Raw genomic sequence first — 71,882 nt, 5'->3', positions numbered from 1 at the left:
TCTAAGAAAGTTTTTGAGGTCCATTTGGAGCCAAGAGCATTGCTACAAATAAACAGGATGCTGGAGGGTGGTGCTGTACTTTATCTCATAGCAGCTTTCCAAATTTTAAAAAAAAAGAGAGAAGTAGGTAGAGATAATATACACATATCAACTGCACACATTTGTATTGTAGAACTATAATATTTAGTACTCCATGTGCATATTTTTGAAAGAGATATAAGCCAGGAAATCCTTTCTTTCAAATTTTCTCTTTCAGTGCCCGGAGGCAGGCTGTATTTCTGTTAATCTTGCATTTCAGGGAAATGAAAACATTGGCCCATCATGAAGACCATTTTAATTATTATCAATTGCTCTAATTATTTATGAAATATTTGGAGCAATTGAAACTTGACAAGCTTAGTTATTGTGGAAGTAGTTTCTTTGCGTGACCCGTCAAAACCGCATTCCACAAAAGCGCGGTCGACGAAATCGCGTATGTGACGAAAAATTGAAATAAAAATTAAATTACAGCAAGCCGATTCACATAAAGGTAAGCGTTAGGTTAAGGGTTAGGGTTAGGTTAAGGGTTAGGGTTAGAGCGTTAGCGTTACGTTTAGCGTTAGGTTAAGGGTTAGCGTTAGGTTTTTTGTTATGTTAAGGGTTAGGTTTAGGGTTAGGTTAAGGGTTAGGTTTAGGGTTAGGTTTGGGGGGGTTAGGATAAGGTTTTCGCTTTATTTTTACATTTTTCGATCTTTTTCGTCGTGCTGTGATGACGTCACATACGCGATTTTGTCGTCCGCGGTTTTGTGGTACAACCGTTTCTTTGTTATAGCCTTTCTTCATTCTAGTGTCCTTCAGATGGGCTCTTATTCTCATCAGAGCTAGTCAACTAGCTTCCTACCTTTATGAAATGCATACACTACCTCAATTCAGTGGAATTCTAGATTATTTCTGAGGCATGATGAGAGTCAGTCTATATATCGGAATGGAAAGAAGCTCATACATGTTATTCTGCCGTACTTATACCAGAACAAAGATTGGAAGAGTGGCGATGGTGGAAGTCCACAGGCTGACTTTTGGTCTGTCACAATCTTTATCCTGCTATGGGAGAAAATTGGAGGAGGGACTGTTATATATACCACCTAGGACTGTGATGGTGAACCTATGGCATGCATGCCTCAGGTGGCACGCGGAGCCAATTCTGAGTGCATGTGAGGCACTGCCCTGTCAGTTCCAGCGCACTGGTCAGCTGATTTTCGGCTGTTTTTCGCCCTCCAGAAGCTTCAGGGAAGCCTTCTGAAGCCTCCAGAGGGAGAAAAACGGCCCAATGGGCAACCCGGAAGTCAGAAAACAGGCAGTTTCCGGCCTCCAGGGGGACAGAGAAGGTCTAGAAAGTCTCTGGAGTCTGGGGAGGGTGAAAAAATGGGCCTTCTAGTCTGACCGGAAGTTGGCAAACGGGCCATTTCCGGCTTGGGGGGGGGGCTCCAGGGGGATGGGGAGAGTCTTTTTTGCCCTCCGCAGGCTCCTAGAAAGAATCTGGAGCCTGGGGAGGGCGAAAAACGGGTCCACTGTGCCATCATGTGCCAAAAGTGGGGGAAGCCTGGGCGGGGGAGGGCTCGTAGAATTATGGGTGTGGGCATGTGCATGCACAATCACCCCGTGCTCCCGCCGCTTTTGGCATGCAAAAAGGTTAACCATCATTGACCTGAGAGAAGCTCTATTAAACAACCTTAAATACCAATAGTTATAGAAGTTAATAGCTTATTTTCATGTGCCATACTTTACAATGACTTTATTGATGTGTTTCATGACAATGGCTGGATTTATATCACATGCTAATCCAAAATCAAATAAACCTCATTTTAGCTTAGCATGATATGTAAATCCAGCAACCAGGAGTCTTAAATAGCCGATTCAGGTTGGTTGCTATAAACTAGTTATTATTTCTTTTTCCTATGCAGAAGCAGCAGCAATCCAACATCTCATGTAGCCTGTGAGCTGAAACCAATCCTTTCCCTTCAGGCTTTCATGGAGAGGACCCCTCTCTGGGATGTGGCAGGCAATAGAATTTAGAAGAGTGAAGCCACAAGTCCAGGAATTAAACACAAGGCAAAATGCTGCCACTTGTTACCTAGAATGCCAAGCGGGAAGATGGGCTATACCCCCCACCCACCCACTTGAGAACAGATGAATCCTGGCTAGGCCTGCTTCCCATTGTGCAGTTTTTCCTCACTTCTTACATCGCACCGTTACTGGTTTGGAGTTGAAATAGCATGTGGTGGTACAAATACAGCCCTGTGGTTTATAAAACCAAATTTTCATGTACATACTGAAATGTGGTTTATCCAATAAACCATGGTTAAGCAAATATGGTTTAGTGTGATGTGTGAACTCAGATAAGCAATCAGCTGATCAATTTAGCCAGTGGCCTGGGGGAAAAGATTTTGTGGAGGACTTCTAGGTAAATTATGTCCATGCATTAAAGCAGGGGTCACCAACCCCCCCGGGCCATGGGCCATTACCAGCCTGTGAATTGGGCTGCCCAAAGGGGCAAGTGAACCCGCATGCATGCTCGTGCATCCCCACTTACATGAGCAGTGGACGAGTCTACGCTCATGAGCACCATTTCTGTGAACAGTAGGCGCCTGTGTTCACCACTTGTGCAAATGGAGCTGTGCGCATGAGCTTACCCATCACTTGCCCTGAACTATTCCCTGCCCCCTCCTCCACCGGTCCACAAAGCTGAAAAAGGAACTCTGCAGTAAAGAACAGATGGCCAGCAGCAGGGTGGATAAAAATCTATGCTTTAAAACATATGTATGTATGTATGTATGTATGTATGTATGTATGTATGTATGTATGTATGTAACGGATAAGAGCCTGTGGCCTAATGGCTAAGAAGTTTGCCTAGGATGTAATATAGCCCAGGTTCAAATCCCAGTAAGGGTATGGCTAGCTGATGAGAGCTAAATAGCTTGAAATAGATCTATACTAGTCTCCCTTTATTTATTTATCAGCACAAATAAAAAAACATACATATACATACATACATACATACATACATACATACATACATACATACATATATAATATTAGATTTTTACAACCCCTGGTAAGCCCCAATTATGGGAGGAAGCTAACTGCTTCCATCATCTGTCAATCGGCTCGTCACAAGAGTCCATCTGATGAGGCTAGCTGATGAGAGCTAAATAGCTTGAAATAGATCTATACTAGTCTCCCTTTATTTATTTATCAGCACAAATAAAACACACACACACACACACACACACACATATACATATATACATATATACATACATACATACATATATATCACTGTTTTGCAAATCATGTGCACTACAAACTGTACGATTGTTTGAAGAGAAATGCATCTGTACCACCAGGCTCTAAGTGTGGGGGGGAAGGGCAAGCAGTAAAAATAAAAGTGAAACCTTCTAAGCAGCTTATAAACATAATATTACAGAGCACCTGTCATTTGAGATCCATCATGGCAGCACCTGTTAGCAGGCATCCAATCACCTGCTGCCTGCCATGCCTCTCACTTTGTTGTGTCACTGCCCCATCACCCTTCTTCCCATTAAAGTGAATGGGACTGTCGGTGAGTCAACAGTGGGTCAAAGGAGCTGCTGCAGGACAGAGATGACAGTTGCTCTTTAAAAAATACTATTTAAATCAACCCTTTTTACTAGAGATTTAAATCGACTTGATTTACATCAAATCCACCCTGGCCAACAGCAAGGTGGATGATTCAGTCATAGTGATTGAAAGATCTGAAGGAGTGGGCCGGGGATAGATCCACTTGGAGACAGTCTATGTCAGTGATGATGGCAAACCATTTTTTCCTTGGGTGCCAAAAGCGCATGCACACACGTGGTAGCATGTGTGCCGACACCCATTATCTAATGTCCCCCACAGGCCTTGCCCCGTGCACATGCATGACCCTCCGTGCTCCCTTGCGCCCCCCCCTCCCGCATGCACACGCAACCCCCGTTTTGGTGCTAACAGGCCTCCCCGAAGCCTCCTGGAACCAAAAAGGAGTGGTGCTGCGCATGTGGGTAATGTGAATGTGGATAATAACAAAGTGGCCTCTAGGATAGTTTGCATACTACACAAAGACAAAAACAAACAAACCACCACACACATTTAAGTTACCTGGTACCATACCTTTCGAACACACCAAGCTTTAACGCTTATCCCATTGAAACCCCGGGTGCCACTCGCGGGCTTCCCCGTCCTTTAGCCACGTGCGGCAGAAGAAGTCACGCTGCACCCTCCCTTTCGGCATGTGGCTTCGCCTCCTTAATCCCGCGGCGCCCTGGCGGACCCGGCCCAACAGCTTCTCGCGGAATTAGCATAATCGCCCCGCTTTGCCTGAAGTTGGATCCAGAAGGCCGGAACGGCGGCAACAGTTAGTTACGCCTGCCCAACCGGCCCGCCCGTCCTTCCTGAATCCGATGGGCAGAACTATCTGTAGAGCCAGACCTTCAAGAAAGGGGGCCTTTGCGCCCCCCTCTTCCAAGTGCGATCGCAGCCGTTGGATTCATCCCGTTTTGGGAGGGATCAAATGAAGAAGGGCTGGTGGGGAAGAGAGAGCGAGATCCCCCCCCCCGAGAGTAATTAAAGCTCTCCTGTTAATCGCTCCCTTCCTTGAGGATGTCGAACTGAAGTTCCAAACAGTCAAAAGTCTGTACGGTACCTTTAGCTTCAGCTCTGCCCTTGGAAGGTTTATGGGAAACCGAGCAAGGGAGACAAATACTGGGCTTCAGATCTGCTGAATACTAGAAACCCCTCTCTCCCACTTCAAAATCCTAAACCTGGCTTTGCTCCATACACTGCAGGGACTTTATAGTTTAATGACACAAGCCCAGTTTTGCTCAGAAACCCTGCATCCCTTTATTTACTACACTACAGTACTATTCTTTTTTAAAAATTGTTTCAACCTGTGTTAGGTTTTGTAAGCTGTCCAGAGGTGTTTTTGGAGTGGGCGGTGATTAATAGAACTTTGTTATTTCTGTGGATGTATTGATCATAACATGTCTGTGCAGGGCACGGATTAGGTTTGAGGCATAGTTCGACTCTGATGAGGGGAATTTGTCCACCGCTTACTCAGAAGCAGTTTTGGTTATATGCTAACCGGCAGATCAGCAGTGGAGTCCTACCTGCTTTGAGGAATGAGGAAAGCTGCTAAGGCAGTGGAGACATACGTGACCCTCTGCGCCTGGTGGTTTAGAAAATTCTTTCCACTTGACTAGATGCCATGGATGGCTTGTTTACTAAAGCAATCAACATGCGCAGACTTGATAACAGAGCATGGTAAATATGTGCTTATTATAGTCTTTCCTGTGTTCAAAAGCTGAGCAACAAACACCCACGAACGCAAGTTCCTGCAAAATGCAGCACTATTAATCTCATTTGGAAAACTCTGTTTGGATGGGAAGTCTATAGTGTAGATGCGGAGAACTAGATTCTATAATTTCAGCCTGTCCTTAAAAATGAGTCTGATGATGGAGCCTTGTTGGCAACATTGGGGGTCTAATTAAATCTAGTCTTCTCCAAAGGAGAGATGGGTGGAAGGTGGAAATATACAATTTGTTTTAAAAGGGAGGGGTGTGTTATTCTGTTAGATCCCTGGTGCTAAGCACAGTTACTGCATGAGGCCAATCTACTTCCAAGAATACCTATAGAACAGTGCTGTTATTGAGGATCCACCCTATTGCATTTTGGATGATCCCAGAGGCAGTTTCTCTTTCACCACTCATATGAATCTACTTAGTATGAGTTAGGAAACAGACCACGTACTTTACAATGCAATGCTTTTCCGCGTGCCATACATCTCTATTGGGGAAATTATAGTGTTTTTGCAGCCAATATGTTGCATCACTAACTTTATCCCCAAGTAGAAACTATACAGTGATGTTCAAACTTTGAAACAATTCCTACTGTATTTGAGAGTGGCATTTACTCTCAAAGGTGCCCAGTCTTGCATAGCATGACAATTATTATTTAGTATTTTGAACATAACTAACATATACTTTTATTAAAAACACAACCAGTGAAATAAAAATACACAATAGACCACTGAGCAAAATTTGTATTAGGACCCATCGTAATACAGGTGGTCCTCGATTTACATCAGTTCACTTAGTGACCATTTGAAGTTACAATGGCACTGAAAAAAATGACATGGCCATTTTCACACTTATGAGTATTGCAGCATCCTCATGGTCAAGTGATTTACATTCAGATGCTCAACAAGTGATTCACATTTATGATGGCTGCAGTGTCCCGGGGTCACGTGATTCCCCTTTTGTGACCTTCTGACAAGCAAAGTCAAGGGGGAAGCCAGATTCACTTAACAACAGTATTACTAGTTTAACAACTGTAGGGATTCACTTAACAAATGTGGCAAGAAATGTCATAAAACGAGGCAAGACTCACTTAACAAATTTCTCATTTAGCAACATAAATTTTGGGCTCAATTTTCATTATAAGTCGAGGACTACCTGTACTACAGAAGGATGTGCAATATTTTTTTTTTATAATTATTCGAAGGATGTGCAATATTGAGGTGTCCACAAATGTGCAGAAGTCCAGAAATTAGGCCAGGTGTTCTGGATTCCAAGGTGGAGTTTGCAGACTGAGAGTACAATCAAGTGGCTGAATTATACTATGTCTGATCCTTGAGTTGCAAGAAAAACACACAAGCAAAACATTTTGCTGTCTTGATTGCTGTAGCCTATCCACAGTAATGAGACTGGTGCTTGGTGCTGTGTTTCTGTTTTAACTCAGGACCAAGTTAGGCAAAATGATTGGTGGACTCTCACATTTGCTCCCCCTCCCACGAAGTTTGCCTGGTGGCAAGAAAACCACCAGCAATCACTTTCCCTAATGTGGGGTTGGGAAGGGCTGGGCAAGTGTGGGTAGATGCTTGGAGTAGCATGTTTAACCACTTGCCAAATTGCCCAACCAACAAGTTGTGGATGCGGACATGCGCCATATCTGTGACTTCTCTGGTCAGGCTGATTCTGTACATGGATCTAATGGTCTTCTGAAAGAGTCTAGCCTTCAGAAGTTGCAGGAGCTTCAGCACTGGAAGCTTTCGAGAACAAACTGGACCGCCATCTGTCAGAAATGGTGTAGGGTCTCCTGCTTGGGTAGGGGGGGTTAGACTAGATGACCTACAAGGTCCCTTCCAACTGTGTTAAAGAAGTGCTAAATCTCTGTCCACAAAGATGGACAGCTGATGGACTGCAGGCCTGGAGAAATAATGTGAAATAGAACAGAGGGGGGTAATTAATAACTAGAAAGCTGAAGAGATAGTCCTTGTCTTACTGTAGGACCACAATTGAGCCCATAATTTATATTGCTAAGTAAGACATTTGTTAAGTGAGTTTTGCCCCGATTTATGGCCATTCATGCCACAGTTGTTAAGTGAATCACTGCGCTTGTTAAGTCAGTAGTACAGTTGTTAACTGAATCTGGCTTTCCCTATTGATTTTGCTGGTCAGAAGGTCTCAAAAAGTGATCACGGAGCCCCGGGTCATTGCAACTGCCATAAATATGAATCAGTTGCCAAGCATCTGAATTTTGATCACGTGACCATGGGGATGCTGCAACAGTTGTAAGCATGAAAAATGGTCCTGTCACCTTCTTCAGTGCTGTTGTGCCTTCAAATGGCCATAAAGGTTGTAAGTTGAGGACTACCTATATCCATGATGGCGAACCTATGGCACACAAGCCGTTGCCCGAACTCAGCTCTACCATGCATGCATGTGCGCCTCCTGCCGGCCAGCTGGTTTTCGGGTCTGCTGCGCATGCACAGGAGGTGGGGTGCATGCGGGAGATGCATGTGCATGCGTGTGAAGGCAGGGTGTGTGTGTGTGTGTGTGCATGTGTAGGGGGAACCCCCCTCGCAGCCCGTTTTTGGTCCCAGGAGGCTGCAGGGAGGCCTACAAGGCCCAAAATGGGGCACGGGATGTTGCGGGCATATGCATGGGGGGCAGAGGGGGGGGCAGGGCACAGAGGTGTGTGCCTGCATTGCATTATGGGTGTTTGTGTGCACACGCGCACTTTTGGCACGTGATGACAAAATGGTTAGCCATCACTGACCTATATAGAGATGTTGGCACCTGGAAATAGCCAACGGAAGATCCCTCAGTGTCTTTCGGCTGTTTACGCTTTTAGATCAACCTCCCTCACAGAGTTGAGTGGAAAAAATGAGAGAAGGGAGTGCTTTCCCTGTTGCCTTAGGCTGCCAGGAAAGAAGGTGTATACTGGGCATCTCTAAGTAATCCTAAAACAAAGTGCATGTGCAGGCTTAAAACCGGATAGAATACAAAAGGGGAAAAAAAATGAGGGAAGGGAGTGAGGAAAGCAAGAATTGGAGCAGAGCGTTCCTACTAGAAAGGCCGGGGAAGCAAGCTGTGCCCTCTCTCTGTGAGAGGAATAAGGCCTGAATGATCTTTTCCCCTTGCCATTATGTTCTTGGCATCTCTTGAGGCAAGTGGGCCTTTTGTCACGATGACAGGCTCGCTTGAAACATCAAGGAAGAGCCTCTTCTCGCTGCCCAACCGTCTCTTTTTGTTTGGATCTGAAAAACTCTGCCTTCTTTTTATTTAGGACAAAACGAAGAGTTTTACTGCTGGAATCTGGGTCACCTGAAGAGGGTCGGAAGGCAAGATTTCTGGACCGTGTTGGTGCAGAGTGCAGTTTCTGCAATCTGCCACAAACATCCAAGAGAGGCTGGGTTCACCCGGGGATTTCCGTTATCCGTATTTCAAACCCTCCTCTTTCTCTTTCCTTTGAGGTCTTTTGCAGTGGTCGGGTTTCTTCCCACAAAGCAAAATTCTTTCCTGAATGAATTAATATGTTAGCTGCAGCAGGGAATATTACAAAACTATGTAGGGAGATGGTGACGATGCCATGCACGGAGCCAAAGAAACAACAGAAGTCTTAATAACTTAATAACTGCAGTGATTCACTTAGCGGCTGTGGCAAGAAAAGTCTAAGAAGTCACATAACAACTGCCTTGCTTAGCCACAGAAAATTGGGGTTTAATTGTGGTCCTAAGTCGAGGACTATTTGTAATTCTATAAATATATATATATATATATAATAATTCTCTTCTATGTCCTACAGATATTATCTGGATGTGTTCTATAGACTAGAAAACCCCCACTGCTTGGGCCAAGCTTTTGAGATGGTCTCTCAAGCTTTAATTATAATGTAATAGTTCACATAAGACAGGGGTGTCAAACTCAAGGCCCGTGAGCCGGATCTGGCCCGCGGGGTGCTTAGATCCGGTCTCCGGAGCTGCCCTGGAGACAGCAAAGGACTAGCGCGTAGTGCCTCTGCCAGAGAAAATGGAGCTCACGGAAGCTCTCCCAAGCTCCATTTTCCCTGGCAGTGGGTTACAGGAAGTTGTCGCAGGAGACTGTCGCGGCCAAAAATGGAACTCAGGGGCCCATTTTTGCTAACAAGAGTGCTTGGGCCACCACAGGTGCCCCCAACGTAAGTGATGTCAAGCTGGCCATGCCCCCCCAGCCATGCCCCATGCCAGCTCCCCCCCCCGGGGGTCAATCCTGATGTGGCCCTCAATGAAATCAAGTTTGACACCCCTAAGAGAAAGACTGGAAACAGCTGGTATAAATATTTTTTCCTCAATCCTGAATTAAAATCAAATATATGTTCAGGTGTTTACTAGAACCTGATGAGTTCTTGCAATCAGACTTCATGTTTCTGAGTCATTGTTCTAGAACTGACTACCTTGAGCTCATAGAGACTTAGTCGCTGCCAATGGTAGAAGACCTGAATAGGTTTGTGTGCTAAAGCCCGTTTTCTCTTTGATACAACCATGCCTATTGATGGGAAGGAGGTATGCCCAGAAGAGAAACCTATGCAGAGGCATAAGTAATAAGTCTTTTCTATTACTGTATTAGAAGCAATTGCATGCTCCTATCAGATCCAATAAAAGACCGGCTAGGTCTAGGACAGAAGATGAAAAGGTCCAAGTTGTTCAGCAATTTATCTTCCCTGAGAGCAGACAGATGCCACAGGAGGAAACCTGCGTGCAGGGAAGGTAGGTGATGGTCATTTCCTGTAACGATGCATATTTATTTCGAAGTTTGGTGCATGGTTTGCATGACAAGTTGGCAGAGAAAGATCTATCCTTTGTTGCTTTGCCAAAGATCTTTTAAGAGCCATGAAACTCACTCCTTTACCTCTGCTTTTGACCGCCAATGTTTGAAATTAACAGGAGTTTCTTTACTGTATAGCTTTTACTCATTTCAATACAACCTGTGGAGAAAAACTTTAAGGGATCTGAAAGGAAAAAAACTTTTGCTAAGACATCTTGCTTTATGTTGCTATTCCTGTGGCTGTTATGACAGACTGCATAGTGTCTTTTGAGGGAGAGTACAGACATTTCCAACAGCATGTTCAGCTATGCAAATGATTGGTGCTTCTGTGATGCAGCTTTTGAGCCAAAGATTTCCAGGGCAAAACAAAAATCTTCTCCTAATTCAGGCCTGAATCTTAGCAACTTCATGGACATGTCTGCATTCCCCCCCCCTTTCAATAACACCAAGAAAGTGGATTTTCACTGCTTTCTTCCATGATTTAAAAAAACAAAATATTTCTAACCTAGTCGACAGTTCTAGCTTTCCCTGGTAATTTCCTATCCAACTACTAACCAGGTCTGGCTCTATTTTGCTTTTTAAGATCAGTTAAGGTCAGCTAGGTCTGTCCACCTAGCTGAGGACAAGAAGTCACCTTCCAAGTCACTAAAATTGGATATGCACATTGCCTTACTCTGTAATCTTTTGTTCTGGCAATGTGTCAATAGTGCAGTGCACTGTCCCAGTTTTTCAAAGTAGAAAAGGAGTCCTATTAATAGCTGTTGTCCTAGTTTCATATTCAGCAGGGTCTTTCTCTGTGCCCTAGATATATATTACTTCTGGCTCACACCGTTTCACCCCTAGAAAAGCTAACTGGTCCTCTAGGTGTACTAGAATATTAATAGTGGCCGGGAGAGAACAAAGAGGTCTCCTAGACTATTAAAAAAAGTACTGTCCCTATCAAAATAGATCAGGGAGCTATTTCTCTCTCTCTCCATAATGGCAGTTGTTTAATGAGATTGGAATTCCTGGCAAAATTCACAAAAAAATTAATTGTTAACCTTGCCTGAAAACACCCAAAAGTGATTCTGTTCTGGAGGCCTCAGAAAGAACTGAGGGATATTCAAATGCTTGTCTCTTGAACATAAGGGAATCCCTTGGGGAATTCAGAAGGAACAGCCTGGAGATAATGGAGGCAGTAACTCTCTCCCGAGAAAGTGGATAGGATCCTCAGGTCTGTTAACTCAGTCACCTGTTTATTAGGTCTATGGCCTTCCTTGTTGGTGAAGGTTGCCTGGGAGATGACATGTAACATGGTAATGCCTGCTTTCTTGAGGGAGAGAGTGTTTCCCATTGTCTTTGTCATTGAAGGAGGTAGTGCCACATCCCTCTTCCAGGAGCCTTGTTTAGACTCATCTACCGTATATTGGACAATTTTCAAGACTTCAACCTTCCTATTTTATGGAAGGTGGTTGAGAAGGTTGCTGGACCGCAGAAATAGGTGTTGGGGGATACTGATTACCTAGAGTCCTTTCAGTCAGGTTTTAGGCCAAGTCATGGTATTGACAGAACATTGGTTGAGCTTATTAATTATCTCTAGCAGAGCAGGAAGAAGTAGTGCAACTATGTACCAACTATGAGCCTCCGTGGCACAGTGGTTAGAGTTCAGTACTGCAGGTTACTTCTACTGCCTGCCGGCTGCCTGCAATTTGGCAGTTCGAATCTCACCAGGCTCAAGGTTGATTCCATCCTTCCGAGGACAGTAAAATGAGAACCCAAATTATTGGGGGTAATATACTGATTCTGTAAACTATTTAGAGAGTTTACAGTGTAAAGTGATATATAAGTCTAAGTGCTATTGCTATCCTGATTCTACTTGATCTCTCAGTGGCCTTTAACAACATCCAGCATGGTGTTCTTCTAGCCTGTTTGAGGGAATTAGGAGTGTGGACATCATGGTGTGGCAGTGGTTCTCCTACTTTCTCTGTCATTAGGTGAAGATGGTATTGACAGAAGAAGCAATCAAGTCTGAGACCCCTATATTTTTATGGCTAAATATGTTTATTAGTTGATCAAAAAAATAAAATATAGAAATGCAAAGAAAAATAAAGATAATGGGGAAATAGAGAAGGAAAAAGCAAAGAAAGAAATTTTGGGAAAGGAGAAAAGGAAAAGAAAAACATTGATTTCCGATTCCCTTTGGAGTATAAAATAAGGTAATAAAATCAGACCTTGATTTTTTACTTTTATAAAATAGTACATACTAGCATTTCTATCACAAAAAAAACTATCTAATTGGCAAAACCCAAAATCAAAGTTTCCTTTTTTTTTCTACCTCAAGCACAAAGTCCAAAAGCGGTTTCCAAGTAGAAACAAAATTAATTGTATTTTTTTTCTTTAATCAACACAGTCAATTTAGCCATTTCTGCTATCTCCATCCCATTCATCCATTGTGGGAATCAAAGTATCCTTCCATTTTTGTGCATAGAACATTCAAGGTTTCAATTTTTTTTAGTTCTTTAATCATTAAGCCTAAAATAAGTTTCTGGTTTTATCTTTATATTTGCTTTAAGAATCTAATGTATTCAGATGTGAATCCTACTTCAATATTTCTTTGCTTTGTCATGTGTCCACCATAAATGATAAAAAGTTCCTTTTACATTTACATTTCCAACATTCATTTGAGGTATCTTTATATTTTCTTGACAATTAGTGTTAAATTCCAATGGTATATCATAATTTTTTTCTTTTAATTTAATGTAAAATTTAAACCTTTCGTCCACATGTTTTCCCATTGCTCAAGCATTATCTGAGGCCCCTAATTTGTGAGACGTTTCAGGGCTGTATACTCTGTTTAGCTTCTATAGGAAGCCACTGGATGAGGTCATCTATCAATTTGAGGTCAGTTATGATGATGTTGGTGATACCAAATTGTACATCTCAACTCCAGGCTGACTAGGTGGTGATGTCATGATCTTCTTCAGTATCCAGAGGCTGTGGAAGCCTGCAGGAGGAAAAACAGACTCAGGTTCAGTCTTAACAAAATTAAGTGGTTGTGGGGTTTTACAGGGCTGGTGATTTTCCATATTAGTCATGAATAGGTTTGTACTTTCCTCTTGAGGGTAAGCACAGAGTGTGAAGGTCTTTTTGAATTGACTGCTTTTGCTGCAAAGTAGCAGCTGAAGCGAAAAGGGTCTTTCCACAAATCCATCTCGTGTGCCTAATGTGTTCTTTCCTGAACCCCTCCAAAAGTTGCTCATGTTTTGACCATCTCATTCCTGGACTACTCCAATATTGTACACTGCCCAGAATCCCTCTGAGAGGGAGATGTTTGGTTCTTAAATATGATAATAAAATAAAATAAATATGTCCTACTAGGCGCTGCCCTTGAAACCACTTGGAAGCTACAGTTGATCCAGATTGCGCTGAAACAATTATAGATAGGGGTCCCCAATCTCCGGGCAGTGGCCTACTCCTAGGCTGTGGCCCATTCAGAACGCCCATGCGAGCGGCTGGCCAGCACATACACACCGTGACCCGTCAAAACCGCGGTCCACTAAAGCGCGCCCGATCAAAGCGCGTACGTGACGTCATCAGCAGCGCGACAAATAAAATTAAAAATAAATTAAATTAAAATTAAAATTAAATTAAAGCAAGCCAATTCACATAAAGGTAAGGGTTAGGGTTAGGGTTAGGTTAAGGGTTAGGGTTAGGGTTACATTAAGCGTTAGGGTTAGGTTTAGGGTTAGGTTAAGGGTTAGCGTTAGGTTTAGCGTTAGGTTGAGGGTTAGGTTTAGGGTTAGGTTTAGCGTTAGGTTAAGGGTTAGGTTTAGGGTTAGGTTTAGGGTTAGGTTTGGGGGGGTTAGGGTAAGGTTTTCGCGTTAATTTTAAATTTACCGCTCACAGTGTGCCGTTTTCGTCGCACTGTGATGACGTCACGTACGCGCTTTCGTCGAGCACGCTTTAGTCTACCGCGGATTTGTGGTGGAACCCATACACACATATGCGCAGCTCAATTTCTGCAGGTGGCAGGCTGGTGCACACACACATGCACGCACAGCTTGACTTTCCTGAGCAGCAGGCTGGTTCCTCTCCCCATCCCCCTGCCGGGCTGCCAAGCCATAAAGGTTGGGACCATTGATTACAGGCGTGCCACATGATGTCCATGTAAAGTATCTGCTTTACAAGTTGCACTGATTACTAGTAGTCTACAGCCAGGGGTGAGATTCAGCCAGTTCGCACCTATTCGGGAGAACCGCTTGTTAACTTTCTAAGCGGTTTGGAGAACCGGTTGTTGGAAGAAATCTCATTTTGTTTTTTTTTACATTTTACAGGGCTCATCCTGTAGGGAAGGCAGGAAAGAGACATTCTGGTGTTGTTTCTAGCCTAACCTTTATTGCCCTGCTTACAGAAACCGCTTCTCTGGTTAACCCTTATTACATTGTAACAGCTAAGCAGAAGCACCCATCGACCTGAGTGACATTGAGTTGGCCACGCCCACACAGTCACATGCCCACTGAGCCACGCCTACCCAGCTGGTCATTAGAGCAGAGAACCGGTTGTTAAATTATTTGAATCGCAACCCTGGCTACAGCATTCCCCATTTGAGTAATTTAAGGTACCAATTATAAGCCAAAAAGCCCATAATGGTATTGGGCTGTTAAAATCTAAGAAAGCACCTTCCATAGTTTCTGCTCATCCTGTCTGATATGGGAGAGTGAACATGCTCCAAGTTCCATCCATTAAACAGTCCCTTATTGAGATCTAAGAAGTATGCCTTATATGTGGCAGGCTCGCTCTCTGGAACAATATTCCTGCTGAGATGGTTCTGACCCCATTCTGACCATGATTAAGAGACACTTACATCTGGCTGTTCCTGCAATCCTTGGGTTAAACTGGATGGTGGATCCTGGGGTTGCATTGTGTACAAAATGAATCATCTTTCTCCTGGGGCCTATGGTTTTATTTGTGCTTTTACTAATGCTTTTATTGTAGATGCCCTGTGTTACATTGGAATTGGTGGCCTTATCTTTTAATACGCTGCAGTGGTCAGTGGTTGAAGGATCTGATGGAGTGTTGTGCCTTGGATTTACATTTTACAGCAAATTGCAGCTGTAGCTGCAAGAGCCGTTGCCCAGGTTCATGTTGTGCACCACTTGTGTCCGTTTCTAGATCAGGTCCTGTATCACAGTAATTCACATTTCTCATCTCCTGTTTGAATTACCAAAATGTACTGTATGTCGGGTGTTGTTGAAGAGCATTCAGAAGCTGTAATTAGTAGGCAGTTTGGGCATTTCATAACACTCATATAACATCACTACTCACTACTCCATAAGCCAATCTGGCTTCTAGTGATTTTCTAAGTTCAATACAAGATGTTGATTATTATCTACAAAATCCAAGGCACAGGATCAGGTTATTTGTGAAACTGCTAGTCTCTGTTTCTGCTTGTCCTACACAAGCCAATCAAGTGGGCATGCTCTGCATTCCTTCAATTAAGCAGGATGTAGGAGTCATGTTTGTCAAAATACCTGTCCCGTTGGAACAGCACCCCATTAGTTTTGGACGGTTCCACCACAAAACCGCGTTCGACTAAACCGCACTCGACGAAACCGCGTAGCTGACGTCATCAACAGGGCGACAACAGCGCGGAGACAGAAGCACGCTGTAAACGCTAAACCTAAAATTAACCCCTAAACCTAAACCTAACCCCCCTAAACCTAATCCTAAACCTAACCCTTAACCTAACCCTAAACCTAACCCTTAACCTAACCCTAAACCTAACCCTTAATGTAACCCTAAACCTAATCCTAACCCTTAACCTAACCCTAACCCTTAACCTAACCCTAAAGCTAACCCTAAACCTAACCCTAAACCTAACCCTTACCTTAAGTTGAATCGGCTTGCTTTCAAAGCGCTATTTAAAGCGCCCTTCTTTCTCCGCGCTGGCTGTTGTCGCCCTGTTGATGACATCAGCGACGCGGTTTAATCGGGCACGGCTTAGTGGAGCGCGGTTTTGACGGGTCACGGTTTTGGACAACCCTGTCCCGTTGTCCTTTGTACAGTGTTAAAGATCTGGTTGTTCATTCAGGCACCTGGGCTGGAATGCTAAACAAATTATTGGCTGCATTGTTTGGAGGTTGTCTTTTTATTGGTTATAGAATGGAATGATTTTTTTTTAATCTCAGGCATGCCTTGTTTTGTAGATGATAAACAGCATCTTGAATTGCACTCAGAAGATCATTAGAAATCGTGGTTTAGGGAATAGCAATAGCACTTAGACTTATATACCGATTCACAGTGTTTTACAGATCTCTCTAAGCAGTTAACATAGTCACCATATTGCCCGCAACAATCTGGGTCCTCATTTTACCAACCTCAAAAGGATGGAAGGCAGGGGTGGATTCCGGCAGGCACTAATGCTGGTTTGCTCGTGTGTGTGCCACGTGTGTGTGTACACTTGATGCACGCTCTGTGTGCGCACACAGTGCAATTAAAATTGTTCTGCACATGCGCAGGAACAAAAAACAAGATGGCGCCGCCGACTTGGGGGTGTGGCAGGCCTGGGTCGCTGCCAGTTTCAGTGACTCAGGCCGCCAAACCACTTCCGGTTCAACTGAACCGGGCCGAACCAGTAGGAATCCATCACTGATGGAAGGCTGAGTCAAGCTTGAGCTGCTCAGGATTGAACTGCCGAACTGCTGGTAGTCAGTTGTATGAGTATATCCTTAAATGCCCCAAACTGCCTACGCTGCTGCTACATTTTGAATTAATTACAGCTTCTGAATGCTTTTCAAGGGCACCTATGTGTTAGTAGTTTTGAGCTTACTTTTATTAATCATGATTTCTTGATTTTAGTCCTTTGTTATCTCCCAAAATGTATGTAAAAATAAATAGATATGGAGACAAACAAACATCTCCTGCTACCTGATGAGAAAGTTACCCTGTGTTGCTCAATTTCTATTCTACTGGTATACATTTGAGGGTTTCCCATAAGTATGGGGATGCTTATTGGCAGAAGAACATATTGGACTACAGAGAACATATTATCTTTTTGCGGCCAAGACTTATGATTAAAAAAACAAACAAACCCTAGGACAGCACTCCCAAGGACCGCGGGAAGATGCACAATGTCCTTGGAGTGAATGGATTGACATTTTCAGCTTTTGGGATGGAAATAAGATCAAATAAATATGTTAGAATTCACAGAGACCTTATAAACCTATTTACAGCCTTATTTAATTAAAAGAAAAATTGCACTGCTCGAAATCAATATTCAGCCACTGAATTTCAGTAGTATGATCTTGTGAAGTGCTGTGGACTAAAAAAATGGAACTAGACAATTTCCTGTAGTCTATCTGCTCATGAGGAACACATTTAGCCTGTCATATTATATGTATATATGTGCGTATGTATAAATAGTGGTCCTTGACTTATAACCATTCATTTAGCAACCATTTGAAGTTATAATTGCACAGAAAAAAGTGACTTAAACTAGTCCCTGCACTTATGAATGTTGCATCCTCATGGTCATGTGATCAGAATTTGGATGCTTGGCAACTGGCATGTAGCATCCCAGGGTCATGTGATTGCCATTTACAACCTTCCCAGCTGACTTCCAACAAGCAGAATTAATGGGGAAAGCCAGGTTTGCTTAATGACCACATGATTCACTTAATAACTGCAGTGATTTGCTTAACAACCAAAGCAAAAAAGGCCATAAAATTGAGTGCAACTCTCTTAACAACCACCTTTGCAATGAAAATTCTGGTCCCAATTATCATAAGTCGAGAACTATATATACATACACAGATACATACACACACATACCCATATATGCACACACATATATCCATACACATAGTATGTCTGTGGCTGGTTTTATGTAAAGCAAGTTTATTTCACTAACAGGAAGCTTTAGATTCTATTCCTAATGATTATGTGGAGAACTGCTTGTCATTCTGAGCATTTAAACATGAAAGCATTTAAATATGCCCAAGTTCCTTTTGAATAGGCTCCATGGGTTATTAAAATGGTCTTCCGTCTTCAGTCTTCCTTTTATTATAACAGGAAACATTTTTTGCTAAAGGCCCCTTCCTTCAGCCGTAATGTATTACAGCTGAATGGTAGAAGTAAAGGAACAGTGGGATCAGAGACAAAAAGAAACCTTTTTTTTGGCATCTCTTTTCTTTTCCCAAACCTGAAAGGAAAGATTAGGCAGATTTTATCTGTGATTACAGGGATTGTGGTCTAAGATTTAGAAATTAGGATGAGAGCTTCCCACTTCCCATCCTTATGTTAGCAAAGCTAGGGCATACAGATATCTTTCAATAGCATTTCAGGTTACGATGAATAACATAAGCATAAGAATGGCTTAATTTTTTCTTGTGCATCAGTTCGTCTTTAATAGATGTGATAATTTAGCTGTTGGTATTCATCCTTAGTCCCAGGGAAATTAAGAGAACTAAGGAATTTTCTTAAGCCTGGAATTCCCATTAAATTCTTCATGCATCTTCTCAAAAGTGAGTCTAATTAGGTGCAGTGAAGCATGCATTCAGGTAAGTGTGTGCATTTTTAGCCTAATTAAACCCCTCTCTGGAAAATAACCACAAATCATGCTTAGCAGAGACTATGCAACTCTTTCCATAACTTAGCTGAATATGTCCATAGGGCAAAACTTGCAGAATATTATCTCTTTTTTCCTAACATATGCAGAAAGGCACACCAAACAGCTGTACCATAACAAATTCAATATGTCTATCTTTCTTCCAAATTAATAAAGCATCTGCCTATCCCAGATTCTTGGGAAGGATTCGATCGGTTGATAAAAATGCCAAATCGAGTCTTAACATCTGGCCGGCTGTGCAACCAACCACAATAAAGTAAAAATTTATTAAACTTGTATGCCTGCCAACTCTCAGAAGACTTGGGGTGGGGAAGGGGCCGAGGAAGGGGGCAAACCCAAAACCTCTTATGAGGTAATCAAAGACCAATAAAGGAGAATATGTGTAGCTGAGGGTCCTTGGTGCACTCTGAGAGCCGCAGTGGCATAATGGTTTATAATGCAGTACTGCAGGCTACTTCTGCTGACTGCCTACTGACTGCAATTTGGCAGTTCGAATCCCACCATGCTCAAGGTTGACTCAGCATCCCATCCTTCCGAGGTGGGTAAAATGAGGACCCAGATTGTTAGGGGCAATGTGCTGATTCTATAAACCACTTAGAGAGGGCTGTAGAGCACCGTGAAGCGGCATTGCTCTGAGCTTGCTTGTTTTCTTGCAGATGTTTCATTACCCTAACTAAGTAACACCATCAAGTGCTAGTAAGTAACCATTAAGCAGACTAAGCACCTGCTTAGGGCACCAGCCCCAAGGGGGCACCACTAAGTTGAGAAAGAAAAAAGAAACTAATGAAGATTTGTACCGTATGTACAAAGGAGGGGGGGCACCAAGATTTGTCAATGCTTAGGGCATCAGTAAGCCTTAATCCGCCACTACTAATTTGCTATCAGTTTATATTCTGGTGTCTTGCCTATGTGAGGGTGGGGGGGCGGTTTTACAGATTCTTTGGTTGGGCTGTTTACTGATGGCTCTTTGGCAGTTTCTGTAATAACAGAGGTCCATCTCTGCTTTTTTTTTTTTTTTGCAGCGCCCCTTACACTCACTTAGCAGAAGTCGCAAAGCGGTGCGCCTCACCTCTGCCCGTTTTTCTTGCTCTCGCTCGCTCGGAGCGCCCGCTTCACCCGATTCCATTTTCGACGCAGGCAAAAACCCTGAGCCTTGCCCTTCGACAACGTCCGACCTGGGACCAGTGTGGGGCCGGTGCGTATGTGCGAATTTCTTCCTCTATCCCGAGCTCCGCCGCGTCCCTCCTCCCGCCCCGCCCTCCTGCCCATGTGCAGAGCCGCGGAGCTGATGTCATCGCTTGGGCTGCCCGAATGTGTGTCAGTGGGGCAAGCCTTTGATTCTGTCACATGCAGGCTACACATGAGCCAGCCGCTTGAGGTACGCCAGATCCTAACTCCCCCGCTCTTCGCCTTGGCTGAAAAACAAGAGCCAGCGATTCATCTTGGGAGTTGAATAAGCAAAGGGGAAGGGAGAGAAAAAAAAAAACAACACCCGCAACCCAACCCCCAGCGGGAACGCTCACCCACATAGCCTCGAATTCAGGGAACTGGGTTGGGGAGGGAGGGAGGGAGAGGGAACGGCTCGGCTTCAGCCTCTTGCCGAGCCTTGCTTCCAAAAAGCACGTGGAAATCGCAGTGGAGAACACGACCGCTGCCTCCTGGAAGCACAAACCATTTTGCAGAGCGCGGTGGCTCGGGAGTAGGCAAGCACGCGCGCGCGCTCCTCTCTCTCTATCTCTCTCACACACACACACACACACAGACGCGCACACACACACACAGAGGCGGGGGAAGAGGGGGGACGGTGGGGAGGATTCCCTCGTCGCGCACAGCCGGCTTTTGCTACCGATCGCCCCCTTTCTAGTTATTATTGTTTTTTGGCTCCATTTGGGAGAGCCCAGCGCTTCCTACGAAAGCCAGCAAATTGAACGCGCAACTCTTCATTGCCCTCCCCGAGGCGATTCCCTACCTCCCCTCTTTATTTTTATTTTTATTATTATTATTATTGCATTTCGGCAACCCGAGAAGCAAGGTTTGCACTAATAACGGGAGGACGGCGGAAGAGAGAGAGACCCAGCATGGATAACAATTCCGGTAAGCCTCTTGTTTTCTGCTGCAATTTTATTTCTCCTTTCTCTCTCTCTCTCGCCCCCCACTTCCCCTCCGGATTGCAAGTGGGCTGGTGGGCGCCAACCGAGGGAGGTCGAGAAAGAGAGGAAATGAAGTAGCCGAGAAGCTCGCTACGGTGTTGAATGGGTTTTTTTTTTTTTTGTATTTTCATGCCATCACGGGCGGGTGGGGTTCTTTTTTAACATTTTCCACTCCTTAGCTTGCCCCACTACACTGTAGCTCACTACACCGGAAGGAGCGACTAAGTCTGGGGGTTTTAATTCATTTTCCTTTAAAAAAAACAAACAGTCACCGGGAAATGCCTTCTTTGGCATTCTGTTTTAGATTGTTAGCCTTTCTTGGGTTGCCAACGTCTATGGAAACGGGTTCCCCCCCCCAAAAAAAAGAGGGATTGGGTTGGGTTGGGGAATCCACTGCAAAAGCGAAGGGAGAAGGGGAGTCCGGGGTGGTGGTGGTAAAAACAGTTTTTGTTGGTACTGAAATGGTTATGGAAGAGGGACTACAAAACAGCCGATTGGAAATGTATGCAATACAAAGAAAGAAAGAGGGGACTTATTGGTGCAGTGCAAATTCTAGGAGACTGCGGATCTTTCACTACTGGGACTGGGTGAGGGACAGGGACTTTGAGGGGTGGGGAGACACCCCCCCCTCCGAGAATCGCTGTTCCAAATCGCTTTGATTTGTGTACAATGAAACGGGGTCAGATGGGTTGCCGCTGCAATTTGTGCTGCTCGGTAAACAAACCCGAGCGATGTTTGATGGATGGTTCTGGAAAGCGGCTTCTTGTTTTTGCGTTATCCTCGGCTGGAAGAATGGGAGGTGGGTGGGGGGGGGAGGGAAGGCTCCCTACAGCCCGCCTTTTGTATGGATGCGGGAGAGGTTAGGTGGGGTCAGGGCGATTTGACTGTTGTGGAATGTAGGAGAAGAGTTTGCAGTCAATAGTCGAAAACAAAACCGGGAAAGCGTTGAGGCAAGGAAAGCCACTGTTTTCAGATAAACTAGGTTCCTGGGCTAATCCAACCCCCCCCCAACACTTTTTGATATGTCTGAGGTAAATGGTCTGATGTCCTGCAGCAGGTGCGGATTTTAACTCCAATAAGCTGAGTTCAGACATCATGAGAATTGTAGTCCAAACCATCCAGAAGAGTGTTTCTCAATCGTGGCAACTTGAAGATGGGTGGACTTCAATTCCCAGAATTACCCAGACAGCTCAGAGGAAAGAAAAGGGAGAAAGGAATGCCTGGGCAGAATTAGATATTATGCTGGTTTTTTTTTTAAAGGCTTCTGTTCGTTACTGCACTTGAAGATAGGTTTTGATTAAATTTCTGCAGCAATCTTAAGCAAGATTTTTAAAGGCGCCATAGCTTCATTGATCTGCAAAGCGATTTGGGTGCTAACTTTTCAGAAGCAGAACGCTGTAGATACAAATGTTGGTAGACACAGATTATATATGTGTGGTGTTTCATGCAGATGACTTTTATCTTTTGCTGCTGGAGATTTGGCATATTATTCCAAAGAATAAAATATTATTCTATTTTCACTTAACTTTGTTCCTTGTATGTGTATCTGTTGGTTTAATGTAGATTGCATGCAAACCTAGATTGCATTAACTTCCATGTAAGGATGTCTTCCTTGCTGGGTTTCTTAAATTTGCTGTTAAAAGTTTTGAAATGTGCAGGAGAACTGGGATAGCCGTTCTCAGCTCTGCTCTCTTTTCACAGTATGATGCATATCTTTATTTCTCTCTCCTTGTAAATGATCCTTTGGATCAGTGTTTCCCAACCTTGGCAACTTTAATATATGTGGACTTCACTTCCCAGAATTTTCCACCAAGCATGCTTTTGCTGGGGAATTCTGGGAGTTGAACTGAAGCTGCTTCATATATCTTAAAGCTGCTTTTGCAGTTCCATATGGGGAATTTTTTAAAGCATTAGAATGCAGCGACTTACTAGTGTTCTATCTTCTATCTCTCCAATCTTGATTGTATACATTGGTTGAAGTACTTGTCTCTCTCAAATTCAAGGTGTCCCTAAAGAGAGAGATGCTGGCAAATGAAACTGCCAAGCTGCTGCCCCAAAACAGGAGGTAGGGACAGATGTGAGGACTCTAGACTGCTTCTCAGTGGAGATTTGATTTCTTCAGTGTTTGGTCTTGTATCTTAGTTGATCCACTACAAAGGACAATTGTTTGAGGCCAATTGTTCATGGCTTGCTAGTAGAGCACCACTTTTACTGGAGGAAGCTTTAGCAGCCAATTTCTTCCACCTCCAGGAGGGTTGGGAAAAAAATTGTTCTCAGAAGTTTTGGAGTTCCCTGCAACAGTAATTGCGTGCTGAGCTGACAATATTGAGCAAGAGATTTCACTGAGTGACCCAGTTTGCACACTGTGCTAAGCTATACTTTGTTTGGTTTTGACTTAAGTGTGTGAACTTCCCAGCCACTTGGTGATTAAGTAGCACAGTTAAGGAAGCCATGGTTTGGCATGATGTATGGACCCAGTCTAATAATGGAACAGAATCCTTTACTCCTAATGTTCAGAAAATTTTATTTTTCCAGTTATTTGTTCTACCCTGCTACTATATGTAGCCACTTTTAAGTTCTTTGATATTCCAGGGGGTCCATTTATGATAATTTCTGGTTTCACATCGAGGTGAGACTCAAATCCTTTGCCAGGTACAATGTTACCTTGGTAATGAACTGTTTGAAACTCATAAATTTGGTGCTCAACACATTGTGACATGAAAATTTTGCCCGGTACTCATTGTTTGGTACTCAAGCTAGAACTTGTTGGTGTTGGCTGCCTTGTGACTCATTACATTATTCCTTATGGGAAAAATTTGTTTGACACACATCCTTTTTAGTGCTTATCACACCTTCCGGAACCAATTCACGATAAGTACTGAGGTACCATTGTAGTGACATCTCAGTCAGATCACATTTGTTAGTGTGCTTTTTGTTGGACAGCTGTCATTCAATATTGATTCTTTTGGGGATGACCCTATTCTCAAATAGGAATTTTGCAAGAGCGCAGTATCCCTAGAAACTGAATGGGTGCCAGGCTCCCCTTTTCTTGAGGTGGGTCAGCTTTCGTATTTGAAATATTTTCTTCAGGGCATAAGTGGGGGCTGAAAATATGTTTCTATACCAACTAATCCTGAGTGCAATCCTCTAACAACACAAGCCTGGCACGTGTACATGCCCGAGAATTCCTCCAGTTAATCACAAAATGATTCACTGAGAAAAGAGGAGGCCAAACATAGTTACATCTGCCCTCAGGGCCCAGGAGCAATCTTTTGAAGGCTGGCAGAACAGGTCAGGAATGTTTTCCCTACCAAAACAGTCTTTGGTGGATTCTATTTATAAGGACTAAGGTTATTCAAGGCAGATACATCCATCTACAGCTCATGGGAAGTTCAGTCTACTCTCAGATTCCTTTCCTCCCTGGCTGGCTTAGGTATGACACAGCCTTCTGCTGAGCCAAAAAAGAAAGTCATAGGAGATATTTATGGTCAGAGGGGACTTGGAATGATTAAGTTGTTCCCCGATACAGTCAACCGAACTCCCATTTTGCCACCATTCCAGGCACTCCTGGGGAATGACCACTAGTCAGGGCAAGGCCATATACCTTCAATCAGAATAGAGTTGGAAGGAACCTTGGAGACCTTCTAGTCCAACCCCTTGCTCAAGTAGGAGACTCTATACCAGGGGTGTCAAACTTGATTGCATTGGCCGAATCCGGCCCTCAGGCCTTGAGTTTGACACTCCTGCCCTATACCATTTCAGAAAAGTGGTTTTCCAGTCTCTTCTTGAAAGCCTTCAGTATTGGAGCACCCAAAACGTCTGAAGGCAAGCTGTTCTTAAGTGTTCTCACTGTTAAGAAGTTTCTTCTTAATTCCTGGTTGCTTTTCTCCTTGATTAGTTTACAACCATTATTTCTTGTCTTGCCTTCTGCTGCTTTGGAAAATAGGTTGATCTTCTCTTCTTTGTGGCAGCCCCTCAGATATTGGAATATTGCTATCATGTCGCTAGGACTTCTTTTCACTAGACTGCAACCATTCTTCATATGTTTTTCATACCTTGAGGAAGGGTTGCAGCTTTCTGTAGATTATTCAGGAGGATGTTTCTCAGAGTTAGACATTTTTGGCCCCGATAAGCAAAGATTCGGAATTGAGATATGATAACTAATTCTGTATACTGTAAAATAAAGGATCCCGACCTCTGTGGTAGTATTCCTTAGTCAGATACCTTGTGTTGGAATTAAAAACCTTAGTCATCCTGGCTAATGGGATGGAAGGAACAGTCCACAGGAACTAGAAAACCACTCTGTTGACAGAGAAGAATCTGCAATGGAGATTCCAGCTGGGAGCAGGTGATCCTTTGATGAGTCCAACCTTCTCAGGCAGCTTAGGCAGTTGAAATTCTTTTATACATGCTAGTTCCTGTGGCATTTATGATGGCTGTGTTGGCAGAGCACACTGAACTACTCAGCTGTCTGCTGGCCTTCTAAATAATGCAGTTACTAGGTGGATATTTTATAGTTCAGTATGATAGGGTAACATGAGGTTAACATGTGGATAAACATGTCAAGCATGTCAAAGATAGCAGTGTTTGATATTATAGGTCAAGAATTGAACAGAATTGGGAACTAGGTATACATTTTGGATTGGATAACATTGCAAGTTTGTGTCTTGATAGAGAGAAGACTAGGCTAAGGCATCCAACTATATTTTTGACAGGTAAATTCTCTAAAAATCTACATTAGGGATAGGAAACAGCAAGCAAACCTCATGCATTTTCATGTTTGGAAAATGGGCATTGTTGATTTCTGCGTGAATAGAAACATGTCATGGGCCCGTACGCCTTACAGGTAGTCCTCAGCTTACAACCATTCATCTAATGGCCATTTGAACGTACAACAGTGCTAAAAAGGTGACTTATGACTGTTTTCAAATGTGTGATCGTTGCAGCATCCTGATGGTCACATGATCCAAATTCGGGTGCTTGACCACTGGCATGTATTTATGACAGTTGCGCTGTCCTGTGATCACCATTTGTAACCTTCCCAGCTGGCTTCCAACAAGCAAAGTCAACAGGGGAAGCTGGATTCACTTAACAACTGCCCTAATTCGCTGTGGGAAAAAAGATAGTAAAGTAGGACGTAACTCACTTAATTGTCTTGCTTAGCAATGAAACGTTCATTATGGTGGTTAAGCCAAGGATTACCTGTACTTGTTCAAGTAATACAGGAATAATCACACAGAGTGCCCGAAGGACAAATCTGTATGTCTTCTGTACAAGGTTTTTTTCCTCCGTCTTTGTTATCAAGCATAGCACTGGCTGCAAAGCACCTGTTGATATTTTTTGGGGGAAAAAAAACTTTGGTTGTCTTCAGTTTTGGGAAGTAATTCTTTTCACTCGCTCGTGTGCTTCCCCATCGGTTGGAATGTGGATTCTAGCAGGTTTCTCCTCTGCTATGTTTTCTCGTTGGAGAAACAGGTGGCCTTCCATGCTCCCTGCCTCAGTTTTGGGCTTCACCCTTACTAGCTATGGGCTGAGCTTCTGAAGAGAGTCAGCTTGCTCTAGTGCCTGATGGCGAACCTATGGCACGCGAGCCATATCTGAGGGCACGCGAGGCGTTACCCTATGTCAGCTCCAGTGCACATACGCGCGCTGGCCAGCTGATTTTCAGACTTACAGAGGGCAGGGAGAGGTCGTTTTCACCCTCCCCAGGCTTCAGGAAAGCCTCAGGAGCCTGTGGATGGTGAAAAATGGGCCCAACTGGCCTACCGGAAGTTAGGAAATGAACTTCTGGTAGGCCCATTGGGGTGTTTCATACCCTCTCCAAGCTTCAGGAGGCTTTCCTAAACCTTGGGGAAAGTGAAAAATGGCCCCACAGGGCTACCGGAAGTCCGGAGGCTTCAGTGAGGCCTGTGCGCATACACAGGGGTGGGTGGGTACCGGTGATGGTGGTGGTGTGCGTGCATGTTCCCTGGGGGAGGGCATTGCATTATGGGTGTGAGCACGCACTTATACGTTATCATACGTACACCTTTTTGGCACCCGAGCAGAAACACGTTTGCCATCACTGCTCTAGTGGTTAAGGCATCGCGCTAAGAACTGGAAGATCATGAGTTCTAGTCTTACCAGAGCCATGAAAGCCAGCTGGGTGACCATGGGCCTGTCACTCACCCTCAGTCCATCTCGCCTATCACTGTTGTTGTTGTTGTTGTTGGGAAAATAGGAGAAGGAAGGAGGATTAGATATATGCACTGCCTTGAGTTGTTTATATTAAAATAATAAAGATGAGATATAAATAATAAATTTAAAAAAGGTGCTGGCGACGAGAACAAGTAGGAAAGGCAGGCTGTTTCCAGTGTCCTAGAAGTGGCTTTCAGGTGAGACTGACAGGTAGTTTGGCTTCAAGTGTCATATTTTGCTGCTTCAACTCTTGCTTAGTTCAGCACCCCCATCTAAATTGCAGGAGTCTTAGGACTGTGCTCTGGGTTGTCTTTGGAAATGTTGTGTAAATGATGTTTTGTTTGCCTCTACTTTTTGCACCTACAGTATATGGCAAACCTAGAGAACTGTCTGACACACCAAGTGAAAAAGGAAAACTTACAACGATTGTAAAAGGAATGGTTGTTGCCACCTTTTCTCCCACAGGAGTGGATGGAAGCTGTTGGCTTTCAAAGCTGCCCGAAGTGTCAAAGGGATGCTGTGCTTAGTGTAGCATCCTGTATATTAGTACTGCTGGAAAATGGCCTGTCCTATGAAGAAGCACTCAAAATTAATTCCCGCTTAAGGTATTCGACAATAGACTCAGAAGCGAGAGGCACAGAAACACTGCAATGGCAGTGGTTGGCAAATAGACCAGTTTGCAAACAGATTTAAATTGGATTTCAAAGGCAAAGAATCAAATCTTTCTCTTCCCTTTGGTCCTTGCTGAAGATGAACGTTTCAAAGCTTGCTTCTCCTTTTCTTGGAAGGAGGCACAACGGGAGTAGAATATGGAAATGAATAAGCCTGTGTATTCTAGAATTTTTGCCTCTCTCATAAATCACCCTAAGTGTGTGTTTGGGCTGAACACATAATAACGGCTGGATCTAGGATCAGATTGTTCCTTTGGGTTGGCATTTGCCAACCATTCTGTAAATTCTGGAATTAAAAGCATTTTTTCTGTTCTTCATGCTGGCTCTACACTTGCAATTACAGACATTTAAGCTATAAGTGCCTTATACAGGTAGTCCTCGAACACAGTTGAGTTCAAAATTTCTGTTGCTAAGTGAGATATGTTAAGTGACTTTTATCCCATTTTACAACTTTTCTTGCGACAATTTTTAAGTGAATCACTGCAGTTGTTAAGTTAGTAACACAATTGTTAGGTGAATCTGGCTTCCCCAAAGGAGGTCACAAAAGGTGATCACATCACACACACACACACACACACACACACACACACACACAGAGCAACCTTGATAAATTTGAACTAATTGCCCAGCATCTGAATTTTGGTCACGTGACTATGGGATACTGCATGATTGCAAGTGTGAAAAATAGTCATAAGTCACTTTTTTCAGTGCTAAACGAATGGTTGTAAGTTGAGGACTACCTGAATAAGGTATGTTCTGTAAATATATATATATTTAAAACAATGTTAATCCCTTCATCGATATTAGATCTCAGTAGATGAAGCTTAGGCTGTAAATATTTGGAGAGAGATGGTATCTGAGTTATGCTTCAAAATAATTATTTTGGTTCCAGGCTACAAATCTGGAGAATATAGTAGCTGCACATATTTTCAGCCATAGAATGGTGAAATGTGGCCTTCTGCTAGCCAGAAGCCATTGCAACTGTTAAAGGAAACCTGTGTTTCATTAAACCATTCTTTCCACACACTGTTACTGCCAGGCTCTTATCTGTAGCCTTAAGAGTCTTTTCCTTTTAACAAGGAAGTTATGTTTAAAAGAGTAATCAATTAGACCAATAATGTTATATAAACTGCATTATTCATATGCTGGTGTTACTGTTTCCAGGTGCCAAAGAAATATTTCTAGCTTTCTGGCCTGAGTGTCTTTTGCACCAAAACTTTGGCACCGAATACCCTATTGTGCCAATACATATATCTCCATTCATTTCAAAGAGTTCTCTGTGTTTTCAGTAGAAACTGTCCGTGGAGCCTAGGTGTGTTCAAAACATTGTTTTCTGCTTTTGATATTGTTTGATGTTTTCTTCCATAGGCTATTTTATTTTGGGTATACAAACCAGGAATGTCGTCCTGTTTTTCCAGAATCCATTCATTTTCTAACAGTCAGTGGTTTTTATAGACAGCTTTCTTCTTAAGGAGAAAATTAACTAGTGCTTTGTCCTTTCCCCACAGATCCTTGACCTCTCTTCATGCTCAAAATAACACATTGTCTCAGAGTTCTATAGTCTCAGCTAGTACAGTGAAGTATATGCATTGGGCGTTCAGTTCGTGGTTCTACAAATAACATCACAGTACATACATCTACAAATACCAAATGCTCCCCCCCTTATGTTTGCATATGCTGTTAGACTTCTGTGAAAATTACAGAATTTGGGCAGTCAAGAGCATTGGTATTTTTGCTCAGCCATTAATTTTACTGCTGAAGCTGATACTGCAGTTGGTAGGGAGTGATAGATGGAGTCCCAGCATATTTCATGGTTATGTGGAAGAGAGAATCTTGATATCTCTAAGCCACTTCATCCCTGCTGCAAAGACACAAACACACAAACACACACACTCCAGGGAAAGTGTTGGTTGCAGCTCCAGCTTCATATTGTTAGAAGGATATAAACGGATTGTTACTCAAAAGGGATTGTTGGAAAATCAGTCAATTAGGGATTTGTACATTTTCTATAATTTATACAAAATGATCTATCCCAAGAAAAAATCCTCCTTTTCTTTTTGCCTTCCCTTAAGCAAGGCCAGTGCCTAGTTTATGGTGACCTCTACTAAGCAAAATACTAGGAAGACAGCAGAAGTATAGCAATTATACCGTGATGGCATAGCACACGGAGCCCTCTCTATGGGCACATGCACTGTCGCCCCAGTTCAGCCAGCTGGTTGTTGGGTTTCCAAGGCACGCATGCTAGCTGGTTGTTGGGTTTCCAAGGCGCACATGTGCACCCGCTAGCTGGTCGTTGAGTTTCTGGTGCTCTGGTGCGTGCGTGTGTGCACTTTCCAGTTTGGACACTCTCTGCCATCACTGCAATAACACTTAGACTTCTCACTGCAATAACACTTGCCATCACTGCAATAACACTTAGACTTATATACTGCTTCAGAGTGCTATATAGCCCTTTCTTAAGCAGTTTACAGAGTCAGCATATTGCCCCCAATAATCCAAATCTTCATTTTACCGAATGAAGGATGGAAGGCTGAATCTACCTTGAGCTGGACAGAATCGAACTCCTGGCAGCGAGCAGGGAGTTAGCCTACAATACAGCATTCTAACCACTGCACCACCATGGCTCTCATGCCAATGAGAGAGAAGAGTGGGTATGACTCATGTATCTCTCTTGCTTTTCAAGGCTAGCCCCAGCCCTCAGGATCTTGAGGAGTGGGAATCAGGACAGGTATATCAGTAGAGGAGTTGAAAAGGGAATGAAACTGGAGACTGCATGTTCACCCAATGCTGCTATTGTGAGAACAGCATCAGAAGGAACCTTTGAGGCAGAGCACAGACCCACAGAATTAGGTTGTATAAAAGAATATAGAATTTCTGATGCTCTGCGAAAGCTAATCTTTTATGGGATTTATCTAATAATTTGAAAACCTCAGCACTGATTACATATCTGTATGTTACTTGGATTAATCCACAGCACATTTTCTTGAAGGGGTGAAAAAGTGTCCTCTCAATTTGATCGAGGGTGGGTTGGAGGGGGACACCAGATAACAAGCAGTTGAGTAATGGAATGAAATAAATCATGTCAACAAACATGCCATTTATGGGTCAGGAATTAGTTGGTGATATTAAGGGTTTTTTCACAGATCTTTGTTAAAATTCAACAAAAAAAAATACAAACTAACATAAATGGAAGAAAGGGAAGGGAACAAAAGGTAAAGATTAAAAAAAATGCCAGAAAAAATATACATAAAACAATATGGCAACCACAAAAATAAGAGATTGCTGTCTTTCATAATTGTTCTCTACTGAAAAAAGTTGGAGCTCACTTCTTTATTTATTTTTGTGGCACTTGTTAAAAGTGATGTTAATGTTACAACAGCTTGCTTTGCACTTCTGTGCTATCGTATTGATCACCCAGCTGTCTCGTTGCCATGTCTCTTTAGATAGCAATGTATATTTGTGCCATTTTTATAGGCAAGGAATCGACACAACTGGATTTGATGATCCTTTGGGTCATTCTGTTAAGTTGGTTTCTGGTCTTCTTGCCCAGAATCCTGCTCTGACAGCTTCACTGGATTCAAATGAGAAAGATTTTAAGGCATTACGGGCAGATTTTTTTTTTAAAAAAAGGATAGTCCTGACGTTTTCCCCAAACACAAAATGGGGTTCAATGCTTACACAAAAATGGCAACCCCCAAATACAGGTTGCCTGTGATCAATAGCCTCACTTGGGGAACATGCAGAGTTCAGATTTATAAATAAATTGAAAAACTCCACCTACACAAAGTTTGTATGCATTAGAGGCATGACGACAGCCTTAAAAGGGAGGGAGAGAAACTTCAAGGGAAAGAAAGGAAGCTCTCCTTATATATAAATTTGAATCCAAGCCAAATTTGTGATTAGTTGAGTTATACAACAGTTTGTTTAGTGACCATTCAAAGTTACAATATCACTGGAAAAAGTGACTTATGACTGCTTTTCACATGGTCACATGATCATAATTCAGATGCTTGGCAACTGACCACTGTTTATGATGGTTGCAGTGTCCCGGGGTGATGTGATCACCTTTTGATAAGCAAAGTCAATGGGGAAGCCAGATTGACTTAGCAACTGTGTTAGTAATTTAATAAGTGCAGTGATTCACTTAGTAACTGTAGCAAGAAAAGTCATAAAATGGTGCTAAATTCAACAAATGTGTTACTTAGCAACAGAAATTTTGGGCTCGATTGTGGTCAAAAGTTGAGGGCTACCGTATCTGTACACTTGTAGTGAGTTAGCATCAGTTCTGGACAAACAAGCATAGAAGAGCAAATAAGTTTTATACATTGGAAAAGAGTTGCTTGTTGTTTATTAGACAATACTCTTTGGTGTACCGCCTTGTCAAATGAGCTTGATGATTACTACCCTCAAGTGAACAACAGTGTGTAAGGTTGTTTTAATTTCTTATTCCCACTGGATTCTTACAAGGAGCTGGTTTTGCGTATCAAAAATACTCTTTTCCTTCGCAACTTAGAGCTGCCCCCTCATCCTGCCCTTTCTCCCATTGTGGGTGACTTTGACCTACTTTGCTGACTGCGGGCATCAACAACACTTACACAGGTGCCAGAGAGACTGAGATCAAAGCTATAATGCACTGCAGCAGGCAAGATATGGCAACCCAGCCCTGATTGGGCAGAGGCCTGTGTGGAGTTTCTTTGAGGAAAGCAGCTTGTGGCTTACCTTTGCAGGAAACATTTTGGGCTTTGGTAGCATTTAAGCATCAACGAAAGCTTTGCTGGAGTGTTAGGGATGCTGAACGGAAGGGAAGAAAGGAGAGGATGACCCTGTTCCTCTTTTGTTCTTTCTGGTTTGGACTCATCAGTAAGCACTTGACAGATGTTCCATGCTGTGTCGTATGAAAAGACAATATCCTCAGAGCTTAATTTAGAAGCAGTGAGGTTGTGTGGAGCAACAAGGACTAGAAATGCAAGGCTACGTTTAATTGATGGGCACAAGACTGTTTCAGTTAGGACAGCAATGGGGAATGTACAGGTTGTTCCTGACTTACAACAATCGAGGTTTAATGACCTTTTGAAATTACTACAGAAATGAAAAAAAGAAGATTTATGGCTGTTTTTTAACACCTCTGACTGTTGCAGCATCCCCCGTAGTCACATGATCAAAATTTGGGCTCTTGGCACCTAGCATATGTTTATGAGAATTGCACTGCTCTGGGGTCCCATGATCATATTTGTAACTTTCCCAGCTGGCTTCCAACAAGCAAAATCAATGGGGGAAGCTAGAGTTGCTTAACCACCTCACGATTCACTTAACAATTGCAGTGATCTGCTTCACAACTGCGGCCAAAATATCGTAAAGTGGGGCAAAAATCCGCTTAACAACTCCCTTGCTTAGCAGCGGAAATTTCAGGGTCAATTGTAGTCATAAGTTGAGGGCAACCAGTATACTTTTCCAGATATTGCTGACCAATTCTTTCTCTTAAGGCAAGGATGAGTAAGAGTGTTTAGGGTTTGTAGCTCAACAAAACCTACTCCTTGAACTAGAATAATCTGTCCAGTGGTTTTTTCTTACAGCAATTTATGCATAATAATAGGTAATAAAATCTTTACTATTAGAATCTGCTGGGAATCTTGCCCAAGTATGAGTTCTTGGCCACAGTCTCTCTGGTCCCATTTCTTACCTTGAACTTTTTTGGAAGCCAACCACTAAAAGTCAACCTGATTATTTGCATTCTATGATGTAATAAAACAAATAAAAAATGATTCAAAGATACTTGCAGTAAACGGTTGCCTACATCATTTCCGCTAGTTAATTTTTACCCATGAACTTGAACAACCTCTCTGCTCGCACTGGGAGCAAGCTGGATTCTTCTGTCTTCAGAATTTCAAAGAAGCTCAAATATGTCTAAGCTAGAGAATGGATTTTCCCACGATGTCCTATAGTAGCAGCAGTTCATACATATTATACATGCCATAAGACCGTAGGGACTTCTGTAGGTAGGCCTGGGAAAGCCTTATGCTTGCAATTCTGGAGATCCATGACTAGTCAGGGCTGCCAGTACAAACTAGGCTAGATGTTCAAACATAGTATGGAACAAATTCCCACAAAACTCTTCTTTCTAAAGTGTTCCAACTTCTCAGCACTTTGTAGAATAAGGTTGGATACAAGGATAGCTCTTGTTTGGAGCTTTAATCTGATCTTTAGAGTAAAATACATAAACAATACTGCAAACACTGGATCTTTGGAAACCTAGATTCATTTAAACTATGTTACTGAAGGGTTATCTGGCCCCATTAGGAAAACAAGTTATCTTTAATATCACATTTATTTCCTAGGCACTCTAGGAGTGCGACTACAGTTCTGGCAAGCTCATGGATGTTCTCTGATTCGTTTAACCTATTTAAAGCCAAAAAAGCTGAGATGTTGCTCTCTTTTATGCCACCCATCCCTGTTCCACTGATGGGAGGGTATAGACATACATTAAACATCTGAATGAGTTGATGTCTCCTGACGCACTTCAGCTGAGACTCTTCTTGGCTCATGCACCATGTCTTGGTTCCATCTTACAAGGACAACATTGTCACCTCCCTAACCATCACATTTTTCTATATTAGATTAGAGACAGAGGGAATGGGATGAGCAAGGGAAAGACTCGGCGCCAGCTAAATACTGATTTTTCTTGGCTGACTTAGTTCCGGGTGGTTGGTTATAACTGACAGATAACAAATCCTGATGTGCTGATTTCTGCCCTGATGTTTTGGCCTTCTATATATCAAAGCCTTGGCTGCACCCTTGGGAGAATTTTCTCTCATAAGGCCCAAACTCCTTTTTACTTTCTTAGATTGTGCGGAAGAGTCATTATTCTTGACTTATTGCTTTACATGAGACTTCTCATGACCGGGTAATAAAGAAGCAGGATTTGTGAAGGTTTGGATGGCAAGCCATTTTTTCTGTAGCCATTTCTTCTGTAGAAAACTTGTGGTGCCTGGTTGAACATATGAGAGGAGAGGGATGGGCAAGAATAAAGCTAGGTGCATTAAAGGCTCTTGCTGTAAAGGAAGAAATAAGGACTATACTAGGAGGGAAAAAATGAAATTCTCTTCAGGGCGGGGGAGAGAGAGAGAGGGAGGGAGAGGGAGAGGGAAAGAGAGAGAGAGAGTTATCTTAGCTCCAAGTAAGGTAAAGTAAGAGAGAATGCATTCGCCTTTGGTACTTGGGTGACAACACTGTTAATTCTTTTTTAACTAGCCCGAAGAGTTGAAAAAAATGGTTTTGATAGATTACAAGGAGGATTTTCCCCGCCTTTTAGTAATCTTTTAATCTCATCTTATTATCAGATCCTTTTGATTTTCTTTAATTTCATCTGCCACCAGACAATCCTGTGGTGAAGTTGTTATGCTAGGAGTACAGAGGCTTGAAAAACATCATTCCATCAATGACATTTTTTTTTGTTATTTTGGGTGGAAGATAGCTTCTGAATTTGGACCAGGAATTTCCCTATTAAAAATTGACTGGGGTTGCTCTTTTCAGTTATTCAGCTAAGTAAGCAAAATTTGAGTAATTTTTCTTTCCTATTGGACTGCAGTCTTTAGAGCCAAGGAAATAACATATGCAAAGGTCAGCTTCAAAGTGATTCCGATATGAGCTCAAAATAGGGCCATTGCTCATATCTGCAGAGAGAGGAGGGAAATCAGATTTGCTGTTTTTCAAAAAAATTAAAAAAAAAATAAAAAGAGGTGGGCGGAGGGAAAAAGCAGCAGCTTCTTGGCCTACATTCTGGCATAAGGCAGGACTCCCCCAGCTGTTGTTAGCGTTAAAGGCAATTCAGAGCACAGCTCAATTTGCCTTTATCAGGTAAATTCAGGTCACCAGAAACAAGCAACACAGCAGCTATCTTTGGCAGTTCTGGAGGTTGCCAAGGATTGATCTCTGTGGGTATCCCGCAACAGCAATTCTTTTTCTCGCTGAAACACGTAAGGTGCCATACCTATTCTTTGCTTGCTGGAGGTTCAGAAATTGTCCGTGTTGGCTGCCACTGTTGCCTTCTTCCACACTGCTGCATACAAACAAACTGCAGTATCAGCAGCCCAGATTCTGTAATGGTGGGGTGATGGATGAGGCAGATGCAACATAGTTGAAAATCATGCAACGGAGAGAGGGGCAATGCAGCAAGGGGATTGCTTCTGCAGAGAGGGCCATTTGCTACAAAAAGCTGCAATTTTTTTTTTTTAAAGGCAGGTTTTAAAACCTTGCAAGAGTCAGTGTAGAAATTAGAATGGCTGACAGCTATGACGATACACTGACCAGATGTACTGACCTTGTGTCTAGCAATTCACTTGGACAAGTTGCAAACAGCCCTGAAATTCCACATTTTAAGAACCTGGACAAAATGGTGTTACAGAGACCCCTCCTTAGCAGAGAATGTGTGCTCAAAGGAAAGCTTTGTGTCCCAAGTCCTTCCCTGACAATGCCACCAGCCAGGGGTAATCACGTGTGTGTCCCATTACAGGTAATTCTCAACTTATAATCAAAGTTGGGATTGCAGCTTCCATTGCTAAGTGATGTCATTAAGTAGTTTTGTTTGATTTTATGTTAGGCATGGTTGTTAAGTGAATCATGCAGTTATAAGAGAACCAGACTTCTCCCATTTGACTGTTTGTCTGAAGGCCCCTTGGAAGATTGTAAATGGTGATTAAATCATATTCTGGGATGCTGCAGCCGCCATAAATATATACCAACTTCCAAAGCCTTGAATTTTTATCATCTGACTTCAGCGATGCTGTGGCGGTCATAAGTGTATAAGTGGTTATAAGTCACTTTTTTCAGCATTATTGTAACTTTGGCCATTAAACAAATCATCATAAGATACCTGTACTTGTAGTTCAACATAGAGCAAAAACAAGTCCATATTAAACCATAATGTGTTTTCTTAGTTCTGGCTTGGTATGACATATAGGCTCAATTGGTAGGTTTGTTGGCAAGGCCATTTTATAACGGGTTCACTCATACACACATTTAAAGCCCAGATTAAAGCAACAATCTGGGTCAACATTTTACCAACCTCGGAAGAGTGGAAGGCTGAGTGTATCTTGAGCTGATCAGGATCGAACTCGAGACTGTGAGCAGAGTTTGCCTGCAATACTGCCTTCTAATTACCCACCACCATGGGCTGTTAAGTAAAAATAGTCTTCCTGATTGAACTAGATCTGTATGGAATTAGTACATTTATTTTTAATTTAATGCAACAGTCCTTAAACCTTTCAGCCCATCAACGTCTTCATGAAGTTTTGGATTGTTTATCAATCCCCAAATGGTTATTATATGAAAATAATGTTTAATTAATAATGTTGCAAATTATTACAGCAATAGCTATTCCCATCCAGCCTTGGGAATTGATATTGACTACTTTGGGATAACTCTGTTCTAATGGAATGCTGGGAAGTGGAGTCTTTTCAGAATTAGATATTGGTTGCTCTGCTAACAGCTGAGATTGTAAAGTAGCAAAAAGTTGCAGTCTCCAAGCCTCTTGAGCAGGGATTTCCAAACTTGGCAACTTTAGGACTTGTGGACTTCAAATGTCAGAATTCCTCAGCCACTCATGCTGGTTGGGGAATTCTGGGAATTGAAGTCCACGAGTCTTACAGTTGCCAAGTATGGAGACCCCCTATTCTTGGATGTAGTAGTGAAGATAATGGTTTATAAACCAGGAGAACTGTGAGTTCTAGCCCTGCCATAGACAAGAAAGCTGGCTGGCTGACTTTGGATTTAGCAGCCCAACTCACCTAATAGCAGCCCAACTCACCTAATAAGGTTGTTTTGGGGAAAAAGAGGAGAAAGGAGGGGGAATTGTATATGTTCAACCACCTTGAATTACTTGTAGTAAAAATGTCCACTGTTGCTATCACTTCCTTGTGTTCCCGTTGTATCCACTGGGTTTCTTCAAATATTATTTTTTTCCAGATTGTCTGCCTATCAATATTTACCTGCTTTCTCTATCTTTGGTTGCATCATTTAAATAATAATGCTAAACAACAATCTGATTTGAGAATTGTTTTTAATAATTAAATAATGGGATAAAAATTTATTAAATTGTTGAGGATACCTCAAGTTCATTTTGACTCCTGATCATTACATGAATAGTTTTCTTGGCACCAATATAGAGCCACATAAGCTTTGAAGACGATTTGGAAGTGCTTCAGACCTTGTGTCAACACAGCAGTTACTCTGTTACTTATTAAAGCGGCTCACCTTTTTTCAGGCTTCTGTGTTAATGCAAAAGCTGCTTTAAAAGTTTCAGTTTTCTTAATGCAGCTGCATTTTTTTCAGGCCTGAAAATGGGTCAGACATGATTCACAATTAACAACAAAATCTCACTTTTAGTAGGGATCGGGCAAGCTTGGCTAGAAAGTACCATTTATTGCAACATAATCTGTACAAGTAACAAATTACCCCATTTATATGTAAAACCATGGCTTGTAGACTTAAATGACTACATTTGGGCTTCAAATATATGCTACAATATATAGCCTAGAGTGATATATGAACTCGTCCTATTATTTTGGATTCTTACCAGTAGTTTAGCTGGATTGCAAAACAGTGGGGGAAATGGGCGGTGACAGCTGAAATCAAAAAGTTCCACTTCTGTAACATCTGGAAGCAGCTGGGACTATTAACTTTGTTTTGGACATGGCAGGACCACACAGGTCCCCTCGCGGTATTCCTTAAAATAAGCCCAATTCGTCTTGGAGGGAAGATACTGCTGCTTTAAGGAGCCCATTTTGCGAAACAATAAAGATGCCAATAGAACAGCGATGAATAGCGTGTGTATATGTGCACACCGTGGCGTCTGCCTACAACGTGGGGAAGCATCTGTTTCTTTCCTTGGGATCGTGCAGTTCTCTGCAGCTGCTGTGCCATACCTCGGCTCTGTTTGCACAACACACAGAACCACAAAACGAGGCAACCCCATTTTAACCAAGTTAATTGATTACATAAGATATCACGGAGCCGTCAGCTAATGCAAAAGAGCCTTCTCTTTTGCTGAATTACGCTACGCCCCCCCCCCTCCACACACACCCCATTTCATCCCGGGATTCCACCTTCCGTGATATTTTTGGGTTCCTTTCTAGCTGTAATTAAACGTGTAAGTCAGTCTCGGAGGCGCGCCTGGGCTCTTTTTCCTCTTGTTTCCCCTCCTTCCCTCATTTTGCATCCTGAGCGATTCGGGCGAAAAAAGCCCCCGCCTACCATCGGAATGGCCTGCGCCGCCGAGCCACGTGAATCGCGAGTCAGGTGTCTCCTCGCTCCGCTTTGGCTCGACTCCAGCACGTTGCCTGTTCTTGACACTCGTTCAACGAGAGCGAGAGGAGGAGGACACGTGAGGCGCTGACCCGAATTTGGAGGCAAAGAAGAGCTGGGAACGGAGCTCTTTTCTTTTCTTTCTTTCTTTCTTTCTTTCTTTCTTTCTTTCTTTCTTTCTTTCTTTCTTTCTTTCTTTCTTTCTTTCTTTCTTTCTTTCTTTCTTTCTTTCTTTCTTTCTTTCTTTCTTTCTTTCTTTCTTTCTTTCTTCCTTCCTTCCTTCCTTCCTTCCTTCCTTCCTTCCTTCCTTCCCTCCTTCCCTTCCCTTCCCTTCCCTTCCCTTCCCTTCCTTTCCTTTCCTTTCCTTTCCTTTCCTTTCCTTTCCTTTCCTTTCCTTTCCTTTTATTTATTTTTATTTTTTGCAACCTGCTCTCTCACCCGCAGTCCAAACTTTTCTCCAGCTTTCGGCAGAGGCTAAAAATAACAAGCACTTAAAGCTTCTCCCTTGGCACTGACTCACCGCAAACACTGGGACGGTTTTAAGTGGTGCCGTTAGCCTTGGTTAACCCCACGCCCCAGCCCTGTTGGCATAGGAGCGGGTCAGTACTGTGGTCGCCTTAAGGGTGGGGGCGAGGAAGAGGTGGTTTTAATAGGTCAGAATTGGTTAAGGGGTGAAAATGAAAGCAGTAAGTGCTGAGGTGGGGGTGGGGGGGAGTGGAATGGAGATTTGTTTACAATATTTTTTTTTTTTTAAGCAGAGGATCCCCAGGCTAGGGGTTAACTGGAATTGAGGACATGTCAGTTAAAACTGCTAAAATCTCAACTAGGTCATCGCAGCCTTTGATGCTGCTGAGCTTTTTACTCCTCTAAGAGAAGACAGGGGACTCCATATGGGCTGTTTTGAAAACAGAAAATTGAATCGCTTTTGCTTTTCTTCCCCTGTTTTGAGGAGCCTCCGGCAGTTGCTGTTAGGAACAGAAATCGGAGAAATTTCCTCTACCCAGATGCATTTGAAGCAGCTGTTTGCTGCAAACAAAACGTGTCCCAAATACAAAACAGCCCACAACAAGCCATTAAGGTAGCTTTCCCTACTTGGACTCCATAAAGGCAGTGTTTCTCAACCTTGGCAACTTGAAGATGTCCGGACTTCAACTCCCAGAATTCCCCAGCCAGCGAATGCTGGCTGGGGAATTCTGGGAGTTGAAGTCCAGACATCTTCAAGTTACCAAGGTTGAGAAACACTGCCATAAGGCATGCCTGAAGGCAGCATCTCCGCTGGCTGGGGAATTCTGGGAGTTGAAGTCCGGACATCTTCAAGTTGCCAAGGTTGAGAAACACTGCCATAAGGCATGCCTGAAGGCAGCATCTCCGCTGGCTGGGGAATTCTGGGAGTTGAAGTCCGGACATCTTCAAGTTGCCAAGGTTGAGAAACACTGCCATAAGGCATGCCTGAAGGCAGCATCTCCTAGAATGCATGGACTGCGTAAACTCTCCAAAGAGCAATGGATGAAGATTTATTTTCAAGAAGATGCCATCTAGCCAAGCTCACCTCCTGGTCACTATAGGGCAGACCTGGGCCACATTCTGCCCTTTGGTTGTCCCTGCCGGACCCACATCAGGCCATTTAGAGATTAGAAATTAAATATAAATAAGTGTACACCATGCAAGCAAATAGAACTGCATTGCTTTTATTTTGAAGGTGTAGACATCACCTCAGCAGATGGCAGCACTTAACTCACCTTGGCTACTGGTCCGAAAGGAAGATTCAACCTTGGTTAGATCTTTGATGGGAAAGAGCTGGAGATGTAGACTGGAATAGGAAGTTGAAAAAAAACCTTATCAAAAGAAGATAGGGTCAAACCACTTGGCCACACTGCTAAAAAAAAAACCCCTACATAGATATATAGTCAGCAGTGGGAGAGCTGAGTTTGAAGCAGTCTCTCTCTCTCTCTCTCTCTCTCTCTCTCTCTCTCTCTCTCTCTCTCTCTCCTCTCCCTCTCCCTCTCCCTCTCCCTCTCCCTCTCCCTCCCTCCCTCCCCCCTCCCTCTCTCTCTCTCACTCTCACTCTCACTCTCACTCTCACTCTCACTCTCACTCACATTCACACAAATTTTGTCTGAGCTCAGTGTAAACCTCCCTTCTTTTCCCCATGCTGTTTTTGTAGTTTGTGTCGTTTCCTGTGATTTAACATGCTTTTTTCACACAGTATTATTTCCTCTGAAGAAAAGCAGGACGAAGGTTAAGTATCATTAATTCCATACTAAAGACTTAATTTAGTATTGTACATGCTTCATTTCCCTACTAGAATGGATGGAATTTCATAAGGGCTCAACCTTCACTAAATTTTATGGCTAGGTTTTTTTTTTAATTTGGTCATTTTTTAAAAAGTATTTCTTTAAAAACAATAAAAGATAATACAAACTAAGTTTAAAAGAAAAAAGATAGAAGGGATATAAAGGAAAAAGAATGTTCAAAAAGTAATAGAGAAATAAGGTATTTAAAGAAGTAATTTATATTTACAACATTTGCAAAAATAAGATTACTTCCCCCCCCACCCCAGTTATATTGCATAGATCACTTCTTCCCATACCCAGCCCTTTTTGATTGGCAAATTCAAGTCTTCAACTCAGTTGTATCCATTTTTCAGCAAAAAGTCCACAAAAGGTTTCTGATATTTTATAAACTTGTCTACTCTATCCTGATTTGCTTAGGGGATCACAATGATCTTTGAAAGTCGGTGAGACCACATAACCACCCCCTACTTAGGATGTTGCATTCCATTGCAGAAAGGCATAGATCATGCACAGGCCACACCCACCCAAGCTCCGCGAAGAGGAAAAACATGATACGTCCCGTGATGGCAAAGTGATACCACAAATTTGACACCCATGCCATATAGAGTATCCCTTTATTGAAGTAAGCAGATACAGGTAGTCCTCCCCTTACGGCCATTCATTTAGCAACTTTTCAAAGTTACAATGGTATTGAAAAAAGCGACTTGCAACCAGGCCTGCACAGCATCCCCACAGTCGTGTGTAACAAAATAGTTCAGGTGTTTGGCAACTGGCATGTATTTATGATAGTTGCAGTGTACTGGGGTCATGTGATCTCTATTTTTCCAGCCAACTTCAGAAAAGCAAGTGTGGGGCGGGAAGCTGGATTTGCTTAACAACCACATGATTTACTCAACTGCAGTGATGTGCTTAACAGTTGTGGCAAAAATGGCCATAAAACCTGGCATGATTTACTTAGCAACCACCTTACCTAGCAATGGCAATGTTGATCCCAAATGGAGTTGTAAATCAAGGACTACCTGCCTTTCTGCAATGGCAGAATCCTAAGCAGTTGGTGCCTAGGGCTTGCCCATGATCTCTCAAACATTACTTTAGTAAAGAGTTTGAGGTAATTTCTTGGCAATTCTAGCGTGCTTCATCAAATCAAGTGATAAACATGTGGGAGGAAAAAAAATACCTTGGACTTATCATATTTTTTGGAGTATATGATGTGCCAAGGTTTTGAAGTGGCAAATTAAAAAAAAGTAGGTAGGTAGATGGAGAGAGAGAGAGAGAGAGAGAGAGAGAGAGAGAGAGAGAGAGAGAGAGAGAGAGAGAGAGAGAGAGAGAGAGAGAGAGAGAGAAATACAGTAGGTAGGTAGGGAGAGAGTAGGTAGGTAGGTAGAGGGATAGAGAGAGAAATAGAGAGATACAGTAGATAGATAGGGAGAGAGAGAGTAGGTAGGTAGGTAGAGGGATAAAGAGAGAAATAGAAAGAGAAATACAGTAGGTAGGGTGAGAAAGAGAGTAGGTAGAGGGATAAAGAGAAAAAGAGAAAGAGAGATAAATACAGTAGGTAGATAGAGGGATAGAGAGAGAGAGGGAGAAATACAGTAGGTAGGGAGAGAGAGAGTAGGTAGATAGGTAGGTGGGTAGGTATGTTTCCAGGTGTATTTATCCATATGCTAGAGAAGGAAATCGCTGACAATCTGCAGCACCTAAGACTTTGTTCCTGCTGGTACAGCATTTGATCCATGTAATTCTCATCAATCAGTTAAAGAGCTTTCCAAAAGGAAAAAAAAAGTTTTTGCACTTTGCAAACCTCCCCAAAACAGCCCGTTTTTCTTTCAAATAAAAGGCGTAAATAGCCGGGGGGGGCGGGGGGGGGGAGCTTGCAGAGTTCTGGGGATGGGGGCAAAAATGAGCAAAACAACTGCCTGTTTTTCGTGAAAACGGGCACGTTTTTTGTAAAAAAAATTGCATGCATAGCCTTATGGAGGCTTATAAAGTGCCGCTGGGGGCTGGGGGGGGGGAACGGTCCATTTTTTGCTCATCTCTGCCCTCCCCAGCCTCCAGGAGGTCTCTGAAAGCCTCCATAAGGGTATGCACAGCCATTTTGATGAAGGGGGCGGGGCTTCGGGAAGCAAAAAATGCTGTATTCAATGTATAAGACGCACCCAGATTTTCAGCCTCTTTTTTGAGGAAAAAAGGTGTATCTTATACTCTGAAAAATACGGTATTCCAAGAACTAAGACAATAGATTTATTCTCTTCTATAGAAGTGCAAATGGTAGAAAAAAGTTGGAACAAAAATTGAGAAAAGAGGGATTCTCCCCCCCCAGACCTTTTAAGAAAAAAAAAATCAGAAAAAGTAAAAAAAAAACAATGACAAGAATAAAAAGCTACCAATGAAATTTCTTTGAAATAATGAATGCAATATCACAAAGTGCTTCTGGATTGCTATCCTTTTTTTCCCTTCCATATGTTTTCTATTAATTTATAATACATTTTATCTCAAATTCCAGAGCGCTAAATTTTCTTTAAATATAGGACAAGCAGGACTGAAGTGTGATCTGATTTCAGACACTTCTCCCTTCCAAGGATTCAGCTCCAAGGTTGCTTATGGGATTGTGTGCTGATAATACTTTATTTTGGAGCTTGTTGGATCTGTTCTCCATTACGCCGCAGAGGACATAATTTTGTTTTATGATCATGTGGATGGTTTATTTCTGCTTTCATTGTTGCTCTTTTCTGGTTTGGCAAACTGACCAAATTAAGAAAGCTTAGGTCTCTTAGGATTCTGCAGGTTATAGTTTCATTTGATGCAAAAATTAAAACATTTTAAAGTTTCCCTGTCTGGTTTTTTTTTCCATGTGAAAAAAATACCCCAATTGTTTTCTCTCATAGTTTCAAAATTACTGAAAATATTCCATCTCTGTTCTTGTGTTAGCATCTCTGGCGCCTCCAACTGATCCTTAGGCATTCTTGAGATAAGGAACAATTTGCTTCCTTGATCATTGCAAACCTGACAATAAAATCAAGGGACACCTCATTAAAGCTGAGGCCAAGAGCTGTATTTCAGCTTTGTTATTGCTGAGCTTTTTCATCATTTGAGTTTATTGTTGTATGTTTGAAGATGGTTGAGCCATCTTTCTAATCTAGGGAGGCTGAGTTCATGTAGGCTTGGAGCCAAAGCCGAAAGATTCCTGATGCCTCACAGCCATCCTCTGAGCATGTTCTCAATGGATACAAGGCCAGAATGGTTTTAAAGTTGGCAGCACTCACTGAGGCATGAGTGAATGGTTGCTGCCCTTTTAAGCCCCACCATGCCTGTGAAAATGGAAAAGAAAAGCTGTTTATTTGGGGCACATGTTTTTCAAGTCAGAGATTTTGCAGGACAGAGTTGACTGTCGACAATTGGTCAATGGGAAGATGAGTCTGGAGAGGTTCACATGGAAAGTACATTTCCAGTTTTGCTGTGGGTTCCTTGTGGGTGTGTTAAGCTTGGGCACAGATATAAGGGGGAAGATTGGTTTCTGCTAAACCTCTGTGGCCCACTTCATATAGGGGGTGAGAAAAATTGTATGCAGAAAAATAACAAAAGATTATGGCAACATATATTCATGAATCCCACCAGTGCAGTGGTGGGATTCAGCCAGTTCGCACCACTTCGGGAGAACCGGTTGTTAACTGTCCGAGCAGTTTGGTGAACTGGTTGTTGGAAGAAATCATTAGGGCAGAGAACCAGTTGTTAAATTATTTGAATCCCATCACTGATGTAGTGGAAGGGAAGGGGGTCCAAGAAACAAAAGAGAGAGCAGTCTGTGGGGAGAGCGGAACTTTGGTGGAAAGGGCATATGTTTTGTTTCCCTGGCATCTCCCTAGTTAGGGAGGCTCATGTTGCAGTTAATATGGAAAATCTTATCAGGCTTATACCCTGAAGAAATGCCTAGAGCACGCAATATTGGGCTGGATGGAGAAATGGTTAGATCTGTTCCTGTTCAGCCAGATTGAAATCTCAGGGCTTTTCAGAAGACTTGCTTTAACATGCTGTTAACCACTCCTTTGAGTAGGCAGGTAGGACAACCTAGCCAGATGCTGGGAATAATAGGCTCATGTCACATGTCATGATGCCCAAAAATTGAGTGGCAGGTGCAGGCTGAGGCAGGTGGATGTTCTCCTGCGGCTTGGTGCAGTACCTCCTGCACACCTCAAAGAGAGCGTGTTTAAAAATAATCCATGTGATAGATCTCATGCATGTTGCAGGTGAAGTGGGAGGGAGCAGTCAACAAGTGAGGTGACTCCTTGATTTGTTCTGCCAAGGAATGGTAGCGCTGGCTGGCAGTGAATGATGCAGGAGGGCAGTTCTGACCTCATGGCTGGCAGTGTCTGGAAAGAACTGGTAGAACATGTAATTGTGAAAGGCTCCATGAAATAGCATTTATCACCATGGCACTAGGTGCTGCCGAGCCAGAATGGAGTAGGTGAAAAGGAGTAGGTGCCTTCTCCCTACCCATTCAGGACAACTTAAGTGCAACTGTTCTGGTGCTCATGTGAAAGTCTCACAAATAACCAAAGGAGAGAAAACAATTAAAAATACAGCCATGCAAAGCCTACCTTTTGGCAAAAGTAGTGGAAAACCTGTCATACACACCCAGTGTTGATAGAACAAACATCACACAGCAAAAAAAAAAAAAAGTCTGTTTCCTGGTTTAAGGAAACAGTAGATTATAGGGCTAGGCCTCAAGTTTCTTAAAAATACAAATCAAACAAGCTCTCGGAAAAGAACTAAGCCTGTAGTTTTAAGGAGAAGATTTGACAAGTGCCATAAAAAAATACCGGTTAAGCATTACCCAGGTAGAAGCCAGGTGTTCGGCTTTGCCTGCAGTCCAAGTCACATCCAATGATTAAAATGGAAAAGTGAGGCCTGCAGCAGCCTTGGGGTAAAGGCCTGAAGTTGGGCACATCCTAGCTTTAATATCAACCACTGCATCAATAGTGAACTTAAATATTTTGTTGGGAGAAGAGAGAAAATGCTACTTTAAAACTGGAGCAGTTAAGAGTGACTGAGCTACTTCCCTCAATGAATTGGAGATGAAACAAAAGCAATCTAATGAACATATCCCCCCCCCCAAGTGGTTACTGGAGCTTGTTAGGCTACAGTTATGTGGCACTAAGGAAGAGGCTTTAGGCGCACAGGTTAGCCTGCAAATCTGACCTAATAGCCTTTATCAGATAAGGGACTTTCACCTGATTTGCCCCATTTTGGTTGTGAGTTGACCTTGCCTAGTTAATTCTTGGCTGGATGTGTGTGCAAGCTGGACCTTCATCCTGACATTCCTTTCTTTGCAACTCCATGACAAGCTGTTGCTTTGTTATCCAATAGCCTTAGATTGCTATCTAAAAATATGGAGCGATAATCCTGTTGTTTTTTAAATACACCCTGGGAACCAGGATGAAGAGCTCTGCCCCAAGGCTGGCTTAGGGGTTGCTTTCTGGAATGACTTTCTGCAGAGCTCTGGGGTTTGGTTGTTCGCCTGTATGTGCCATTTGTTTGCCCTAGTTTTCTACAGACTGGGCCTCTTGGGCCATGCTTCCTGCTGTTTCTCTGGCCTTGTCCAGCAATCACATGGAGCTTGCATGCTTTCAGCTGGTCATTGGCTTTGTACCTTGAGACGTACTTGGCAACAACTGCAGAACAGATCAGAGCCATGCACGAAGAGATTTTTTTCAGGGTTAAAAAAAAAGGGGGGGGGATGATGATTTTGGATGGCAGTGACCTAGTTCAAATCCAGTTTCCCAACTTCCTCCTCTCTGACATCCCATATATAGTTTGGCAGGTCAACCTGTTGGCAGAAAGAAGACTGGAAAAATGAGACACTTGTTTACTGTGTCTTACCAGGGTCAAGAATAAGAAGGGTGGGCTTAAAACACGAGGGCTGAATAAATGCTGGTGTCGCAATTTAGCTCTGTGTATCTCCTGTACTACAGCTTGTAGTGTACAACAGGGGTCCCTCTGGGGCAGAAAAGATTGCCATCTGGGTACAGAGCAGTGTCTTATTTTTGTTCCTGCTACTGAGTGGCATTTCAGCAGCATAAAGGCTGGACTCTGTTGGTGGCCTACCGTCTTTGTAGGAGAAAGGGAGTCATCGTTGTTAGGTAAGTTCCCCGTTGGGAGAGTGAGTACGTTCAGCGAAGGGTTGTGAGAGTTGTGTTGGAGAACACACAAACCATCATACAGACACTGCAGTTTAAATAGGCTTTTACTTTCATGGAAATAGAGATATCAGAGTCCATCAAACAGTCCAAGTCATACACGGATAAGACACTCAGTTATCAATGTCTTTCAGTTAAGGGGTAATCCAAATAACATAGTCCAGTATCATACAATCAGTTGAGTACTCAAAGTTTGCTAGCAGTTGCAAAACTTGCAATAGCTCACGGCACTTTCTAACAGCCAGCTACCAAAAACACTCAGATCAGATCAGCCCAGCATCTAACAAACAGAGAGCTAACAGTCATTCTGGCTCCCTCTTATGGCCGATTGAGGAAAACAGCAACCAATCACATTTTACACAGTATAATTTAAAGAAACAGGTACAGCATTGCTATATGGTTTATATATTGCCAACCCAACCGTTAGATTATATTCCTAACATTCTCCCCTTTGGGTAGGACAATATATACATTTTACAATCTTAATCCGTATTCCTCGCAACAACGTTTATGTTTTATGTTACCTTGGGCCTTAGTAAAATGATCTGCGATGTTATCTTCAGACATACAATACTCCAATGAAACTAATTTACTATTAACACTTTGCTGTACATTCAGATATCTTATATCAGTGTGTTTTGACCTAGTTTCTACAGCAAGATTGGATGCCATCTGAATTGCTGCTTGATTGTCTTCGTAAACAACAATAGGCTCTCGTATGTCAATTCCCATATCCAGTAGAAGTTGTTTCTAACACACCAAATCTGTACATAATAATGACAAACATGAGAATTCAGCCTCCATAGTCGATAAACTTAAATGTTTTTGTCTAATAGACCTCCATCCAATTAGTGCCTTTCCCAGGAATACAACAAACCCTGATGTTGATTTCCGTGTAGACACATCTGTAGCAAAACTTGCATCAGCATATGCAGTTAAGCTCAGATCATCTCTCGGTTCTAAATAGAATGCATAATGCATCGTTTGCTTAAGATATCTTAATATCCTCTTAGCAGCTTGCCAGTGCCTTTCAGTAGGTTCAGCATTAAACCTGGCTAAATTGATTTACACTATATGCTATGTCGGGCCTTGACCAATTACTCAGATACGATAAGCTACCAATCAATGATTGATAAATACCCTTATCAAACACAGGGCTTTTTACATCATCATGGCTAAATTCCTGACCCATTGGAGTTTTAGCTGGTTTACACAGTTCCATGCTAAACGTTCTGAGTAGCTGGTTAATCTTCTCAGTTTGTGAGATTTTGTATCCTCCCCTAGTTTTATCTATCTGTAAGCCAAGATATTGCCTAATCTCACCGAGATGTTTTATACTGAACTGCATCCTTAACAGTGTTATAATCCTCATAGCTTCTTGCTCAGTTTTAGTGATTAATGCTATGTCATCAGTGAACAATAGCAACAATGAAATCACACCATTACTTTCTTTCTTAAACAAACATGGATCAGCCATGCCACCTTTAAAACCTATCTTCATCCACTCTTTAACTATACATTGGTTCCATTCATATCCTAATTGCTTCAAGCCATACAGACTCTTTTTCAACCTCCAGCAATCAGTTTTACTATCAGTTTTAAATCCTTCAGGCTTCTGTAAATATATAGTATGTTGCAACGGTGCATATATAGTATACTATATATATATAGTAAATATATAGTATGTTGCAACGGTGCATGAAGATATGTTGTCTCTACATCTAAATGATGTAGATATAGTAAATGATATAGTAAATGATTAACTATATATTCATTCTTAGTTGCCCACACTAATGCTGGGCCCATAACCAGTGTTAGGTAAGCTCCCTGTTGGGAGAGCGAGTACGTTCAGCGAAGCGTTGTGACAGTTGTGTTGGAGAACACACAAACCAGCATACAGAGACATTTCAGTTTAAATAGGCTATTACTTTCGTGGAAATAGAGGTATCAGAGTCCATCAAACAGTCCAAGTCATACACGGATAAGACACTCAGTCATCAATGTCTTTCAGTTAAGGGATAATCCAAATAACATAGTCTAGTATCATACAATCAGTTGAGTACTCAAAGTTTGCTAGCAGTTGCAAAACTTACAATAGCTCACGGCACTTTCTAACAGCCAGCTTCCAAAAACACTCAGATCAGATCAGCCCAGCATCTAACAAACAGAGAGCTAACAGTCATTCTGGCTCCCTCTTATGGCCGATTGAGGAAAACAGCAACCAATCGCATTTTACAGCATGATTTAAAGAAACAGGAACAGCATTGCTATATGGTTTATATATTGCCAACCCAACCAATAGATTATATTCCTAACAATCATTTTTCTGTCTTTCTGTAGCAGTGCCAGGCTTGGGGGGAGGGTTGTTTGTTGCTTGTTTGCCATTTCTAAATGGCTGCTGAGGAGTAAAAAGGATCTGTTTGCTTCATAGCTGTCCTACGCAGTTATTATTGCATTATCCTTATTTTTTTAAAAAAAAAATTAAAACTAGGAAATGCAAGAAGGTTGAAAGTGAGAAGATGCTGTGGCTTGACTGCTTACATCCCCATCCCCCCCCCCCAAAAAAGAGCTGTGAACAACTCAGAGGAATTGCGTACTCAAGGCCTTGTCCGGAAGCACTCTCTGATAATGCGAATGCAGATTCTTGACCTCTGTGTGTTCCAACTAAGAATGTCATTTGTGTAGGCAGGCTGTTAAGGCCTGTGGAAATGCAACACAGCAGCGCCTGCGTCCTCTGTCCCTGCTCACTCACAGACAATGAGAGCTTCCAAGTACTTGGATCCTGCCTCTTCTACGGCCATCAAGAAGAAGAAAATGCAGTACAGAAAGCTAGGAAAGGAAGGTTAAGTTGTAGTTTGTTGCTGCTTGGAAATATCCTTCGCTCCTTCATATGCAGGATCTTGTATTTCTTGAAGGAGTGACCTAGAAATGTAGGTCTTATTTCTTTCAACAGACTACTGGAAGCTTGCATAGCTTAGGACCCGTCCAGCCAAACACAACCTACCAGTCTTGTTTCAGAAACAATTTGCTCGGAATTGCAATGAAGGCAGGGAGGCCTCTGGCATGCCAGCTATAGTATGTGCCTCACAGGTATTCATTTTAGTCAGACATAAATTGTACAGGGCATGACCCAGTGGGATGATCAGATTGATGGTAGCAGCGTCTCTCTCTCTCTCTCTCTCTCTCTCTCTCTCTCCCTCCCTCTCTTTCTCTCTCTCTCTCTCCCTCCCTCCCTCCCTCCCTCCCTCTCTCTCTCTCTCTCTCTCTCTCTCTCTCTCTCTCTCTCTCTCCTATCTTTATTTTGTTTGAAGTACGTGACATGCTTCAGGCAAACCATGGTCGGAATTGTGTGAGTTAATCAGTGGGGTATGGGTAGCATCATCCTTGGACAGGATATGAGTTCAGTGGCTCTTTATCTTTCCCAAATGTGTGCTCTTGCAGAGATTCCCAGCCAGAGCACTGACTTGGAAGGCAGCCATTTTGTTTGCAGATTCTTACTCCCTCTGCAGTGCCATCCATAGTTCCTGCTTGTCAGCTAGACCAGACCAGGAATCAACTCTTCAGGAAGGATAAAACTACTTTTACTGAGAGTGGCTATAATAACTAGAATCTTGCAAGTCTGATTGTGCTGTACCTCCTCCTCGTCTTCCTCCTCCTCCTTATACTTCAGTAAATTAGGGAGCTTCTGCCTGACCTGCTTCCAAATGCTATTTCATTGTTCTGCACTTTAAACACATTTCACATTTTGCCTAGGTAAATAGTTTCTGCATATCTCCACCAAAGTTATCTTTCTTGCTCTGCACTGGGTTCAACTTCCCCTCTCCTTTCTCATGCACCAGGTGGCGTGATCCTCTATGTGGGTTCAACAGCTGGCTCCAGCCCCACTCCAGGCAGCCCTCCCAGTGGATACCTGGTGTCTTCACCCCAACACTCGCTGCCATCCTCGTTAGAAGAGCTGACCCTCACTGAGATTGGAGCCATCAAGCCGCAGCAGGCCAGCTCCCCCTCTTCACCCAAGGTAGCCTTCCAGTTTCCTGAAGGGATCTGCTACCCCAGCAAGGGCCAGCTGCCCCCAACACCAAATAAGGTGCCTGCCACCAAGCAGAATGGAGCTACCAGCACATTCACAAGTAAGTGACTTTTCACATACACCTCCTCTTCTCAGTTGTTAATATACACGTGGAGTGACGTAATAATCATTCCATTGTGTATGTACGGACTTGGGATCCAGATAGAAAGACCAACAACTGTTAAGTCTCCTTGAAGTTAACTCTTGTTACTTATCTTTTGGATGCACTCATTTTCTGACTTAATCAAATGTTGAAAATCACCCATTGCCCAAAATCTTTTTGCTTCAAGCAAAAAAGTGAACCATCGGGGAAGGCATAGATCTCTGCCCAGCCCTTTGAAATTTCTAAACCCTCCTTATTGGAAGCATAGCATTATTTTATTGGCAAAAGCTTTTTGCAAGTATATTGACAAGGTTCCCATGCAGTATTAAGCTGTATTGTGATTTGGTCTCTTATGATAGTTACAATAGTGAATCATGGCTTTTGAATTTGGGGTTCTCCTGAATGTGAGAGGTGAATTTAGTCAGTAGTGCGTTAGTCAGTAAAACATGTTTGAATGGTAGTCCAATGTGCAAAATCTTTCTGTACAGGTGTGCATGTGACCAATGTCATTTCCATTTTAAGTAAAAGTTAAGATGGTTTCCATTATGATAGAGCTGTTACCCTCCAAGTTTGCTGAACTTCCATTTCCATAATCCTACAGTAATAATGGCATGCTGACTGAGATTATAGGAGTTGACCTTTATTATTTCTGGAGGACAGCAAATTGGGGAAACCCAAAGGTGCCTTTTCCAAAAGGCAACTGGACTTCCTTGTTTTTTTTTCTTGGAAAATGTTTCGTTCTGAACCGAAGAAGCTTCTTGGATGAGATGCGAAATAAGATGCGAAGTCTAGCTGCCTTTTGGAAAAAGCACTTTTGGGGCAACTGTGACCTAAATGATGGAGAATCCATAGACAACTTAGGGAAAGTTACTTCAGTGGGCTGGGTCAGAGAAGAGGGAGATTGGATCAGAAACCTGAGCCTGGCAGGGAATTAAGATCAGTTCCTCTCTTTCTTTTGCAGAGACTGGTGGGATGGTGTTGCTTTGCAAAGTTTGTGGAGACATTGCTTCAGGCTTCCACTATGGGGTTCATGCTTGTGAAGGATGTAAGGTAGGTTCATCCTCTTGCTTTCTTCCTCTTTTGTTTGTTTCTATTATGACAAGACTGTTCAAGTTGAAATGCTCAAGATGGATTGCTTGATTATGTGCCCTAAAAGCGGTGGTGTCAAGTTTTAGTGACCATGCAGATGGGTTTTCTCCAGGATGATCTTTCCTTAATCTGGTCCTTCAGGTCTTCCAATGTCTCCATTACCACTATAATTTGAGTCCATCAACCTTGATGCTGCTCATCCTTTTCTTATCTTTCTTGCTACCTTTCCCAGCATATAAATTTCCAAAGTGTGATCATTTGAATCTGGTCACTTCGGTCCCCACTGAAAACTCTGGGTTGTTTTATTTGATGATCCATTAGCTTGTTTTATTAGCTGTCCATTGATGTCCTCAGGACAAAGTCAGTGTTCAAAAGAGTCAATTATCCTGTTTTTGAAAAAGTCCAAAATATTTAGGATACTTAATATAAAACCCTACACTGGTAGGTCTATTGGCGGAAGGTGCAACTTGAATCGAAACTGAGTTTTGGTTTCAGTCCCGGGCTAAAGAGAAATTACTTAATAGATTCTCCATTAACATGCAAACTGGATTAAGTTATTAATCCACAAATTGGATTCTCCATCAGCTGTTTGATTTCTCTAAAATAAGAACTACAGTACCAATAATTCTTGATTTACGGCCACAAATAATAACCCTAAACAAAAGAAGACTCCAAGGCTCGAATTTCCTCAAAGTTCCATTTTATTAGAGTTGTCATATTGGCACATCTGGGAAAACCCGAATCTGAGAGCAGAAAGCTGAAAACCAGTAGACTCATTTTACACGTGTCCGTTTGTTGGCTGACCTCCCCTCTTCTCACTCTTCTTTCCTTGGGGGCCCTCAGGGTTTTTTCCGCCGGAGCATCCAGCAGAACATCAACTACAAGATGTGCGTGAAGAATGAAAACTGCATGATCATGCGTATGAATCGCAACCGCTGCCAGCATTGCCGCTTCAAGAAATGTCTGGCGGTGGGGATGTCAAGAGATGGTAAGCATCTGAATAGGGTTGGCCCCTCTTCTGCAGCAGTGTGGGTCTGTAACTAAAGGCTTGAAGGCAACTGTGATGAATTCCTTTGAATTACAGTCTATAGTCATGAATGTTTGCTTCATGATCCAGACTTTGGGCAATTTTTCAAGCACATTAGAATTCGTTGGCTACACTGAGAGCCATTCAAGTGGATTCTCTTTTCTTGAACAGCTCCGAGGCAGAAGGCACGAAGGAGGAAAAACCTCTGGAAGGCAACGTGCTCCTGTTTCCATCCTTGGAATGGAAAACCAGCTCAGCTGCCTCCTCCCATGTCCCCAAATTGCACTGCCCAAATTTAGCTACTGAATTTTGGCAGAACGATTTGTTTTGAAGCTCTTCAGTGATGGAAATGAGACGTTTGCCTCCCGTATACTTACTCCTCCCTTTCCCCAGTGTGATAAACCACAGCGGTCCCCAGTTTTGGCGAGGCTGTTCACCCCTTTTTGAAGGAACAATAACTTGGTGGTTGCCGTTGCTTAAAATGATTGGGAAAATGGCAGCGAGCGGTAAGGAAACAAGCAAAGGCTGGGCTGATACCAAGGCATGCTTTGGTGTTAATGAATTTAGAGGGATAAAAGCTTCCTCCCAACTCTGGGCCTGTAGTGCTGCCTCTGCAGTCACTCTCCTACAAGGGTACAATGTCAGCAAATGCTAGGTTGATAAATGATACCCTGGGCTGATTAATGCTTTTGTGTCAGAATTTGCAGAGCAGGAGAGAAGGATGGGGAAGAGCCACCTGTATGCAGAGACCAAGCAGTGTCCTTTGATTAATGGCACAGTGGTTCTCCCAAGTACGTGACCCAGAGGCCTGAGAATCTGCTTATAATTTCGGCTTTACGGAGGCACTGCTGGCTTGGGAAGGAGGGCTGGATCTGGTCCTCCCTCTCTTTGCTGGAGAAAATTGAACAAAGACAAAGTGCTTTGTCGCCACCTGCTAAATTGGAGAAGACAACCATATTGTACATGTGTGTGCTTGAGAGTTTGTGTGGGCTTCCCTGAGCATCATTATGTTCGTGTTAAGTAATGTTTACGAATCGTGCAGTTTCCCTTATTTCCCCAGCTAGAGATGCCACCTTCGGTACAATCGCATTAGGGCGCAGCTTCTCTTCCTGTAGAGAGCTAGGGCACAGGAGAAAATTCTACCTGTTCAGTTACTTTACTGCTGCCTGTTACAGCCTAATGCCTCCTCGACCCTCAGATTGTCACGCTCCTTCTTCCCTTCCACAGCCGTGCGTTTTGGGCGCATCCCTAAGCGAGAGAAGCAGCGCCTGCTGGACGAGATGCAGAGCTACATGAACAGCCTGAACGAGGTCCCCATGGATGTGGGCCTGAGCTCTGAGGCGGATGCTCCACCCAGCCCTAACACCCAGGAAGAGGAGGCAATAAATGCCATCTCCAGGGCTTACCACGACATCTTCCTCAGCGGGCAGGACCGCCTGGGCAGGCGTAGTGGCTCCCCAGGGGCAGAGGCTGCCCCTTTGACCAACTTCAATGAACAGCCGCAGCTGAACCCTTCCCTGGGTTATGGGCAGTACGAATCAGCCACTCTTCGCCTCTCCAGCTACAACCCTCAAGAACCACCCTGTTACGTTGACAACAGCCCCTCGTGCTATGGCAATGAGATCTTCCAGACCCAGCAGTCCAATTATCTGCAAAATGCTGGATGCTACCCATCCTTTGATTTTGGTTATTCTGAGGGAAATGCCCAGAGGAGCTGTCCATGGCGGGGAACCACCAGAAGAGGCATTGTAAGTAGGCCAGATTTATACTGGGGGAGTGGTGGCTGGGGATGTGGAGATATCTACCCCGTACAGGCAATTTACTTGAAATAATCACTCTGCATGCGCCCTTTTGGACTATTTCCTGCAAACGATTGTGGGAAATAGTACAGGAGGACTGATGGCATCTTGTTCCAGAGAGCCTCTGGTCAACCAGAACTAAGCCAAAAAGCAGCTGTAATAGTAAGGCACTCTGTTGAGTCTCTGCTGTTTAATGCTTGAGCCACGTTGCATTTCTTTCCGGAAGTTTAAAATCTTAGATGTTACAATTGAGGAAAACCTGCAGAGCAAGGATTTGGGTCTGCTGCCTTAGATCTCTGATTAAAAAGATCAGCTTTGCCAATAGAAAGCTGATTTCCAAATCCTTGACACCCCCCTGCTGTAAAAATATTGGTAGTGCAGTCGAAATGAGAATGCAAATCAAGCAGGCTTTGCTCTCCCTTGTATCTATGGATTGGCAGAACAAGCTGGCATGGCATCAGTGGTGGGATTCAATTTTTTTTACTACCGGTTCTCTGGGCGTGGCTTGGTGGGTATGGCAGGGAAAGGATACTGTAAAATTCCCATTCCCTCTACATTCCAGGGCAAGGTTACTGCAAAATCCCCATTCCCTCCCGATCAGCTGGGACTTGGGAGGCAGAGAATAGTTGGGGGCAGGGCCAATCAGAGGTGGTATTTACTGGTTCTCCGAACTACTCAAAAGTTTTCGCTACCGGTTCTCCAGAACTGGTCAGAACCTGCTGAATACCTCTGCAAGGTATCTGTGATTCCCATTGCCAGTTCCTATCCTTGCCCCTGTTTTAAGTCAGGAATGGCTCTTGCTCTAATTTTTAAAAACGTGAACCACAGGATTGAATGGTAAAAGTGGTGCCCTCCAGATGGAATGGCTGTGCCCAGATCAATTGGCTGTGTACCGCAGACAGTTGCCACCATAAATGCAAAATAGCTCCTGGTGTTGGCAAGCAAAACAATTGTTTGTAGCTCTTACTTTTACCAAGAAAAGTAAGAAATAAAATTGCAAGTCTGGTGTTTTCTTTTAAGTCATCTGTATGAGTGCATGAAAAATTCTACTGGTTTCTTTTTTTTTGAACAATGTTTTGAGCAATCCATTGCTTTAATAAAAGCATTTTGGCCACTTCTCAAATACAGTTTTAAAAATGACAATTAGTTGTTGATGGCAGGTCCACATTGGCAAGCTACTGAGTTCACTGTTAAAACTGTTTGAAATAGTGGCATATGGAAAGACCTTCAAGTGAAAAATGGCAAATTGGCCTCTTTTACCTTCCAGCAATGCTTTCTAGTAATCCAAGATATTTTTAAAAATCTTTTTATCCCACTGGAGTGTGTGCGTGTGTGTGTCAGTTTTGCAAATAACTTTGGCTGGAGGAAAAAAAAAAGTTACAAATATTCTTTTTTCCAGATTATCAAAGGCAAATTATCCTTTTATCATTCTTCTCTCTCCCTCTCCTCCTATCCCTTTGACGGTTCTATCCTTTCATTGCATCTCGATGCGCCTTTGTGTTGAACTAGTTTACTCTGTATTCTAGTAACAAAGCCTGTGTGTGTGTGTTGCGAGAACAAGCAACTTTTAAAAGTATTAAAGAAAATTACCATTTGAGTGTTAAAATGGATCAATTTGCATTGAGCTTTTGTTTAACTAAGCATAACCTCTTTCTGTCAATCTCTTTTGTGGCATGTAGGCTTGTCCTCTGAATGCCACCCCTTATTGTGGCAGCGGCAAGAGCAGTCAGCAAGTGTGGGAAGAGTTCTTGCAATGCTTCACCCCAGCTGTCAAGGAGGTGGTCGAGTTTGCCAAGAGCATCCCGGGCTTCCAGTCACTCTGCCAGCAGGATCAAGTCATGCTCCTCAAAGCGGGCACTTTCCAGGTCAGCACTGGGTGCATCTTTTCTGTGGGCAGCCCCCCCCCTCCCCCAGTCTGTGCAAAAATGATTGATGCAACCCTTAGTTAGCCTCAAGTTCTTTTCTGCATTGCAACAGTGTTCAGCATGATTTTGTTTTGTTTTGTAGCTAAGTTATGAGGGCACAGAGCAAGAATGAGGAAGCACAGAGAGATGACTCTTTTGGGGGTGGGTTTGTTTTCCACAGTATCAAAGTTATGGAATGGCTTTTTAATTGTCAAATAGTTTTGCTATCATCTGGAGAACATAACTCTTGTTGGCAAGACCTCCCTGCAGACTGCATGCTTGCTGCTTTTGTTATTGGCACAGGGAATTTTTCTTACAATTAGGACACTCTCTTCTCAGAATTTGGAACACTTTCCAAATAGCATTCTTGTGTCCCGGGAATTGCCCAACTATGGAAAATGCATGTAGGGACAAGAAAGTTGTACCTACAAATGTTTATCAATTTTACACTGGGACTAGATTACTGGTTAGGCCTTTGGCTGGCTCCCAAGATGTAAACAGCACGCATGTTAAATACCGCCTCGCTTTTCTAGGCTGGGCACCTTATTATTATTATTTTTTTCAAATTTCAAATTTCTTTCAGATGCAGATGATAACAAGATTGCTGTGGGAAATTATGAGTTGCTCATTGTTTCTTCATTCAGTCAAGAATGTCAAAAATATGTTTCTTTGCTTAAAGTGACTCTTTCTGTCCTTTCCTAGGTGCTGATGGTGCGCTTCTCCACCCTCTTCAGCCCCAAGGAGAAGAAAGTAACATTTCTGAGTGGGGAAACCTATTCACTCGGCAGCCTGCGTTCCATGGGCATGGGCTCTCTGCTGGATGCCATGTTTGAGTTTAGCGAGAAGCTCAGTTCCTTGGGCTTAGATCCACAAGAGATGGCCCTCTTCATGGCTGTGGTCCTTGTCTCAGCAGGTGGGTGTGAGTTTTGTTGTAGTGATACAACCAGACTAAGGCTTTGGGTAGAGAGATAGACTTGTTGCAAGAATTCTTGTAGCTTTTGCTAAAGCCCTTCCTTCTCTACTGTAATCCTGTGATGGAGTCTCTGTAGGTCAATGTTGGGAACCTTTTAGGCACCATGTGCCAAAACGGGAGCGCTGGAAACTGGAAGAGCAGTTCCCCGGCACATGCATGCTGAGCTTCTGGTTCCCAGCGTGCGCATTACCTGCTTCCGGTTTCTGGCATGCGTGAAGACCAGCTGGCCGGTGTGCATGCATACAGTGGAAACCGGAAGCTCAGCTTCCTGCAAGCGTGTATGTGCACCAGGGAGCTACTCTTCCGGTTTCTGGAGCTTCCGCGCGTGCAAAGACCAGCTGACCAGCATGCATGTGCGTGCTGGAACCTGGAAGAGCAACAGACAATGATTGGCGTGCCCGGAGAGATGGCTCTGTGTGCCACAGGTTCGTCATCACTGCTGTAGGTAGTCCTCAACTTAAGAAACATTTGTTTAATGATCGAAGTCGCAACAGCATTGAAAAAAGTGACTTATGATCATTCGTCACATGACATTTTCATGGTCACGTGATCAAAATTTGGATGCTTGGCAACTGGCGTATAGTGTTCCAGGGTCATATGATCACCTTCTGCAACCACCTGGCAAGCAAAGAAAAAAGTGATTTATGACCATTTTTCACACTTAACGACCATTATAGTATCTTCATGGTCACAAGATCAAACATCAGATACTTGGTTGCAGCTAGAATTGTATTTGCACAACATTGGAAAATTGAAGAGATTCCTATTGATGAGAAGGTGATTAAGGAAATAGAATGTGCATGCCATATTTTTCGGAGTATAAGACGCATCCAGATTTTGAAGAGGCATTTTTTTTAAAAAAAGTAGGTAGATAGATAGAGGGATAGAGAGGGAGAGAAAGAGAGAGAAACACAGTAGGTAGGTAGGGGGAGAGAGAGAGTAGTTAGGTAGGTAGATAGGTAAAGGGATAGAGAGAGAGAGAGAAAGAGAGAGAGAGAGAGAGAAATACAGTAGATAGGGAGAGAGAGTGTAGATAGGTAGGTAGGTTGGTAGGTAGAGGGATAGAGAGAGAAAAATAGAGAGAGAGAAATACAGTAGGTAGGTAAGTAGATGTTTCCAGGTTCTCCATGTGCTGGAGAAGAAAATAGCTGACAATCTGTAGTACTTAAAACTTTGTTTCTGCTGGCACAGCACTTGACCAATGTAATTCTCATCAACCACTTTAATTAAACAGCTTTCCGAAAGGAAAAAAAAAGGGGGTTGTACTTTGCAAACCTCCCCCAAATGGCCCGTTTTTCGCAAAAACGGGCCTGTTTTTTTCCAAATAAAAGGCATGAATAGCCTGGGGGGGGGCCTTGCAGAGTGCTCCTGGGGGCAAAAATGAGCAAAAAACGGCCCGTTTTTCATGAAAACAGGCCATTTTTTGTCAAAAAAATTGCATGCATAGCCTTATGGAGGCTTATAGAGTGTTGCTGGGAGCTGGGGGGGAGGGAAACAGCCCATTTTTTGCTTATCCAGCCCCCAGGAGCTCTCTGAAAGCCTCCATAAGGCTATGCACAGCCATTTTGGTGAAGGGGGTGGGGCTTCTGGAGGCAAAAAATGCTGTATTCGATGTATAAGATGCCCCCAGATTTTCAGCCTCTTTTTAGAGGAAAAAAGGTGCATCTTATACTCCAAAGATATGGTAAATGAATAGATTAACACTAGTAATAAACGAGAAAGAACAAACTGAATATTACATGATATGGGAAGCATTTTATCACTGGTTAGAGAATAAAAAGGAAAATTGGAGATAAAGAAGATTAAAGAAGAATAGAAAATATGTTAAGATAGAGGTATAAATAAGATGATAAATGTTTGTATTATGATGGGGAAGCTAATTATGCTTAATGTTATTGTATTTTTATTAGAAGATATGTTAAGAGGAAAATGAATAGGTTAATAATGTTCAATTGTTTAATATACTACAATTTTAAGATTAGATAATTAATATTAATGTGAATGATGTTGTAAATGCTGAAAGCTGTTGCACAGATATTTATACCCAGATGATACACTGTTTAAGGAAAGATGAAATGTTCATATGTTGGGGGAAAAAAAACTAAAAAAAAATTCGGACACTTGGCAACTGGCTCATGTTTATGACGGTTGCAATGTCCTGGGGTTATGTGATCACTTTTTGACAAACAAAGTCAATGGGGAAGCCAGATTCATTTAACTACGATGATACTAAATTAACACTTAAGTGATTCCCTTAAAAACCGGGGCAACAACTGTCACGCTTAGCAACAGAACGTCTGGGTTCAATTGTGGTTGTAAGTCGAGGACTATACCTGTATGCCGTCATTTTTCCAAGGCAGCTAAACCCACCCCCCTCTTTTCCATGTCTTCTTTCTTTATCTTAATTTTTAACACGTTTGTTTTGGTTTTCCCAGATCGCTCCGGGATCTCTGATGTGGATGCTGTTGAAATTCTTCAGGAGACTTTAATCCGGGCCTTGAGAACTCTGGTAACCAAGAAGCATCCGGATGACTCCACGCTTTTCCCCAAGCTGCTTCTCCGTCTCCCCGACTTGAGAACTCTCAACAAGCAGCATTCAGAGAAACCTCTTGCCTTCTGGATCAACCCTTAATTCCAGCACATCGATCTCATACGTCCCTCAGACTTTTTTAGGAAAGAAAGAAAGAAAGAAAAAAATCCACCATCAAGTAAATTTACTGCAGCGGACTAAATGTTGCTCTTTGGGAAATGACTGTAATGATGAAATAAGAGGTGTAGAAAGGACACGACAAAGGCAGGAAGCCCACGGCCCCTGGCAGCTCGTTGGAGTAGATCCAGCGAGGAGAGAGATGGGAGAAAGGAGGAAGGATGCATTTCCCAGATAGCGCTCTCCACAGCACAATGCAGACTGAAGATCATTTACGTGCCAAGAGAGATCAGGCAAACAAACTGGACGCATCTGTTGTTTCTAAACGGGTGTGGGTGTGTATACACACGCATGCATATATTCACACATATATTTCCATACAGTGTTGTTTTGAGGCTCTGCCCTGTATATAAAAAAGCACCAGCTACATTGTACATAACAGTAATTCTTGGTAGCTCTTAAGGGTGGGGCAAATGTAGGACCACCTGGTAAGGCAGTTACTCCCAAACCTAGCTTCCTTAATCTGCACGCTAGTGTAGCCCCAATTTCAAAACTTTTTTCCCCCCTTTTCCTTCGTTAGCCTCTGTTCCCTTGCTGCTGTTCTCAGAAAGTGTGTGCACACACATGAAAGAGGTTTTAACTAAGTAGATGGTCTCATCAAATAGGAACCTAGAACTACTTAAGTTTTCCACCCCATCTCATCTCGGCAACTGATTAAGCAAAGCCCCAATTCTCTTTCATCTTGTCAGGTAACCCATATTTCATAAAGATCTCCAGCAAAAATGCAAAAGGTCTTCCACCAGTTCGTGGCAGATTTGCTCTCCGTTCTCTACAGCAAATTAGAGAGAAGTCGTAAGAGGAGGAAAGCTCTGGAGATGCTGTCAGTCGATCGGAAGTCTAGTTTCTCAGCAAGGGATAGGAACTTGATTGTAGTTGGATGTTTCGAAAGAGCCACAGGTAGCCCTTGACTTAACAACAGTTCATTTAGTGACAGATGCTTGGCAACTGATTGATATTTATGATGGTTGTAGTCCTGTTTTTGCGACCTTTTGACAAGCAAAGTCAACACGGAAGCCAGATTCCCTTAACAAACATGTGATTAATTTAACAACCATAGCAAGAAAAGGTCGTAAAATGGGCCAAGGCTCACTTAACAAATGTCTCACTTAACAGCAAAAATTTGGGGCTCAATTCTGGTCGTAAGTTGAGGACTACCTCTATTGGAATGGAGAAAGAGATTTGTATTAGCCAGTCTTCCTTCCATCTCTATAAGATTCAGCCATAAGGAAGAAAGGGCTAAGCAGAGCAAACACTCCGAATATTTTTCTGCTCAGCTTTTCTGATTACTTCTGGACTTTGGTGCTTTTCTACCCCCTTAAAGGGTGAAGTTTGAGAGATTTTATCCTAGAAACCCTTGGCCTCTCATTTTAATTCCAAATCCCATTCTTTTTTCAGGATGGGGCCAAGAATCCCAAGCCCTCTCCAAGCTGCCTTTCTTACTCTATTCAGCTCCGTCTTTTAGGATAGATTTCCCATATTAAACCCAAGAGTTTGTTGACTAACTCACCCCTTCATCAGTAGACTGCCTTCCTTGGGGAGTGGTGTGTTCTTTGCACTTTATATTACTTTTCTTTTAAGCAACCAGATTCTGTGCCAAGCAATGTGTAAATTATGACCTGAGTAGATTATCCAACTTAAACAGATGCCGTGTTTGTTTATTTTGCATAATTTATTCTGCTTCCACTAGTCTTGAAGGTGAAGGTGGCACTGGAAGCTATGTTGAATACTGAAGTTTCATCCTCTGATCTCTAAAAATTCTATGGTTTTTCTGGATTTCTGAGACTGTATATCACAATGGCACATCAGTGTCTCATGCAAAATGTACGTGGTTTCGAGCACCAAAGGGTCACACGGGTGCGTAGATTCAATTGCACTCTCTGGGTTGGTTGGTTTTTATTATTATTTATGCCCGATTGTGACCCAGCATGGGAGAAATGGCTCTGATGTGTATTTGGGGCTTCGGGTTTTGCCGAAGCCCAACTTTGAAAGAATTGAAAATGTATTTTCCCACGACAAATAGAAACGGAATGAAAGTGGAGATGCTCAGGATGCTAACTTCTGTAACCCCAAATTCTGTGCTCAGAACAAGATGGAACTGCAGATGCACGGATTTAATAGACTTTGAGAGCTCTAGCCCTTGACAACCTAGGAACCCTTTTTCCCCATATCGAATTACAAATTTAAAAGAAGAAGCCGACCCACGTTGGAATATTTTTAAAAGACTTGGAGATGACCAAAAAAAAAAAAAGGGGGGGGGAGAGAATCCTGGACTCCCTCTTCTCTCCAGTAGGATCTCCCAGTGTCCCTGTCTGATTGTGGTCAGCCCTGCCTGGTTCTCTACATTGATATATGACAGGTTTTCCATCCCATTTACAGGAGTTCTCATAGCATGTTTGAATCACCCTCCTGTTGCATGATGTGGGGAATATTTGGTGTTCTTTGCAGGGTGGGAGGGACACTTGCTGCTGCTGTTCAACACTGCTTTGAAATGAAACCAAATGTTGCACTTTTTCTTAGAGATGTATGTAGGAACAAAGAGTCCCCTCCCTAAATTGAAGTATATTTGCTGCAATGGGAAAAATGGAGAGGGGTTTATTTGCTGCTGCTGCTGCTGCTGCTACTGCTACTGCTGGGAGTCCAAAAGACTCGTTAAAGATGCTGGCAAGGCAGAGAAAAGAGAGAATTTATTTTTTGTCTAACATTGAAGTGCAATAAATACATGAAAAAGATAAATAAAATAAATATTTGCTAACAGTATAAGCTTTCTGTCCTTCTTGTCATTCAGGTGTTCTGACCCAGGCTTCCTTAAAGAGCAAGAAGCAGAGTCTTAGTCCCGGCAAAACCCCTTTTATTTACACGACTGCGAATTCCTTTCATTCACAGTCAGCAAGGCTTAGCAAGCAGTCTTTCCGAGGAATATTTATCAACACGAACTTTATCTTGTTTAGAGACCTGCCAGATAGCTAGTTTCCAAATGCAGGGCAAGGTAAACTTGGCACAGAGTCCCTTAAAGTCACAAACAAAACTTTCCACTCTTGAAACGACTGAAGGAACGAATTGTTTCCTGCAAAAGCCCACTCCCCATTTGTTCCTCTTTTGTTTCCTCTGGGAGGGGCCAATCCGTGGCACGACATAACCGCGAACGTCAAAAGTGCGCCAACAAAACCGCGATGTCAAAAGCGCGCCGACAACAGCGCGCCGACAGAAGCACGATTTAAGGTAAGGGTTAGGGTTATTTTTAGGGTTATGTTACAGCGCGCTTCTGTCGGCGCACTGTTGGCGCGCTTCAGCGCTCATTCGTCTCCGCGGTTTTGACGGCGCGGTTTTGTCACCGTGCTTTAGTCACACACGCTTTTGTCGTACGCGCATTTGTGGTGGAACCGGCCAATCACCTCCAAGGTGTGGCTTTACTCCTAAGTCGACCCTGCTTTCCTAGTTGTTCTTGTCTTCTGGCAGCTCTGCGCATGCACACACTGGGAACAGGTTCCAGCTGTTCCTCTGCCTCACTGCTGTCTAGCTCCCTCTCTGCCTCTGACGCAGAGCCCTCGAATGAACTTTCCTCAGCCCCTAGGACTAGCCCATGTTCTTCCCCAACCTTCGCACTGTCCGACTCTGCTGCCAGCTGTGCTGGCCACTGGTGGGCCACAATACTAAGCTTGTGTCAAAAAAGGAGACCTGGAATTGAGAAACTTCCTAACGGTGAGGACAATTAAATTACCAGTGGAACAGCTTGCCTTCAGAAGTTGTGGGTGCTTCATCCCTGTAGGTTTTTAAGAAAAGAATGTTACAGCCAATTGTATAAGGGTCTCCTGGTTGAGCAGGGGGCAAAACAAATTCTGATGCTTGAAGGAAAAGTAATGATGGAGGCCCAGTACTTGTCTTTCCTATGAAAAGCAGTTCCTTTGTCCAGCATTCTGGAATGTTTATTTGTAACATGCATGGAGATGATTTGCATGAGAAGTATTCCTGGCCATTCTAAAAATGCAGCGCCTGCTGTTCTCCTGAGCTAAACAGAAGGAACTGCTTAAGGTGGAAGTATTAACATTGTTAATAATGAATTAGGCTGATCTATTTCAGTCCTCGCTCCTCTGGGGTTTTGCTTCTCTGAAGATCTTCCCATATATTTTTTGAGATGACATAAACAGTGTATTTATTAGATTTTTATTCTTTTTTTCCCAATTTCTAAAAATGTCCTAAAGTGGGATTTATATTTCATGTATTTAGGCAAGTGGTTTATGGTTGGCAGTTAGCTTTTTTGCAACTGTAATGGCCTCTGTTCACCACTAGGAGCCAGTGAAGGCCACAATAATATTCCTTTCCCTTTAAAAGGGCTTTTGTAAATACTATGCACAAATAGAATATTCTAAATTCACAGACTACTTCAATGGATCTCAGGCACTTGTTTATTGTTAACTGGCTGCTAGCTTATCTGTGTGCCTCCTCTTCTGCTGTGTTCTCATGATACAATGAAGGCTCATCTTCATGTCCCATTCACTGTGGTATGGAGATGGTCTCCTGACCATTTTATCTCCTCTCCAGCCTGAAGCACAGCCAACTTATATTTGTCTTCAGCTGTCCAGATTGAAAGCACTAACGTCCCTCTTCTCCAATCACATAGGTGCTTTTTCAGGAGGCAATGGGACTTTCTTGTTTTTTCTTTGGAGACATTTTGCTTCTCATCCAAGAAGCTTCTTCAACTCTGACTGGATGGTGGGGAATGGAAGGATTTCTATTCCTTGCAGACAGCTGGTCATTTGCATTATTTCAGAGAGTCATTGAGGCCACTTGGAGGCTTATCTGTGTCCTCAGGGTTCTGCAAATGGGTGCGGAGTCTTCTTGACTGCAGGGTGTTTTCTGCCCTGTATCCCTTCGCTGTTGAAGACAGGCGCAGGCTGTTGGGAATGCTAAACGTCTATGGAGTCTATGCAGTTTTTAAAGGAAAAAAAAAAGTCCAGTTGCCTCCTGAAAAAGCACCTTTGGGACAACCATGACCCGGATGACTCAGAATCTCCATAGACTTCTCCCAGCACAAGTTTTGCCAGGCATATGATCTACAATGTCTCATTGACATTAATGAAGATAAGGTTAAGCTGGAATCTGCCTGGCAACTACTGATGTTGCCAAAGTGCAAACAGTATCCCCTCCATTTTCTGGGCCAGTTTGGCTTGGGCTGCTGGAGAAATTGGATTATCTGTCTTCCTGGACATTGCCTTCTACATCATGCATGATCATGCCTGATCAGAAAGAAAGTGGGCTCTTCATATATGTGGGTTCTCAATAGTAGGTCACCAGGTGTATGAGGAGGAACAATTATCATCCTGCTTTGCCCTGTGTTGCTGTTGCTGTAAGTAGTACCTGGCTCATTATTAGTAACTGCAAGAGAGATCTTGGAGTCCTAATGGGCAATCCCTTAACTGTTCTGACCCCCCCCTCCTTCGCTCGTTCAAAGACAACAGGCAGACAGACTTAAAAGGAAATAACTTTATCAGTCCTCGGCTCAGACTGGCTGCGAGCCCAAAATAAACCTAAATAAAGTCTCTGGCAAGAAGATAACAGAATGCAAAAACAAAGATCTCTTAAGGCCAAACCAGGTGTACAGAAAGAAAGCAAATCACTTCTCCAAGTGCCTCTCACAAACAAACCACGACCGATGAACGATGAACCATGAACGAACGACGAATGTTGACTTCTGCAACCAGGGCGTGGCACCATCAGTCCTTTTATCTCCAGAAGACCACACTAACGAGCCCCAGCTGCATTGTTATTCCTGCATCCCAACTCAACTCACAGCAAACTTCTGCTGAGTCACAACACTTAACTATGAGCCAAAGTGCGCTGCATCTGCCAAAAAAGCCAATGCAATCCTAGACTGCAATTAACAGTGGTGCAGAATCAAGTTCGTACAAAGTGTTAATACCACTTTATAATGCCTTGGTAAGACCACACTTGGAATATTGCATTCAGTTTTGGTTGCCGTAATATAGAACAGATGTGGAGACTCTAGAAAGAGTGCAGAGAAGAACAACAAAGATTGATTAGGGGACTGGAGGCTAAAACGTATAAGAACGGTTGCAGGAACTGGGTATGTCTAGTTTAATGCAAAGAAGGACTAGGGGAGACATGATAGCAGTGTTCCAATATCTCAGGGGTTGCCACAAAGAAGAGGGAGTCAAGCTATTCTCCAAGGCACCTGAAGGCAGGACAAGAAGCAATAGATCAGGGTTGTCAAACTTGTGGGCTGCAGGCCAGATGCGTCATGCTCTGGCCAAGCCCATGCCTGGTTTAGCAAAGGGGGGGGGGAAGTCGAGATATGTCACATGATAATGAGTTTGACACCCCTGCAATAGATGGAAACTAATCGAGGAGAGAAGCAACCTAAAACTAAGGACAAATTTCCTGACAGAACAATTAATCAGTGGAAAGACTTGCCTCCAGAAATTGTGGGTGCTCCAACACTGGAGGTTTTAAAGAAGGGATTGGACAACCATTTGCCTGAAATGCTATAAGGTTTCCTGTTTGAGCAGGAGGTTGGACTAGAAGACATCCAAGGTTCCTCCCAACTCTGTTTTTCTGCTCTGTTCTTATCAGCTTGAGCTACAAGGAGAATCAGACAAAGCCCCTATCCATTTCATTCCAGCTCCTGCAGATTATACATTTAAAAGGGGTATAAGGGAGCAAGTGACTGTGTCTGGTAGCACCTGGAACTAGCACACAAAATGGTGGTGGAAAAGATAAAAGTGCTCTCCCCTCTTCTAAAATAATAAGAACAAGGAAGAAATATAGCTGATTGAAGAGAACATTTGTTGCTCAGGGTTGAATTGTGGGGGCCGTGGTCAGGGGTGGGTTGCTAATCCCGTTCCAACCAGTTTGGTTGGAACGGGGCCGGCGGCGTCCTCGTGCATGCGTGCAGTTCACGCATGCGTCTTAGCGCCTGCGCGATGCTCCAGCTGCTCACGGAGACTTGCACAGGCACTGTATGTGCCATCCAGTTGCTCACGGAGACTCGCGCAAGCGCTGTATGTGCCATGCGCCTGTGTGGAAGCACAGAAGCCTTAAAAGACTGGTAAGGAGCGCGGGTGGGCAGGTGGGCCCTTCGCCATTCCCGGAAGTTACTTATTTCCGGGTTCGCCGACCAACCGGTTCGTGGGGACCGCCGCGAACCGGTTGAAACCCACCCCTGGCCGTGGTGCTCTCTGAGTTTGTTTCTTGCAGCACTGATGAAGTTATCTAGTTATACAAGACAATAGCAGAGTTGGAAGGGACCTTGGAGGTCTTCTAGTCCAACCCCCTGCCTAGGCAGAAAACCCTATACCATTTCAGACAAATGGCTATCCATCATCTTCTTAAAGACTTCCAATGTTGGGGCATTCACAACTTCTGGAGGCAACTTCTGTTCCACTGATTAATTGTTCTAACTGTCAGGAAATTTCTCCTTAGTTTGGTAATGAGATGTCTGGAAACAAACAACCAAGCTCAGAAAGCATCAAGGACCCCACAAAAAGTATAGTTGTGCAAAATCAGCAGGGAACCCGTAATTCAGATTGAGGATAGAATCAGAAACACCCAGAACTTGATTTTCTTTCCTGGTTTAAATTGACTTTCCATGCAGTTGCGCAGAACTAACACTCTGTTTGGTAGGTGCTAATACACTCCTAATTTGCTTTTGCCTTAGGACTAGCTTTGCTTTTCTTCTTCCAGATGTGTTGGCCTATAGCTCCCGTCCTCCCTGGGCATATTAATGGGGTGATCCGCAACACAGACCAAAACATATAAAGGAATCCAAGTTGGGTGAGGTTGTCTCGAATCCTTGCAAAGAGCGGACTAAATATTGGCAGGCTGGAAACTGAGCCATGCCTTTTACAGTTAAAATAAAACAGTTTTTTCTTCTTTCTGTTATTGCAGTACACATTCTAAGGTATGACCTGGGTTCCTATTTTTGCACACATTCGTTGCCCATCAAACCCCAGAAGTCCAATCTGGCCAGACGCGAAGCTTGCGTGTTTGCCCAGCTGAGGACATAAAGCCCCTTTCCTCAATAGGCCCCTTGTTCTTGGGCTGCTTAGCTTGGTTCTGCAGCCCCCAGCATCATCTCAGCTTGCGGTAAGCAACCATCTACTTTATTTGACTTGAGACGTAGCCAAGAGGTCTGGACAAGGCAAGAACTGTTAAGAGTTTTGGAGGTGGTTGGAGAAGAGAGAGCGAGAGAGAGCGAAGTTCCTCTGATTTGCGATCCCATTACCAGGGCTCACCTTCTCTCCCCTCTTCTAGGCCTCATTGCACACTGTAGGGAAGGATACTACAGACCAGACGTGTGTCTAAGGTAAAGCTTACTACAAGGCGTCTATTTTCCGACATCCTTCCAAAAGGGACATCTGAATAAAAGCCAGATCTACAAGGTTCCTTGTGAGTTTTATAAGTGATCTATCGGAAAACACCACAACTCGTATCTTTCTGCATAGTGATGTATTAGCAATTACCAAAGCTAGCCATATATTTTCATGGATATTTTTGACGTTTTAATAGGATCCCCTTGAAATCACCATTAAACATACATCATACCTGTCTCTTCAAAGTGCTAATACTACTCCAAATCCTTGAACACTTGAAAAAAGTTAAATAAGCCAAAAGTTTCTATGAGACTTCCACTCTGGCTGTGTATTAATTCTTTTTTTCTCACTGCAAAACATATGGCACAAATTCCTAGAGCTGAAAGAAGCTGAAAAGTCTATTGATCACTAAAAAAATACATGGCATAAAACAGCCTTTTATGAGTAAAAATAAGAATACAATCAGATTCACTTACTGGATTTCATCACTAAAGTTAACTAGTTTCAGTGTTGAGCTGCTGCTGATAAAACATGTTAAGGCAGCATCCTATATTCACTTTATATTCGTACTCACTTTTTTTGAGTGAGCTAAGTGATTGGATTTTTTTAACCACTGCTGGTCAAATTGGATGGGTTCTCACCTTTGTGCTAAACCATAAAGTGATTTACAAACCCACTTTCTGGGTTACACTAAGCCAAAACCAAACCAATAATGAGAGCTTGGGTTGAACTCGAGCAGCTAAGCTTAAGACAAGTGTAGGATCACATAAAGGATGGATTTGCACATTGCAGTCAGTGGTGATTTGTTGAATAAGTCAGAACTGGTCAGCTGAGAGCACAGAGAATTTAGCCACGTTAGAAGTCACAGTGGGTTGAATTGAAAGCCCAGAACATCCCATTCTTTGTAAATTATTTGTTCTAAGCTAGGGGTCAGCAAACTGGTGTCTGAAGCCACATGTGGCTCTTTCATCCCTCTGCTGTGGTTCCCTGTCGCCGGTCGGTTCTACAATTGATAGGGCTTTCGGTTAGGACAGGTAGAGGAAAAAGGATGCTGCGCTAGGAGGAGACACTATGGTGAGGGAACCGGACTTCCAGTCGGCTGTAGAATTGAAGGGGGGGGGGCTTCCGGTTAGGACCTTTGTGGCTCTTTGAGTGTTTAAGGTTGCCGACCCCTGCTCTAAGCAAAACATTGACACACTGCTAGCCTTACAACAGGTATGTCCAGACAAGAAGGAAACTAAATACCAGCTGGGTAGGCGGGGCTCAGTGATCATATGGGCATGGCCAAGTCAATGTCACTCAGGTCGATGGGCACTTCGGCTTAGTTGTTACAATGGTAATAAGGGTTAATTGGAGAGGCAGTTTCTGTAAGCAGGGCAATAAAAATTAGGCTAGAAACAACACCAGAATGTTTCCTTCCTGCCTTCCTTACAGCCCTCTAAAGTGGAAAAAAACAAAAGGAGATTTCTTCCAACAACCGGTTCTCTGAACTGCTTAGAAAGTTAACAACCGGTTCTCCCGAATAGGTGCGAACTGGCTGAATCCCACTACTGCTGTGGTGAGTAGAGAAGTGGAGTACTCTTCTCTTGAAATACCTCTGGACTCTCTCACTGACCCAATACAGATGAATTTGGGCAAACTCTGGCAGACAGTAAAGGGGCCTGGTATGCTATGGTCCATGGGTTGTGAAGAGTCAGGCAATACTTAGCACAATAAAATGGGGAAAAGAAAATTGTTTGCAGAGTTAGTTTTCTGCTGACTCAAGGATGGGTGGAGAGAGCTTGAACTAGGCAGGGGGAAAAGGCCCTGACAGGAAAAACAATCACCACGAAGGACAGTTTCATGTTCGGCAACTTAGCAGGCTTCCTCTATTTGTAAGGTCCAAGCTACATATCTGTTATTTAATCTCTAGTCTAGTCCTTTCAGATAAACCTCCAAGCCTTCCCTACTGATGATGGTAGTTATTAAGGCTTGATGGAGGAGGCTAATTCTGCCCCACAGTTTGTTCTTTTACAAGGCTTTCTGCCATCCAGAGCTGGAGACCCTCTGTGTTTTTTGGCCTTTTAGAAATGGGGTCTTTCCTGAAAACAGGCTGTAATACCGTATTAGTAGGTCAACCCAGGGCAGCCAAGACGAGAGGAAGGACCAGGGTTGTGGTTGAACGCCTGATGCTTTTTTAAAGGCTGTGGTATTACTTCTGGCACCTTCTTGCTATGGATTAAAATAGTCTGACTCCTCACCCCCTCAGACTTTTTTGTCAGCCTGAAGTCATTAGGGGCTTCTTCTTTCAAAGTGGTCTCAACTTTAAACATCAATCTTTAATGAGTGGATACCTTAAAGCAGTGTTCCTCAACCTTGG

General features: G+C 43.0%; 1 protein-coding gene and 1 long non-coding RNA gene across 2 annotated transcripts; one reads left to right on the top strand and one right to left on the bottom strand.

Annotated features, from left to right (window-relative positions):
* Positions 1-12,155: 12,155 nt before the first annotated feature.
* LOC148048281 (uncharacterized) lies at positions 12,156-20,144 on the bottom strand. Its single transcript, XR_015696064.1, has 2 exons — positions 19,811-20,144; positions 12,156-13,119 (listed from the first exon to the last, which is right to left on the bottom strand). It is a non-coding gene; the product is annotated as an uncharacterized LOC148048281 (long non-coding RNA).
* Positions 20,145-20,522: 378 nt separating this feature from the next.
* On the top strand, positions 20,523-63,950 carry LOC106547336 (nuclear receptor subfamily 1 group D member 1). The gene is made up of 8 exons (XM_087710566.1): positions 20,523-20,835; positions 51,365-51,655; positions 52,659-52,747; positions 53,630-53,774; positions 55,041-55,561; positions 57,292-57,477; positions 58,219-58,429; positions 60,925-63,950. The coding sequence occupies exons 1-8, from the start codon at positions 20,820-20,822 to the stop codon at positions 61,119-61,121; spliced, it is 1,656 nt and encodes a 551-aa protein (XP_087566692.1). The 5' UTR covers positions 20,523-20,819; the 3' UTR covers positions 61,122-63,950.
* The last annotated feature ends 7,932 nt before the right edge of the window (positions 63,951-71,882 follow it).

Source organism: Thamnophis sirtalis, unplaced genomic scaffold, assembly GCF_051295495.1.
Source record: "Thamnophis sirtalis isolate CommonGarterSnake01/CBP01778 unplaced genomic scaffold, rThaSir2_p1.2 scaffold_3, whole genome shotgun sequence".
NCBI classification, from domain to species: Eukaryota; Metazoa; Chordata; class Lepidosauria; order Squamata; family Natricidae; genus Thamnophis; species Thamnophis sirtalis.
This window is presented reverse-complemented; position numbering and strand designations above follow the sequence as displayed.

What these genes read in the sequence shown, in the direction of transcription:
- LOC106547336 (XM_087710566.1), top strand. An exon ending in ATGCTTGTGAAGGATGTAAG is followed by an intron (nt 52,748 to 53,629) that starts GTAGGTTCATCC and finishes GGGGGCCCTCAG; the next exon opens with GGTTTTTTCCGCCGGAGCAT. An exon ending in GAACCACCAGAAGAGGCATT is followed by an intron (nt 55,562 to 57,291) that starts GTAAGTAGGCCA and finishes TGTGGCATGTAG; the next exon opens with GCTTGTCCTCTGAATGCCAC.